Consider the following 71,859-nt stretch of genomic DNA (forward strand, 5'->3'; position numbering starts at 1 on the left):
CCTTTTTTCAAGACACTTTAAAAAAGTGATATTGTTCCTTTAAAATCGTGATGTCAATTTTAATGTGAAAATCATAATAATCATCTTTAACCGGTTACACTATTTAATAAATTCCATAAAACAAATTTAGATAGTTAAATCATATTAATTATAAAAACATCTATGACCGGTTAAATATAGTCTCATCTTTATTCATATTAAATTGTGTTAAACTATCAATGCACTTTTAATGAACTTTCTACTAACTTTTCCAATTTTTTCCCATTGAATTCAGATAATATTCGATTTTTCATAAAATACTAAACTAGATATTATGTTAATTTTCGATCAACTAACCAACCCAATCTAGTTTTTTTTAACCTATAAAATAGTAAAACGAAGTGTCAGAAGAAAATAGTGAAAATGAAATCATGACAAACCCTAAAAGAAATGTGCGATGATAGATGATTATGATGAAGGCGACGGAGAAGATTACAATGGTTGAAGTGATTATAGAAGAAGAAGCCTATTTCCCCTAAAAAGATTATCTATTCTAGTCCTCCCAGAGAAGTTATAAAGATTGGCAACAAAGTTAACGAGAGAGAAAAGTTACATTCACATGAAGTAAAAACGAGTCAGGAAGATAATTGACATAGTGAACGTTATATTGGAGTTGCCCAAATTTTTCATAAAAAAGAGTGCTACTATCACTATTTCTCATAGCTTTTTAATCTTCTCTAGATGCATTTTAAGTTCGTCACATGTTAGCGTTCGGATGCTTAAGTGCTTAAGGAAAGAAGTACTAAAACTATTCAGTGCAGCTCGTCTGGTAGCCGCTTGGGCACGGAGTGCTGCTACTAGGCAATGTTGTCAACAACCGCTGCCAAAGAGCACTACATGTACATGCCAAGAGGTGATATCCAGAAACTAGCGTCTACAAAGCCATGGTTAAAACATCAAGTATAAATTGCACTCCTATCATATCAATACTCCCTCAAAAAAATTGCTGCAAGTTCAAACGTTTACTAAAATATATCGGTAAATAACTTAGACCAGTAAGTACCCCAAAAAAAAAACCTTAGACCGTCTTTTCCACATTACCTCCCTTACCATTCTGTCTCTACTTGTAAGGGTAGAGTCAAGTAGGAAAACTGAGAAAGAAAACAAAGAACATTCTTGGAACTTTCCAAGAACTCAGCCAATTTGAGGGCCCTTTTTTTGTGTGTGTGTTGTGTATTCTCATTATTGTCTGTTCTTAACTTCAAGGACTACATAGATTCTTGAGATCTTCTTCCTTGGCATACCAACTTGGTATTATCTTTGCCAGATGGGGATAAAGATCCTTGTACGAATTTCGGATTGTCCCTTCTGCAACTCCTGTAGCAAGTGAAATATCTGCATCCAGCACATTTTACTATTAAAAGTGAACATTTTTAATAGAATGATAGTAGCAGCTCACATTTTGCATACACTCCTTGTGCTTTCTTATTTTTATTAGACAAACACATTCCATAAGGTGCACACTAATGCGACAAGAACTGAACCGAACTGAAGGTCAAACCAGTTTGACTCTGGTTCCCGGTTCAACCACTTTAAAAAATTAAAAAGAATAAATTATTAATAATTAGAAAGTTCATAAAAAATTCAAAAAACTTAAAATTAAGGAAAAAAAAATATTTACAAAAAAAAATCAAGATTAAAAATGAACCAAAACATAATCAAAAGGTTTTTGATAAAAAATAAAAAAAAAATCTGTTTTTATTTGTTTTTTCGATTCATGATTTTCAGCTTTTTACCGAACGATTGACCTTTTTCCAGTTATATGTCACCAGTTTAACTGGTTGGACCTTCAGTTTCCAGTTCAACCAGTCGGTTCGATCTCATTCTAACAACATTGGCAATATTTCGAACCATATAAATACTAGAACCTAACTGCAGTATTTCGAACCATATCAAGAAGGAAATTAGGCACATAAAAGTCGTTGGTGAAACATCTGTATTTCTACTTAATAAGGTGGGAAATATCAAACCTCTAAGAGGCTTCTTGTCATCAGACAGCTGTGTTATGATATAAATAACAGCAGCTGCAATTGATATCGGGCTTCGCCTGCAAAGTTATTTAAATTATTAGCAAATACATACAGAAACTAATATAAGTGAAAAAAAATTAAAGAAGATATACATAAGAGATCTAATGTCTCAATAGTCAATAGTCAATTCAACAATCTTGACTCCTGATTCTCAACATCCTTATTAACATCCGCATCCCTAAATGTTTTCGCTTCTCACTCATCAGAATCTCATAATCCACCTCCATCTTAATAGTCAATAAGATCTAAGGGCAACTATTGCAAAATTTCAACTATAATGGTCTTTCTATACTCAACAAGCTTCCTTTTCTTTGCATCATTATTCAAACATTCTAACTTTCCTAATCATGTGAGTTGCTCAACTGAAAATACCCACTTCCTAATCATGCATTCTGTTAAATGGAGAGATCCATACAGATTATCCAAGTCACAGAGGATAGTGAATTAAATTTTTATTTGTAAGGAAAAGGCTTAAACAGAAGCTTCAGTTTAGGCTGACATCGTCATGATGAAGACAGAATAAAAACTACCTTATATCAAACTCCTCAGACTTCTGAACTGATTCCTGGGCAGCTTTAACTGCTTGATTATTCATACCAAGATTGGAACAAAAACGCCTCTGATAATTAAAGAAATTAATGTCAGTGGCAACCATAAACGGTAAATGAATAGTACAGTATTTAACAATGGAACTGCTGCATAAAGAAAAAAACACAATTGTTTACTAAAAGCACTGTTATAGATTTTTTTTTTTTCCTTAAGCAATAAAGGGAACTCACCATGAAGTCACCGGCATGTATGGTTCCCATCTCCACAGACTGGCCAGTCTCCAATCCCAGTTGTTTCACTATGTATTCTTTTGCTCGGCCAATTTCTTTTTTTGTGGCTCCATTGGCAACAGAGCAAATTTCTAATTGAAATGCAAGGTTCAAGGAAGCTAATACACATTAAGAAAGATAAATCACGAAGAATCCAGATTTTAAAAGAATCTTAGGCTGTACCCTTGACAGTGCGAGGCTTGTCCTCTTGTCTACAAGCAATGTATAGGCAAGCAGCCAACAATGCATCTTGATTTCTTCCTCTGCTAGACTTCTGATCTTCCACCTTCTTATATATCTCATTGGCTCGATCCTTCAGTCAATGGAAAACCCCCATAAATTACATGCACATCAAAATTGATAATAAAAAAAAGAAAGAATAAAGAATAAAAAGGTCATGAAACTAAAATTTAAAATGTCATGCACAAAGATTCTTTTCATTAATAGGAAACCTCTCAATCTAACTTTGGCAATCACTTCAAATATAAAATCATTTTCTTTTAGAAGCATAAAAATGCTCAAATTTTTATGGTGATCATTAGAAAACAATATCTGAAAAGGAGATTACTAGGGATGGTGGTTACAAGAAAATTTCAGTGGCCAGATGGAAAAAAATTATAACTGAACTGCAGCTAGTTTTCAAAAATTAAAAGCTAACTTCAAAATTAAGATGCCTTTAAAGATGGCAGAGTTTATTCGTAACATATCATTTTCCTTTTTCTAAAAGATTTACATACAACTAATTGCTAAAAAATGGAAGTTTTCAAATGATAACTGAACATTCATCCATTTTCTAAGTGTTACTGTTAAATGCTCATTGTTCAGTCACTTGGAAGGAATGGCATAGTAAAGAAACCATCACCAGGAAGCCTGTCCCTCTGTCATTGTTACTCAAATATTTCAAAGTTTATAGCGCATTCTATCCTGGTGTTCTATGCAGCAACTTACTTTGGTTACAGTATTATTATCGTTATAAAGATAGTAAAATAATATGTAAAATAATAAATAATTCAAAGAATGGTGTATGCTTCCCCCGTAACTTTTCCTCATTAATGACAAGATCTAATTACATCTTAGAAGTCTGTTAAATCAAACACACTTACCAAACAGTTTTGTGTAATAAACAAGTGCTTTCTTTCCCAGCCATCAACCCTAACATTATTATTTTTCCTGATGGTGAGGTCACTAAGAGCAGGGAAGCTTCTTTTAGTCATGCATAGAACTGGAGGTTTAAATTCATAACCTATTTTTGTTCATGCATAAAGGAAGTTTCAGCTGCTATGGTAACTTTTATATGCATTTCATAGTTTCAACTCATGCACAAGATTGGTGCTCTATGTTTGTAATTCTTTTCTGCTCATGCACAAGATTGGCCAAAGGGAGATCAGCAGTTACAGTAATGCTTGTATGTATTTTAGGCTTTCAGCATATGCACAAGATTAGAGATCATGAGAATACCTTGTCCCAAGCTGGTTAACTTATCAGAAATCTGTCTGTAGAGACATTCTATTTCAAACAAGTCATTCATATAAAGCCTCTCATGCTGCACTTTTAACTTCGTTTTAATTTAGTATTGTTGCCGACATGATATGGTCTAGTACATGATAAACCCTTTTTTTGGTCTATGGCAGCAATGCCAACCAGTATGAATAATATATATACACGACATACTAAAATAACGGAATAGACCCAGCCTATGCATATGTGCATGTCACCAGTCCATAGTAATAGAGTGAAACACCATATAAGATTCAAATTATATTACAAGGAAATGGGTAGCATACCTTGATGGTTGCAACGAGACCCAACCTGCAACATAAAACTTATCCAAATAAGAGACATATTATAGTATATCACTATCTCTCAAGCATAAAACATCACTTCATGAAGAAAGGAGAGGGAAAGTGAATAATTATGCAAATCTTTAAACCTAAAGAAAACATGATGGTAACTGAAGCCGGTACTAAAACTGTTCGTAAAGTAATCACACATATCGAAACATCAATGCTTTAAAAAAATGAAATCTTAATACTCAGCTAGATTGTACAGCCAGATCACCATTTTAATATTCAGTTGGATCACATTAAGCCAGATACAACAGAGAACAGCATATTGGTCTAATTCAAACAATTAGATGCCAGTCTTATTCTGATTAAGGAAAACACAACTCAAAAGTATAACAGTTTACAACTATTACAATGACAATCAATTGTAAATTTCCTAGAGTCGGCCCTCAAACTTTGATCCACAATTTTCTCCATTACGATAAAGTAACAATATTTCGTCATAATTTGTTTTCACCGATAACTGAAGCATCTCCTTTCGACCTGCCAACCCACATCGGGAAAAAAATGGAAATCCCCCAAAATCTCTAGCATTTCCATCAATTTGTCTCTAGAAGCATTGGACAAGACAAACTCACCTAACACATTCACCTCAATCAAACAAAACCCAACAAATTTCACCCAAGATCCATAACCCTAACACACATTTTTTCCGTATTATGTACTTACAAAGTCTGACCATCCAAACAGACACCATAACACCAACCAAAAGCAAATTCCAAAAAGCCAACAATAAAAATCAAATACCTATCAGACATGGTAGCAATAGTCTTGAAAGCGACAATCAACCCCCGATCCGGATTCGACCCACGGTTCTGCCACCGACCCAACGAAGACGAGAGGAACTCACCAGAAGCACCGTTAGGCTTAGCAATAACAGTAGATAAACCGCCATCCGCCAAAAGCGGATTGGTGGGACCACCTACACGGACGGGATCGTTATCACCCGACTCGTTTGCGAAGGTTCTCCACTCCGACGTCTCATCGATCGAGTGTGACTCTAAAACTAACCCGCACTCCGAACACACCGTATCTCCCGCCGAGTGATCGAAAACCACCTCCGTCTGCCGCTTGCAGTCCGAACAATACACGTCCCCCATTCCCGGAGCACTTTTTTCTTTTCTAGTTCCCTGATCTTGCTCGATTTGCTAATGGATTCAACGATTAAATGGAAAAGTTTGTTAGGTTAAAATTTTTTTTCTATTAAAATATTTTAATTTGTGAGATTATAGGATTTTATTTTCGGCTTAGTTTTTTTCTTTTTTCTTTGACTGGGTTCCCAGGAAAAGGTTTTCTTCGAAACGAGGAGAACAACGGGAAAGTTAAATAGGAGAATTTTTTTTATTACTAGTTTCTCACCCGTGAATGTCTATTTCTTAAATATATATATTATCTCACAAAAACAATATATATATTCATATTATCTCACATATATATACCATAAATCCTATGACGCGGCTATATATATATATATATATGAAATCCACATATTTAAAATATAAATATGTGTTTAAAAATAATATATAATAAGATATATTATTTGAAATTAATTAATGATACCATAAGAAATATATACGATATTAAAATAAAAAATTATATTAAATTTGTCTATCATGTTTTGTCATCAATTTTGAGTTGGTATTGAGTTAACTTATGATATCAATTCAATCAAATACATTAATATATACTATTGATGGAGATAATAAAGTGTGCATAATAAAAATTGAAATGTATAAAAATACAATAATAAAATTTTAGTTATGTTATAAATTAAAGGTTTTACTAATACAATAATTAATTTGGGTTTAAACCTTACGTTATGCATATTTTTATTTATTTTTAAATAAAAAAACTAAATTATCTTTGAATAATATAACATATTCCAATTATGAAATATATCTAATCATGGATTTGGCCACCTACCTAGGCTCGAAGGCCCATTCGAAAAGCAAGAGGGTTTTAGGTAAAAATATAAACCCAAAAAATGAGTTTGGACAAGAAAATAAAGTCCTTTTTTAAATGGGTAAGGCCCTGGGTAAGAATTTTTTGCCCGGACTCGACTCGAATTTGGCTAAAAAAAATTTTCTTGCTGCTATTTGTTGTTGTTTTGTTGTCATATTGCTACTATTTTGTTGTTATTGTTTGAATATTGTATAACTCTTATCTTATTATTAATTTTACTACTATTTTTGAGACATTTAGTTACTAAGTTATTGTAACACCCCTAATCCACCTCTTTCGTCGGATTAGAGTCACGGGTATTACTAACCGACCAAAACATTTAATTTCAACATAATCAAATGTGCAAACTAACTACTAACATTAATATTTTACAGAGAACAAAACATGCTAATCTAATACTTTCATATTATTATTATCTTTTACAATAGAGTAATTAGATATGATATGCAATGCTAAACTTAGTCTTCCACTATTTACATTCTGATAATTATTTATGCTTTCTTGAAAGCTAGAAGTTGGATACCTAACAAGACTATTCAAATTATTAGCATTAGAGTATAATCCAATACCTGACTATCTACATCCTATGATATTAGTAGAATGATCTACTTCACCCCCGTTAAGGTTTGTTACTTCATTTAAAATTAGCGTAAAAATATTCTTACAGTTCTTAATACAAGTTTACGGGACCCTAAAAATAATTAGAAAATAAACAATGATTAATTTGAAATAATTCAAAAAGGTTTGGGGAAATTTTCAAAAATTTTAGAAACAGGGGTCACAGGGCCATGTGGCCAGGCCGTGTGATATGCCCCAGGTCGTGTGGCTTTTGAAGCTGGGACACACGACCATGTCCCAACACGTGTCTCTACCCATGTAACTCATTGACTTGAGACACATGGCCGTATCTTAGCCCGTACCTCTGCCCGTGTAACACAATGACTTGGGTCACATGGTCATGTCGCAGGCCATGTGCCAGACCATGTGAAACATGCACTAAAATTCACGAGACACACAACTGTGTGGCCAAGCCGTGTGTGTCACATGGTCATGTGACAGACCGTGTGTACCTAAATGCACCTTAAAACTCAAGTTTACAAAATTATGCTTACTTGGACACTAAGAAACCCAATTCCCAGCCATTTAACCTATTCAAATCACAATTAAACATGCTTAAAACATGCCAAAACATCTTTATTAAGTGTCTAACCAATGTACCCTCATTGGTACCACATTTTTATATTTCCAAACATATCAATAAGACATCAACCATCCAAATATTCATTCATACCAAATAACCATAATTGAACTAATGTTTTAGCTATTTAGGCTACCAAGCTTAAAACTAAAACACATGCAAAACATTAAGCTTGACTAACATACCAAAACATAGATTAAGCCTCAACTTTATGAACACATAAATACCATTACACATAGGACTCCTAAAATCATCGCATTATATAACAATTATCATTCAAAAGACCTTCTAGGTACATGCCATTGCAAAATAAAACATCACCACACTTGAGTCTAGGATCATTGATGGATGCTGAATTGGAGATAAGTTGAAAAGTACCTAACCTGCGCACGGGAAACAAAACCGTACACTGAGTATAACTCAGTGGTATTTCTATAATCCGAAAATTTAAAACTTGATATAAATTATTAAAATGTAAAAATGAAAATAAGTAATGTTATGTACTATATATATATATATATCAAGTCAATAATGATAGTTTATTCATTCCTTGTCCACATCCAATAGTTTTCACAAATTCTAGCACATGACAATAGTATTTCATATGGCATTTGATAATTCAACTATTTTCTCATAATTCATTCAATGTTCATAGCCAATTCACCATTTTATATTCCATTTCACATCTCATTTTCCATTTTTCATCCTTATCATTTCAATATTAAATACATCAATTTTATCATTTAATATCCCCTATTAAAACGACTCGGACTCGGACGGATACACGGAACCAACCAACACAACAGTTTGACACCCAATGCCTCATCGGATAAATTCAAAGCAATAATTGCACTCAGCGCTATAATAAATTGACATCCAGTGTCTCATCGGTTAAACCGAAGCAAATTAGCACCCAGCGCCTCATTGACTCGAAGTTGAAGAAATCCCTGAACTCTTCCTATCTTATGACATGCCATCTATATCCAATTTAGCCTGAAACAGTTAACAGGGTTTCATTTCACTTTTCAAAACAACCAATGTCTCAATTTCATATATTTACATTCTCATATATAAGCATATATTCAATTTGATGGCAACCAACTTTTCTTAATATACATATTCCAATCAATATTCATAAAAACACTACATTTCTTAATATTCGTAATTAATTCAGTCTAATAATCAATTGATTCAACTCATCCCAAAATACAAGAATGTTCACCTCAAATACTTACCATATGCAAACAATTCAATATGCAATAATTTATAATTTGTTTTGGATTATAGAAATACAAACCGTATATTCCGAGCTACTCAACATCGACCTTGTCTTTTCCCTTCTTACTCGAGGATTCTGGAACAATGTTCGTTATGAATAAAATAATTAAAATATATCAATAATACACAACTAAATTTTCATTAAATTTCAAATTTTATATTACATTTTGCTTAATCTTCAATTTAGTCCCTAAATCGAGACTAATTGAATCTTCACTTTTAACCTCCAATTTTTATACTAATTTCATTCCAAGCTAAATTTAGCTCCCTATTTTTAATTCTACCCTCAATCTTGAATTTTTCACAATTTAGTCCCTATTGCTCAAAATCAAAAATTAATTTCACTATTTAGTCCTTTTTCACTCCTAACTTTAAAATCTATCAAATAAACCATTAATGATTTAACTACTCAACAATGGAAACATCCAAAATCTTAAACAACGCTAAAAATTATAATATGGGTCAGTTAGTTCTAAGTACCGGAATTCCAAAACTATAAAATTTACAAGAAAATGGATTAAATTGACTAACCAATTAAAGCTTGAATGCCTAAAACCCTTATGTCCCGTGCGTTTTCTTCCTTTCTTTCTTTCTCAATTCGGTTTTGCATGTAAAAATAAAAGAAAGAAATGGTTTTGGTTGTTTATTACCATTATGTATTATTATTTTAGTTAACTTATAAATATAACATATATATATATATATATAATATACACATGCATATATCATTAAACCATGCCCGGTCATCACCCAACCATTTAATTTATGGTATAATTGCTACCTTAGTCTCTTTTATTTAATTTAATCTATAATTCAACTTTTAACCTTTTCACGGTTTAATCCCCGTACATTAATAACTCCTAATTTTATGAAATTTACTTATCCAAAATTTAATTCGCCTCAAATATAACTCTGTAAATATTTACGAATCCAATTTACGAAAACAGAGTCTCAAAACTACATTTTTCATCACCCTTAACTATCAGATAGTTACATTTATCATATCAATCTCTATACAATTGGATTTGTTATCATATTGCAGATTTCCAACTCTTCCGATTCTGCATAGATTGTTCTTTATATGAATCACTATACAATTGGATTTGTTATCATATGTTTTCAATTTTGTAAGTCTAAAAAAATCTAATTGTATCATTTTTTTTATATTAATGCACATTCTCCCAAATAGAGGTGTTCATGGACGAGTCGGGCCCAACCAAAATTTTATGCCCGCGTGCTAGGTCTGGGCTCGGTCTGATCCGAAAAATGGGTTTAAATTTTTTTCCAATCCTGGCCCGGCCATATTAATTTTCTTTTATATTATTTTTAAATATATATAATATATCAAAAATACTAAAAATATTAAAATAAATATTTCTCAACAAATTAAAAATAAAATTTTAAAAATATGTATGCTTAAGTAACACTAAGATAGGTGCAATTTAACAAGCAAATGTCTCTAAAATAGTAACAAAATTAACAATAAAACAAGAGTTATACAACAATAACAAAATAGTAACAACATAATAATAAAATTGTAGCAAAATGGTGAAAAAAACAAAAAGAAAATAGCAAGAAAACAGTAAAAAAAAAAGAGTAAAAAACAATAGCTTTTTTCATATTAGGGTTGGGCCAAGCTCGGGCCAAAAAAGGCTTACATGTGGCCCAACTCGTTTTTTAAACGGGTCTTAATTTTTTGCTCAATCCCATTTTTCGAGCTTATAATTTTACCCGAACTGTCCCACTTTTTGGGTGGGCCTTCCCAACCCGGCCCATTAACTGATCTACTCCCAAATAATTAAAAAAAATTACTAAATTTTAATTAAAAGAACTTTTACAAAAAAATTAATTATATTCAATTAAAATTTAAATATTATTATTTTTACCTAACTAAAATAATTAATATAAAAAGGATTATATTTTTGAACATTCATTTTCTAGCTCTACCTTGTAAAAAGTGTCCTGATTATTGAAAAGCTGTAATTAAAAAAGTTAGTGTTAATACAGTAAACAAACCTTTAAATTACTATATTTTGTTTAAATAAACCCTTAAATTATTTCTATTGTTAAATAAACCCTTATTTTATAATATTTACCCATAAAACCCATTGATTTTAATATTAAAGTAAAGTTATGTTGAATTCCAAGATCTTTATATTAATTTCTTGTTGATGCAATAGAAACACTTTGAAGAAATTTTAGAATATTATTTTATTTTACTTTCAGATAATATTATTTTATTTTTATTTAATAAATTATTATAATCAAATTAGCATCAACCTAAAATGAAAATTAATTTAAAATTTTAAAATATTTTTACTTTAAAATATTAAAATCAAAGACTTTTATGAATAAAATTATAAATTAAAAGCTTATTTAACTACAAAAATAGTATAAGAGCTTGTTTAAACCAAGATAATAGTTTAAGGGATTTTTAATATATTTACTAAAACTAAGTTTTAACTACAATAATATCAAAAATCATAATTTATGAAATAAAAAACTAATTACAATAACCTTTTTTTAAAAAAATTACACTACAAACGTAGGATCTACATTGCAGAAATCTACTGGTTCAGATGAAGATTTAGTTGTAGGTCTCCTTGATGTTCTATCTTCTTCTGGTACCAAATTCTACATAGACGTTAAAATGAAAAATTTTAAATTAATAAAAATAGAATCATGCTTTGCCCTCTTAAAGATAATAAAATTTAATTTAATATTTTAAAAATTAAAAATACAGATTATTAAAATCGTGAAATTAAATTTTTACAATCATAAAATTATAATTTAATTTTGACCTTCCTAAAAAATTTTCTTACTTCACCCTTTGTGCAAATAATTAATTTATAGAGATGAGTTCTAATAGGAAATATTTTTATTTAATGTTTGTGAGAGGAGAATGTTTGGAGTTACTATTATAAATATACTTAGTATTAAAATAGATAAATTAGATATAATATTAAATTCAAATAAATTATCTTAAACTTTTTACTCCAATAACTTTATTTGGGAGTTGAAAATATTATATATTCACATAAACAATAATTGTACATAAATCGGAATAATCCGGGAATATTCCAATCCCTAAAAGGGTCAACTATATCATAGTAATTATGTTGGAGTTGAGTCGTATAGCTTCTCCTCTATTATGACTTGGATTTTTTATGGTAGATATTGGTGCACCGATTCCCTTTTTCTATATTTTCAGAGAAAGAGAATTAGTATGTGATCTATTTAAAGTTACCATCGGTATGAGAATGATGCATAATTATTTTCGTATCAGAGGAGTGGTGGCCGATCTGCCTTACGGTAGATAGATAAATATTTGGATTTATGTGATTATTTTTTTAATAGGAATTGTTGAATATCAAAAACTTATTACGCAAAATCCTACTTTTTAGAACGAGTTGAAGGGATAAGCGTTATTAGTGGAGAAGAAGCAATAAATTAAGGTTTATCCGACCCAATGCTTAGAGCATATGAAAACAAATGAGATATTTGGAAAATTGATCATTATAAGTATTATGAAGAATTTAATTGAAAAACCCAATGGCAAAAAGAAAGAGATTCATTAATTTATTATTTAATCCGAATCAATGGAACCACGGAATCTATTCTTATTTCACCCTTAAATTGAAGTTAGAATACCAAATTGACCATAAGGCTCTCAAGGATTCCGTTTTATATATTATACAGATATAAAATTGTAATATTTTAAATATATTACTCCAATGTTGTGAAATATAATTATTTAGATTAAATAATTACTAATGTAAATAAAAATAGTGATAAATATTTAAAAGATATAGATAATTGTCATCTTCATAATAACTGTTTCAAATTAATCGATATTATTTTTAAAAAATTATAATCGTTATTATCATCCGTAAAATATTTCTAATTAAATTGAATATACTTCAATCATCATGGATTTTTAAAACTTGTTTTCAAGTAGTAAAAGTTTTTAAACTGTAATAAAATAAAATATTAAAAATTGTACAAATTTAATAACTTTAAATTTATAAACAATAAACTTTTTCAATGTTTGAAACATTTTTAACATTATTTTTATTTTTTACATTATGTTTTTTTATTTTTAAAATTGTATCGTGTTTTTAATTGTGTTGTGTGTATTTATTATATAAAAACTTAATATTTCATAAATAAAATGAATTTTGAAAGTGAAAATAGAACTGTAATGAAAATTTTATATTTAAAAAAGCAACTTATCTTGTAATTTGATAAGTAGACATCCCTAAGCTCAAATTTAGAAACAAATTTTAGCTCGGGATTGGGCTTGGTCCAGCTTCACCCATCTAAATAACTCATATCACTATTTTAAAAATAATAAAATATTAAAAATATATTAATTTATATTTATATATTTTACAATTAAAATTAAATTAAAAACATTCAAAATTTTTATTTAATTTACGCCCGATGGCAAAATGTTTATTTAATTTCGCCATCTTTTATTTTGGACCAAAATAGTTCATGACAATCTATTATTGGCTGAAATATTTAAATTTATTTAGATTAATTTTTAAAATTTATGCCCAAAAATTTTTTAGTATATTTTTAATCTTAATTTATAAATTTTAATAATAAATTTGTTGGGAATCGACCCGATTAAGCAACGAACAAGTAAAAATAGTAGAAAAAGTTGAGAAATTGAACACACAAATTTAACCTGAAAAAACCCCTCCAAAAAGAATAAAAAAACCATGAGTAAAGATAATTTTACTATAATGGTAAAAGAACGAAGAGTACAAAAGATTGAGATAAAAACTAAACCCCGAAAACCCGAAAACAAATAACCCTCAAAACGTAAACACAAAATTCTCTAAATGTGTTATGAGTTCTAATCTCTAATGAGTGTCTTGTTCTAAGGTTGTAAAAGAGCCTGTTTATAGGCTAAATTAGAAAATCAAATAAGCTATGTTAATAAATGCTAAATAAATTATACTAATAAATACTAAATCTTTTAGAAAGAAAATATATTTTTGTTTAACTTAACTTGCAAGTAATCTCTTAGAATTTGGGTCACACAACTCTAACAAAATTTAAATAAAAATAATTTCTAAACTATTTAATTTAAATTTGGGCAGGTTAGAGAACAAAAAAAAATTATCTAAGCCCAGTTAATGTCGAGCTGAGCTGATTGAGGTGGGTCGGGCGAGCCACTCTATTGTATTATAAGGAAGAAAATTAAAATAGATTAAATTGTGATGATCCCAATTCCTTCTGTTTAGACTCATTGACAGGCGACAACAATGCCATCACTCAATTTGCATTTGACAATTCTTCGTACGATTACATTGACAGGTCATGGGTTTATAACTCAAATGCAAGATCCGAAATAGCTATAAGGAAATATTCAAATGATGGAATTGCATTTTATAAATAAAGTATTAGAAACTTGATTAAACTCAATCTCTTATCTTTTTTATCTTTATTATTTAAAAACAATCCGAAACTTTCAAATATATAATATTTTAAAATATATTTTAAAAATATAAATTACATAAAAATATAGTCACAATATTAATTTATATATAATATTTGGTTGAAATTGTTATCCATTCATTAAACTCATTCAAAACACCATTGAATAACAGAAAGAAAAATATACCTCAACTTGCACCACAACCAAAGCATCCCAAAATATAACATTTTGGTGAAAGGTCTAAAATTTTCAAAGACTAAAATCATGCTTTACACACAACATAGAGTTTTGTATAATAGTTATTTGGGATTATATTTCCAATTACCTGATTCTATATATAATTTTATTTCAATTTAATGGGAGTTTGTTCAATTTAATCTCTGACAGTTTTGATATGTTCAATCTAGTCCCTAATTCAATTCTCATTACATTCAATTTCATCTCTGCATTTCATTTTGGCCTTTTACGAATTGTTTTTGTTGTTTTATTCTTTTTATTCATTTATTTGTTGTCTTGTATAATGCATTACATATATATTAAACTTAAAAATATAAAAAAATATCACACCAAACTTTTTAAAAAATATTACATATATATTAATTTTGAAAATATAATATGGTCTTTTAAAAATTAATACATTGTAGGGTAAACTACAATCAATGTCACTCTAAAATAAGGTTTGTTCTATTTTAGTCGTTTTAATTTTTTTTCCCTCAATTTAGTCACTTTAATTAAGATAATTGTTCGAACTAGTCACTGCCGTTAAAATTTCTGTTAATCCATTAACGAATTGCTAATGTGGCGCATTAGCCAATTGAATGATGACACGTGATACTTTTTTTACTTTTGACTAAAACTTAGGGACCTCTATGTAATTATTTCACTTTTTTTTCTTTCTCTTTTCTTTGTCATCTTCAAAGTTCAAACCTCTCCTTCACGTTATCCACCACTAGAGAAACCAATTGGTGGCAGTAATGACGGTGCTGGCGAAGATCCTTCGCAAGGTGCTAATAGCTGCCCATGAGGCCGCCGAGTGACAACAAGAGGATGTTGATGTCGCCTTCGATGGCGCGTTCCATATAGGAGGCTTCTAGTATTGTTCTGTTCTCTATAGACCTGTCCATGGGCTAGGCTATTGGCCTGTCCCAAAGGCCTACCTAAAAATGGGCTTGGGCAAAAAAATAAAGCCCGTTTAGAAAATAAGTTGGGTCTCGAGTAAGACTTTTTTGCCTAAGCCCGACTCGGCCCGAATATGGAAAAAAAATTATTGTTTTTTTACTGTTTTATTGTTGTTTTTGTTGTTTTTTTTTTCACTATTTTGCTACCATTTCACTATTATGTTGTTACTATTTTATTTTTATTGTTTGGATATTGTATAACTTTTGTTTTATTGTTAATTTTGTTACCATTTTAGAGACATTTGCTTGTTAAGTTGCACCTATCTTAGTGTTATTTAAGTATACATATTATTTTTAATTTATTTTTAGTTTGTTGGGAAACATTAATTTTAATATTTTTAGTATTTTTTATATATTATATATATTTTAAAAATCATATAAAAAATTAATACGAGCAAGCCAAATCGAACTCGAATTTTAGCATTTTTATCTAGCTGGGGTTTGGACAAAATTTCAAACCTATTTTTTAGATCGAGTTCGGACCTAAAATTTTGGTTGGGTCCTACTCGACCCATGGACACCTCTAGTTCTCTGTTGTATTTAACCAACTGAAAAGGGAAACAAGAAGCATCAATTGGGCAAAGCTATTTTAAGATATAGGACAAGAGAACATAAAAACATTACAAACCAGTAGAAGTCTCCTCAGTCCGCAAGACCAGTCCCCCTGGGTAGAGCAAAAACCATTATCCTTTATTAGGCGTCTTCATCCAAAAATATTTTGGCTGCAATTGAAAAACATTAGTTGTGAGTACTGAGATTAACAAAATCGTATCACTTTCAAGAGATAAATTCACCATTAAATTCTTAGTTTTTGGATGCTTTGTTGTAGAGAACAAAACTCATGAGATGAAAAAAATTCATCTAAAGCATGGAATTCGTTCAAGAAACTCAAACATGTAGTGATTTTTACTAATAACCAGGCAAACGCCGATACTTATACTAATACCAAGAATGCTAATGATCTTGATCAAACAGACGAAGAGGCTTTGATACGCTATTCGCAACAATCAGATTTTCGGCGCGACATAAAAAAGGTTCCATGAGTGCCCAAAGACGTAAAACAATTACTTGGGAGCTGTTTCAAGCAAATGTATATTCTCCTTTTTTTTGGACAGAGTAGACAAACCACTCTTTTTTCTTTTGATATTTTTGGATCGTTGAAACGAATATCTCAAAATTGGATATGTAAAAACAAAAAATAAAAAATTTCTGATTATACAGAAAAAAAGAATCGAGAAAAAGACGAGACCAAAAGAGAAGAGAATATGAGGATAGAAATAGTAGAAGCTTGTTATCGTTTCTACAAAAAATGAACTTAAAAGAAAATTACAATATACAGAAATCAATGAATCATCTTGTATATACTTCACCTGAAATAGGGAAAACTTGAGTTTTTCGTTCTACAAATAATATTTATTTTCATTGCATTTTATTAAGCATCCAACATGCCTTCCATACCTAAATTATATAATGGTTGTCGGGAAACGGGTTGCTTCAGATTCGACATTCACTCTGGCAAGGAACACGCCATCAAAGATGGCGTCGATGTCCTCTTGTTGTCACTCGGCGACGATGCTTCTTTCCTCACGGGTGGGTATTGGCAATTTGCGGAGGATCCTTGCCGGCGCTGTCATTGCTGGCACCAACTGGTTCCCTTGACGATGGATAACGTGAAGGAGAGGTTTAATGACGACAGAGAGAAGAGAGAGAGAAAATATTTTGGAATAATTACAGAAAAGTCCTTAAGCTTTAGTCAAAAGTAAAAAAAAAGTGTCACATGCCGTCATTCAATTAGCAAATGTGCCGTGTCAGCAATCTATTAATAGATTAACGAAATTTTTAACGGTAGTGACTAGTTCTAACAATTATATTAACTAAAGTGATTAAATTGAAGAAAAAAAATTAAAGTGATCAAAGTAAGACAAACTCAATTTTAGAGTGACCTTAAATAGAATTTACCCTATATTGTAATAGCATTAAAACGATAAATATATGCAATAAGGCCAACTTTCCGTATTAAAGCATGGCATTTTGATAAAAACAATGTACACAGATTACAACAACTTCCCCGTGTTTTTAGACCCAACAAAAGGAAAAAGAGCCTGCTTTTCATTTTTCATGCCATTGTTTTTCTTTTTTCAGATCTCAAATCTGAGATTTCCATGGTTTCAAAGTTTATATATAAAAAATTTCATGCCATTTTCATATTTTTCATACCATTTGCACATGGATATTGTTGTTGTTGGGTTATACTTTTATGAATGATATGATTCTAGTCGCATTTGATTATTTTTTAGTTATGTTACATATTACTTAAATTTTATTTTTAATATTATTATAGAAAACATCATTTCAAATCATAATTGTTTATTAATTTAATTAATTAATTAATAATCAAATTTCTTTCTCTAGATCAATGAAAAAGATTTCTTGTTACTATTGTATTTGTTTTATAGAAAACAATTTTTGGAAAATTTATCAAATAATGGAAAAATATTTTATACATAATCATTCAAACATCGAAAAATATCATTTTTTTCAAAAACTCAATATATTTTCTAAAAATCAATTTTCGTAAAAATTTTTACACCAAACAAATAAACCCTTAACGAGTTAATTAAAGATAAATTTAATTAAACATATAAAGTAAATAGAATAAATATAGGCTTAAGGATAAAAAAATGCCCTTAGTAAATTAAAAAAAACACAATTAAACCTTAAGGAAATAAATTATCTTATAATGACTCCAAAAAATCAACTAAGCTATCCCAATAATGGAAACCATCAATTGATCGATAATAAAGACTGATTAGTAAAAATTGAAAAATTAAGTGTATTGACGCAGCAAATTTTAAAATTATAATTTATAAAAATATTAATAATTAATTTCCTTATATATACTTTATACTTTTGTTTTTATTTTATTTTATATTTCTCTCACCTCTCTCTACAATGGCACCCTATTCATTTTGAATTCTGTCATGATTTTTGTTCAATTTTTACAAGCTTTCGTAAAACACAAAAACACTGAACCAAAATTTTCTTTTAACTTTTACATATTTTTATAAATTATATATATTTTTATAATTTTGCACTAACTAAAATAGATCTCCATTTGTCTTGTTTCATCTGAATCTGGACAATCAATTGTTCAGATTCATTCTAGATATGCATTTTATTAAAAAAGTGTTTTTATTTTTATTTTTTGAATATTTTACATATTTAAATTCTAGATATCCAATTTTTTACTCAAAATTTCTCATTCAACAATTATTTGATACTTCAATATTAAAGAAGAAACAAATTTGACGTTAGATATTCAAACCCTAATTACTTATTTAAATTAAACAACATAACCAAAAACTCTAAAAGTTAACATAAAACTTAATATATTGAAATTGTTACATGAGATAATGTTGGTAACTTCATTAAAAAGTGTCAAGAATGAACAAACTTCCTCAACCCTCTCCTAGTTTTCTCAATTGGCAAGTTTTTGTAACTTGCACCCCTTTGAGCGTACCATGGAAAGTCTAAATTAATAGAATATGTAAATCAAAATATTTCCTTAGAGCAAATAATTAGTTTGAAGAATGTCTCTATTTTACGAGTTAAAAGCTTTGATTAGGAAGTTTGAGGATCAAATTGATAGGATTTATAAATGTGAAGTGTTAAGTTTATTGAATTATTTAGAATTAAGATCAAAATTATAGAATATGTAAGTATTGAGGACTAAATGTATTATTATCAATTTAACTGCCGGTAACCAAAACAGAACAAATTCAAATGTTAATGTCTAAATTAAAAATAATAATGTTGGATGACCAAAACATTAAAATGGGTATAGTTAAGTGACCATTCATATAATTTAAAAAAAATCAGGATATTTCCTTAAAAAACATGTATTAGATTAAATAAAATTTAATTGCTTTTGCACCAAAGCCACCAATTATTGTAGTAAATTATTGAAGTCTAAAATCTAGTTTAAATCTCCTTTATCCTAAACTTGAGTGTCTTTCTTTTTACATTTCTCAAGAACCTCTACTTTCGCTACATTTCCATTACCTCATACTTTACTTGCCTTTCTCTTTTCACTTCCCAAATGGCGCAACAACAGAACATGTTGTTTACTTAAAAAAATGTTGCTATATTTAATTCATTAATTGATTTTAAAAATATTTATATTTATTGTTCACAATATTGATGTATTTAGACTCATTTTGTTTTTATTGAATAAAATACATAATTTTTAAATGAATACAAGATTATGCATTGTGTGGTATTTAGCTTAAATAATATATAGAAATATGCATATTTTAATTATGGTCTGTTTGACAATTGGTTGATAGTGGATTGATGATTGTAGTTACTGGTTTAATCAATTGTTTATTTATAAGTATTTGGTAAAACTTAATTAATAGCTGAAAGTTGATATCGTAAAATGACAAATAAATTTATTGTTAAATATTTATTTGTTTATAATTAGTGAATATTTGAAGAATGCCAAAAAATGGGTTATTATGGTTTAGTTTAGCTAGCATGAACATGGGAGATAATTGTGGGCACTTAAAATTCTCATATTACTTTAAAATTTAGAATAACATAAATTTCCTTTTAAGAAAGAATTTCCAAATTAATTTTAGAGCTTGGCCCCATAATTCATGCAACAATTTTCAAAAAGATAAAATGACACAGAGACCATAGTTGAAGTAGGGCCAGTTGAGTTTCCCTTCCCCAGTGTCATTTGACAACTAATTTGGCTTTACCTTTACTAACCCTCCACTCCTCATCTTCTTTTCTTTTTTGAGAAGCAAAATTTCACACAAAAGAGGAGGAAAATATCCTCCATGTTACACCCAACGGATGCCATGTGCCATGGGGAAGACCCAAATACAGGATATGAAATGCAACACTAGCAATCCTTAACGAAATAAACATGCCAATTTGAAGTTTAATTTTCTACAGCAAAGGTTTACAGAATATGACGTTATCCTTGCCAGTCTATTATTGATGATCAATTACGTTCCATGATTAAAATTACTGTCACTCGAGAGAAGATTGCGGATGGATTCCAGTAATACAGTAATAAGCACGTGCCAACCGCTTCCCAAATCTTCTGAGCTCTAATCTCACAGTTTGATCCTCAAGATAGATCTTCTTTGTGTATTCCCATCCCTTTTTGGTAAAACTCGAAGGGTTTCTCAAAACAGGATCATCTTTATCATATTCATCAAACAACGAGCTCTCTCTACCCTTGATTTTATACCCAATATACTTCAAACCCAGCTTCCTTGCAGGCTCCCCATAGTACGTCTCGGCTGCCCATTCCGTTCCTAGGGGAATAACTTGAATCAAAACAGAGCCTGGTTTCATGAACAGAAAATGAGTCATGGCTGCACCATGGACGCCAATCATGACATCACTTGAATTAAGTGATCGATAAATCTTTGCTAGCTCTGTCGTTCGTTCAGGTCTCAGGACTTGAACTTGAAACCCCATTTCCTCGGATGTTTTCACCAAACTGTTCTCATTCATTATAGCTCTAGAACCATTTCGAGACAAGATCACCAACTTTGGTTTCCTTGCTTGATAATCAAATACAGATCCTGATGTTGGGCTTGTGGACATTTTCTTATCTACTGTTTCTTGTTCCTCTTCCTGAATCAAACCTCTAATTCTAGGCCAGTATGCTCTATCCAGAAGGTTTCGAAAATCAACAATACTCTCATTGCTTCTCATCAATGAAGTGTCCACAGTGAGCTCATCATGTATCCTTAGACCGATGATTGCCTCAGTAAAGCAGTGCGTCCTGTTGTCTCCGATAAAGTCTATTACGGGATGATCTGAGAGATGCGAAATGATGTCACCATACTTGATCACCCACCAATTACGATAATCAAGAATAAAAAACACAACCTTCTTGTTGAAATGCTGTGAAGTGATGTACAAAGGCATAATCCCATCGTTGAACTCATGGTAAAGGTTGCCGGTATAGCCTCCGGTCGAGAAGATAACTGCGGGAACATTATGAATCACATCACAAGGATGGTGAACACCCAAATTTGCTCTCTTTGAGATAAGGTCCAATTCATCAATGGTATCCATTATACTTGGTTCCCATTTTCGGGTATACGGTTTGATCCTTTCATGTTGAAGTTCATCATGTTCCTCTTGTTCTCCATCATCAATCATACTCGAAACATAACTAATGAATCCATTGTTGCTTTTTGATGAATAAAGAAAAACTGAAGAGGAGGGAGAGTGTGTTCTTACGTCACCCTTCATAAAACATATATCTGAACGAAAATGGCTTCTGTCACAGCAGATTCTACCTGTATTTAGCCCAAATGAGAAAAGTTTCAAAATAACATTTGTGGATTCTGAGAAAAGGATATCATTGCTTTAAAAATGGATCATTTAATAATCTAGAGATTAAAGAAAAATAAATCAATTAAAGGCAACCAGATTCGACTGTTTGATTAAAATCCAAGAAGATGCAAAAATCAAGCACAAAAAATGAAAGAAACACTACTAACCATTAGGTATGGAGGAACAGAGTGGAGCATTTACATCAATATTACCAACGAAGCCTTCATTTTGAACACCGAAGGAGCCTGCAAAAACCATGGAAGTGAAATAAAAAAACGCAGAAACAAAGTAAAAATAAGCAAAACCCAGTAAAGAGAAGAGCTTACAGAGATGAGACAAAGAAGAAGAAGCGCTAAACAAGTGAGGAGCCAATATGAAGGTACAAGAGAGAAGAGAAAGAAAGAGAACGGATAAAAGATTAGGCCTTCTTCTCCTGTAATAAAGAAAAAGAAGTGTCCCGGCCTCTTCATCTCCACCCTTTTTCAACAGATTATAACGATGATGATGCACCATTTCTCCCAATATTTCTTTCTTTCTCTTAGAAAAGCGTACTTTATGCTTTTGTGCAATCAGCTTTTCTGTGCTGGGCTTAACCTTGTAGCGTGTAGTGATTCTCAACCCAAAAACAGAACGAGAGATATAGGGAAAAAGGAGCTTGCTTGGTATAATGAGTGCGGTTGGCTAGTTCAGAACAAAACCCCGTTTCAAGAAAGATTTAGGAAGAGAGAGGCACACATGTGTATCTCTGCGCTTCTGCTTTGGGGAATATATATATATATATTCTCTAGAAAATGGCCGAAAAGGAACGGAAGCTGTAGTGTGTAAGAAGAACAGAATCATGGGAGTAAGAGAAATATTTGGATGATGTGTTCAGTCACATTTACAAGGCATGCAAGCTTTGTTGACTTTGAATGCGTAATTGCTTAGCCATGTGGCAGTAGAAGAAGAACAGGGTACGGTCGTTTCATACTTTCATCTTTTGACTTGATAATATAAAGGTTAAACTACAAAAATTATCATTAGCAATAGTGTAACTACAAAAATTACTACATAATCCATTTATTATATTATTTTCACTTAACGTTAAGTTGATGTCATCGCTAGCAATATATATTTTTTTAATTTTTTAAAACACTAAATATAAAATCTTTTCTTTTTCTTTTCTTCTCCATTTTCTTCCATTCGAAACCCTAGTTGTCATTGCTAACTCTACCATCTCCGACGTTGAACCGCCATTCAGAAACATCTAAACAAAAGCCTATAGTCCCTTTTATGACTTTCACTCTACTCACCATCACTCATCACCATCTCAAGACCTCACAGATCACTGACCTCCCATATCCGCCACCACTCATCATTGTCACACTCACCTACACCAACTATTAGAAGCCTAAACCTATACCGATAAATCCCCACAACTCACTATATATATATATATATATATATATATATAAGAACCCATCTTTCCTTATCTTGTCAATTTTTCGAAGATTTGAAGCTCCAATCAAGGATCCTAACGGTAGAAGCATTGGTCTTGGTGGAGAGAAGTTTTTTTCGGAGTCTCTGTCTGATCTAATGACCAATAGCGGCGGTCAGGGTTGAGAAAGGTTCGAAGTTAGTTTTATTTTCATACTTTTTCGGTTGGCTTCTTGGAAATCAAAACTGATAGAAGGAGAAGGGAAAATAGCAATGATTTGGTGAGTTCTGATCAGAAATTGGAGGTTGATGGTTTTTTACAGTGGTAAAGTCAGAGAGGCTAAGACTAGGTCTAAGGGAGAAGAATGAGAAAAAATGAAAGGGAGAAAAAAATAGAACATGAAAAGAAGAAATAAAATAAAAAACTGTTACAGTGCATTAGCTTGTGGTTACACCCTTAACGAGAGTTAGGGTGGGTTTGGATGGGCGAGTGAGTGCGGTGCGGTACGTTTAGTTTACTTTTTGTCTCACGTTACAGTATCTAATCTCACCGCCACCGCTATTTTTACACTAACCGCGAGTAAACTCACCGCCCATTTAAACTCACCCTTAATGGTTGAGTGGAGATAACATAATAAAACACTAGCTTTGTGCAACACGAATTGGAGAATTTGTACGAGGCTAGAGAGTGCTCTAAAGACCTATTTAGAAAGTGTCCCTATCATGGTTTCCTAGATTTGTTACAAATACAAATGTTTTATAATAGATTAGCTAACCAATTTAGGGTGAGTTTGGATAGATGATTGGGTGCGGTGTATTTAGTTTACTTTTTGTCTCACGCTACAGTATCTAATATCACTACCACTGTTGTTTTTACACTTACCGCAAGTAAACACACTGCCGATCCAAATTCACCCTTAGATTTTAACCTCTCATATTCGACCTGGTCGTCATGTTTAGGTTACGAGATGTTATATTCATTACCGAAGTAACTCTAATCACAACTTCAATCGATTCAACATTTTATAAATTCATTACATCATTATAACATATCATATATTTTTAAACAAGGTTTATATGAACTTATAAAAACTCTTACATAATCCGAAATCATTTAAAGATTAAAATATAGAGTTTCCAAATTTTACCTAGTTGGCGTCGTGACCATGAAGGTTTTATGTCGCAACATCAATGGCAAAGTCTTGGCGTTGCGACTTTAATGTTGCAGTGTAACAAATTCAATAACTGTGAATTCACGGTGCGACATTGGAAGGCTAATATCGTGATATCAATAGGAATGTGTCGCGACTCTAAGGATAGACTCCCTTAAATATTTATTCACTTGATTCAACCCGTCAAACTTTACACAACAATGATGAATGAATCCAATATACAACTCAAACCAACATAGGAAGTTGATCATTTACACATTGAAGTTGAGAGATGCGATTCCAGGTGAGTACCGCACTTTTCCAAGGATGGAAGCCCAATTTTAGGAGTCATGGATAACGAAAATGATAAAATTGGAAACTTCATTGCTGTCAATTCTTTCGTAGCTTTTTGAGGATGGGTTTGTTTCAGGTTTAAATATTAATTTAGCCCTTAAATTTGTTATTTTCTCTGGTACTTATATTATTTTTTTCTAAATTAGTACCTAAATTTTTATTTCGTCGAGAGTTTTGATACTTTTTTTTGTAACTATATTAAGTTTGGTGCATTTGACACCTTCAGATAGTAACATGTGACAATGATGACATCATGGTTTAAATTTTTTTAAAAATTTAAAAAATCTAAATTTATAATAATATATAAATAAAAATAGATTTTTTAAAATTAAAAAATTGTATTAAATAATATTAAATGAAACAAAATATTATTTTTATATTAACTTTTAATTACAAAAATTAAATTAAATTAAAAATAAAACAAAAATATGTTTTCCATAGCTATTAGTCAATTACTTTGTTAGGTTACCTGCCTTATTAATTTTCTAATATTGATTGTCAAGGAAAGCAAGCATATAAAGCATCAACGATCATCGTCCCTGTTTGATGTTATTGTGATTTCTAGCTCCTCAAGTGCTTGAGGCGGTGACGGCCATGGAATACAAATGGATTCTTCTCTAGTGATTTGTAGTGAGATTTACGAGAGTACCAAGGAAGAAGAAGACATGTTTGATGCGAGATTTTCAAGTTGAGGTTTGAATGGGGCATGTGAGTTCAGGGGTTTTATGGCTCTATAAATGGGTTTGGTTTTGTGTTGGGGTTGTCCAATGGAAATAAGGATAAGGAGTTTTAGAATCAAGAGGAGTCATTTTGAAGAAAAACTAAATAAATTTCGAAAAAGTTAAAAGAAATTTTCATGAAGAAAAATGGGGTTATGTTGAGGTTGTAAAATGAGAGGTCATGCGAATCAATCAACCGTCTTCAACACGTTTCCGATGGCAATTATGGTCCCCAATTTACTTAACCAAACCTCTCTACATTCCTCACTGCCGATGGGATTTTTTTTCCTTTTTTAAAACATGAAAGCTTTGCTCAATCTCAAATGTCAACAACAACAATATGAATGCTGATTAGTTCTTGTCAAAGTGGGGGAAAATACAACATAAAAACAAAACATTTCGAAAGTTTCATTTTAATTCCTCTCATTTTTCAACTCTATCAACCAATGAATGAAAATATTTACTTCTTTAAAATTTTCAATCCTTCCTACCTAGCAAACCTAATAAGACAATTTTCTATCCCTAATACAGAGAAAAAGGTTGAAACAAGTTTAGAAAAGTCAAGAACCCTATCAAGTACAAATAATAGCAAACCAAAGCTTTGTTATTATTCTTTGCTTATTTGAGGGTTTCTTCTTGGTTGGGAGAATGGAAAACATAGCAACTATAGTCTATAGAGCTATTCGAACACAACGCAGACACCCACAACCGTTTCCTCAGAGATATGTAATAAAAGCTGCTCATTCAATGCGATATTGTCGCATGCCATGTTGGTTCCCCAACCCCCATTATTGTCACTGTCAGTTGAAGGTTTTCAATAAATATTCATGAGACCAAAATACCAGTAGTGCCAACAAACCGTACCTTGATACGACCTCAAGAGCAAGTTGTAGGCCAAAACAAGTTGAAGTCTGATCTACTAACCTAATGACTCCAAAAAGTCTCATTCATCAGTGTAAGCATTCATTTTGCCTTCAGAAAACCTTAGCCTGGTAATCAAAATATTCACAAAGTTAATAACAGGAATATATTCCAAGACATTGTCCAAAACAACATATTGCTATCAAAGTTCAGAAGCATAGAAGAATTTTGCCCCCATTTGCAGGGACTTTCTAGTCTTCATAGATGGTAACATATCAGCAGATTGGGAAATGAATGCTAGTTATCCATTCTAGTGAAATATTAACATACAATACCTACATACCAGTGACATTAAATTCACGTTTCTTTTATTTCTTATATGAGCAATAGCAAGAGCAAGTTTCAGTATAAATCAAAGTTGGTCATTAATCCAGTTAGAACTTACAAGATTTGAGCAAGCATTAAGGATGTCTTCCAAAAATTTATATCTATAAGCATGTTGCTATCCCTGGACATAGTATTTAATGAGCAGTTGCCTCCTAGTACAAGAACTTACGCACTAGTGTAAACATACATTGTTAGTGAATTAACAACATAAAAATACAAGTTACCATCATCTCAACAAAAATTCAAATGAATAATCAACTCGCTAGTATAAGTAGAGTTTATCATCATTCAATATCAGCCACAATGAACTAGCTATGAGCTATCCAAAGCGAGCCTCATTGGATAATACAAGCAAGACCCCTAAGAAATTAATAAATTTTGACTACATTAATACATCCCTTTTTATCCCCAGATGTCGCTAAAAAATCTAAGCAAAAGAATCATATTTCGATTAAAAAACAGAAAATATGTTAAATATAATAAAAACTCCAACATAAATAAAAATAAATAAAATTAGAAGTAGCAAACTCAAAAGTCTGAATCAAAATTCAAAGAAATTTAATAAGAAAAGAAATCAACTGACCAAGCTGATCACTGTCCTCTTCTTTATGCTTGCTCTTCTTCAGCATCTTGGGCCTAGGTTTCAGAGGCTTCAAAAACCCAGCTTGCAATCTCACCATCTCCCTCAAGACCCCAATCAAAACTCCTTGAACCTCATCTCCATTAGGCTCAATGACTCCCAAGCACCTAGCAACAGCTTCCAGAGTACTAACACATCCACCAAAGGGCTCTTTCCTTAAAACCAATTCATTATCATATATACTCCCACCCGTCACATTCTCATCCACTCCGTCCAAACAAACCCTTAAAGCGAGACCCTTCAAAACCCCTTCACTGGCACTCACCATCTCCTTGGCATGTTTCCACGTGGCATCGAAAACAATTAAGAGGAGAGGAGTAGTTTCGTAATTGAGGAGGTTAGAGGATTTGAGTTGGGATAGAGTGACGGCGGGTGCGGTAGGGGAAGGGGGGAAGAGGTAGATAGCGGGTGGGGATTGGTTAGGGAGGTGGTGAGGGAGGAGGCGGCGGGAAGAGACGGTGGTGGCATTGAGGAGGGTTTTGGAGATGAGTGGGGTTGTGTTGAGCTTGTGCCGGGACTCGTGAGGGTGGCGGATGATGAGGATTTTGGTTTTGGTTGGGAGTGGGGTGGCGGGGAGGGCGTAGCAGAGGCAGACTGGAAGTGGCCGGTCACAATGAGAGCATATTTGGCGGCGTTGCGGCGGTGACGATGGTGGAGATTTGGAGGCGGTGGGGTGTTCAGGTTCTTCCATGAGCGGGCCGTGGAGTTGCTGAATTCGCCTGTCCTGATAAGTATAGTATGTTTCTGTTAGGGAGCCGGCTGAGGCTCAATCGTAGGAGCAGCCTAATGGAAAGGCCGTTTACACTGAATGCTTGGACTGGGTTTTGTTAGCCCATATGGGTTGAATCTTTGATACAAATTTTATTAATTCGGCTCCACCCATTCTTCAATTCCTATTAAATATTATTTAAAGGTATACTCGTTTTGTGAATTTTACTTTATTTTACTTTTAAAATTTAATTAAATTGCTTGCTTTTAGATAGAAAATTAAACTAAATTGTTAAAATATTTAACAATATTGACGTGGCCACTAACATGATAGTCCATGTATATTTCATACAAATTAATAAAAATATTTTAAAATAAACAAATTTTAAAATTTTCATAAAATTTTTTAGAAAATTTATCTATGTTAGCAATGAAGTACATGTAAAATGCTACGTGAGTTGTCATGTCAATGTAATTAAAATTTTAACAGTTCAATTAGTTTTTTGGTCAACAAACAAGCATTTTTGACTAAATTTTAAAGGTTGTTGATCCCCCCCCAAAAAATAAGGGCCAAAATGACAAAATGAGTACACATTAAGGACTAAATTTATCTTTATGCTTTATTTAAACAATGAAATGAGTCAAGTAAATATTAACTTAGTTATTATTATTATAGTTCCAATAGTTTGGAGGTTATAAGTTCGAATAAACTTAATGTCATGAGTCTAGGTTGGCTATCACCCACCTTTTTCTCCCACCCACCCACCAACCCTCTCTTTCTTTCTTTTCATTATTCAATTCATGTGTCTTTTCTCTTTTTAGTTTATATATTTATTTTGTGGGTATTTTTATGGTCTTCACAAGTTGTGATAGACAAATGACGATGTCTGTCATCGCTAAAGTTCCACCAGCCACCAACAGTTTCTTTTGAAAAATTGGTGGATAGAGCATTTTCTGAATAATAAATGATTTCACGAGTCGATTTGGACTCGTGTTGTCTTAAATTATATATATAATTTGTTTGTTTTTATTATTTAATAAGTCTTCAATTTTAGAAGTTTTTTTGCGTGCTCTTGTAGTACATTTTTTTAGTATTGCTTATACAAGTGATTTTAGGGGTGATTTTGTACAGTTCTCTCCAATTTGGTGGATGTTGGTTCTTTTGTCGATTTTTGGCCGTCGCTTTGGACCATCCAATGTTGATTTCCTTATAGTATTAAGTACTTGTAATCACTTCAGATATGTCATGCTTGAGTTGTGACAGAGCCAATCGTCAACGTGCCATAATGTTTTATTGATGTTGAGACTGAGTCTTTGTCGTGTTGATAGAGCTTGCCTTTCACAGCCTACAACAGGTGTTTGTTATTTCCCCTCTGAATTGTATGGTCTCATTCATAGAATGAATTAATGAATTTCCCTTTTAAAAAAAAAAGATCAATGATTTAATTTTTATACTTTAAATTGACCGAAATTTGTTTAGTTTTTGAAAATCATAAAATTTAATTATTATATTTCGCTCAATTCTAAATAATTAGGTAATATGATCTCCTAATTTAGCTTCACATCGAATTCATCATTTAATTCAATTAAATTAATACCCAAAGTGACCAAATTAACTCTAGATCAATCTAATCATTAAATGAGAAAACAACTATTACTTATATGAATAATTTTGTAAACAATTTATCCTTGTTCAATCAATTATTGTTCTTTACAATTGTTCGTATTAAATGCAACTTTTTAAGAGTTACGTTGAGCTACTGGAGCGATTGATTGAACATATATAGTTAGGTTTAGAATAACATGTACTACTCATCTATAAATTAAATTGTTATTTAGTCATGAAGTCAATCCACCAAAATTGTCATGATTGAAGTCCCTATTATATACCATAACGAAAGCTACTTATTGAAAGCTTTAGTCCAATGACCTCACCATATGTGGATATCGATGATCATTTTAGGTTAGATTTACTCACTTGATTCAATCCATTTTATCTCATGATAACAATTGTATCTTCCGCAATGAAAATGGTCATTACTTGTGCTAGTAATGGTAAAACCATTTGTCCAAAGCAAATACCATTGACTTTGTTCCATTTCCATCATTCATAAAATGTCAATGAGAGGATACCATTTACTCTTTTATAGAGCTATGATTCCACTATTGTAAGTGTCGAAACCGATTTTTTGAAAAAAAACAAAATTTTTAGGTTGTCGACTTAAAAAATGAAAATTGAGAGTCGCCACCAATCTTTTTATTAAGGTGTGATTGGATCACCTAAAAATGACTTTGGTCTACGAATTTTAGAAAAACGGGTCCGGGAGTCGGTTACGTATGAGGAAGGATTAGCACCCTCATTACGCCCAAAAATTGGTACCTAGTCAATTAATTAATATCTTAAGGTCGAAAATTTTAAAAATATAACCTTTAAAAACTTAAAACGATGCGTATTAAGACCCTTTTCAATTTAGAGAAGCAAAAAAAAATGCCACACCCAATACGTTAGGGCACAACATTCTAATTTCCTCCAAGATGAATTAGGTCAGAATACTTATACAATAAAACTTTAAAAGAACATCCACTCATCCAAGATTTAAGAAATCACACCCAATACGTTAGGGCACGATCCCTTTAGAATCCTAAACTCGGAATATTTCCTTTACTTTAAAAGAACATCCACTTATCAAAGATTTAAGAAATCACACCAATACGTTAGGGCACAATTCCTTTAGAATCTCAAACTCGGAATATTTCCTTCATGATTTAAAAGAAAGTCCGCTTATCCAAGATTTAAGAAATCACACCCAATACGTTAGGGCACAATTCCTTTAAAATCCCAAACTCGGAATATTTCCTTTATGATTTTTAAAAAATCTTCATTTCGAGAAATCAATGCGTCACATCCAATACGTTAGGACACAACGTGTTGAATTCCCAATAATGAGTTCTTATTTTTTTTAATTAAAGAGAAATGCTCGATTGTTAGATTTAACGAAGAAAATCGGAACCCAATACGTTAGGGCTCAATTTCCTTGAAAATCCTAAATACAAGCACTATCTCAATTTTGAAAAGTTTGAAATCGAGTAAAAATGATGTGATGTTACATTAAATATACAATGCAATAATAAATAAATAAACAAGTGAAAGACATAAGCAAAACTATAAAATATAAAAAAATAAAGGATATAAAGTGTGCTTATAATAAGTACATTGAAGTTATGGAGAATACAAGACATACATGGATTTATATGAAGATATAGACTATAAGATTCATATAAAATATAATGCATTTATAAAAAGAAATATATAAATATATATATTATAAAATTTGTGTAAAAAAATAAATAGGTAGTTAAACATTTTCAAAAATAAATAAATAAAAATAGATATATACGTGTATATATATAAATATAAAAGAACATTCATTAGAAAAAATAATATGTATACATGTACATATAAAATATCTATAGATTAAAAATAATTAAATAATATCTACATTATCAAAATTGAATAAAATAAATAAATATGTGTATATATATAAATATGAGAAAATATTAATTGAAAAATATAATATGTACATATATATAAAAATTAATTATATACATATATAGATTATAAAAACGATAATTACATATATACAAAAATGATAATAATTAAATTAATTAATTTAAAAATATTAAAAAAACTATGAAGAAAACATGTACAAGTATACGTGTACATATTTACAAAAGTAAAACAAGTTTTTGAAATTAAAAATATAAAAGTATATATATTATAAAAATGTTTGTATGTACATAAAATAATAATTAAATAATAATAATAATAATAATAATAATAATAATAATAATAATAATAATGATGATGAGGAAGATGAGAAAATAAAATTTAAAAAAACGAATTGCAAAAAACAAATAGTTAAAAAAACTAAAATAACAAGAAATAAATAAAATTTAAGCAAAATAATGGGCGAAATCGCGACATGAATTACATGGAGGGCCAAATCGAAATAATCCGCCTCCCAAAACAAAGGTCGTTTCATTAGCATGATTTAAAACAGTTTTTAGAAAAAAAACATCGTTTAAAGATAAAAAAAAAAAAAAAACAAAGGCTCTCTACTAGGTTTTAACCCCACTCGACACCACTGCTCACTCTTGCCAATGTCTGATTACGGCAGAGACGGCACAAATCCGCGATTCCAACTTGAGGAGTAAGCCCTTTCCTCCTTTCTTTATATTTTAAGCAAAAATAAATAAAGAAATAAAGAAACTAAAATATATATACATCTATGTATAAATAAAAATAAAAGAACGATAATCCTCAAGGTAATATAGAGAGAAAAAAACCTTTGTATTCAAAAAAGAAAATTTTCCTTCTCTCTCTTTTCAGTCTCCTCTCCTTTTTACATTACATTCAGTGGCTTTATATAGCCATTCTAAAAAAATCATATAAAGAAGAAACAAATCTCTTTTATTTGATTTGTGAATCTTTGATTTCATTTCTTTTTTTTTTCTTGCTTGATATGCTTGATTTGATTTTGCAATCCTTGATTTTCTTTCCTTTCTTGTTTGTTTCCTTGCAGGTGAAGATCGATGACGCTCGTGACTGCGGCGCAAAGTCTTCTTAGAAACCCTAGGGTTTCTGCAAATGATTTGAGCCACTGAATTTGGGCCATTTTCGAAATTGGGCCACCATTTTCGAAATTGGGCCACTGAATTAGGGAGATAAGACCTAAAATCTTCAATCTATTCCACTGTTGTCTAGGGAAGTAGAGTTACTGGTTTCAATGTACTCCACTGTAACCATAGGGAGGTAAAATCCGCCATCTTCGATCTGCTCCACTCATCGCTAGGAGATAAGATCTGAAATCTTAAATCTATTCCATTGTTGTCGTGGAAGTAGAATTACTGGCTTCAATGTACTCCATTATAACCACAGGGAGGTAAAATCCGCCATCTTCGATCTGCTCCACTACTGCTTAGGGAGATAAGACCTAAAATCTTCAATCTATTCCACTGTTGTCTAGGGAAGTAGAGTTACTGGCTTCAATGTACTCCACTGTAACCACAGGGAGGTAAAATCCGCCATCTTCGATCTGCTCCACTACTGCTTAAGGAGATAAGATTTGAAATCTTCAATCTATTCCACTGTTGTCCAAGGAAGTAGAATTACTGGTTTCAATGTACTCCACTGTAACCACAAGGAGGTAAAATCTGCCATCTTCGATCTGCTCCACTACTGCTTAGGGAGATAAGATCTGAAATCTTCAATCTATTCCACTGTTGCCCAGGGAAGTAGAATTACTAGCTTCAATGTACTCCACTGTAACCACAAGGAGGTAAAATCCGCCATCTTCGATCTGCTTCGCTGTCAATGCAGGAAGGCAAGATTTGCTATCTTTAACTTGCTCCACTACAACCGAGGAAGACAATGCTTTATTTTCGATCTGCTTCGCCGTCAATGCAGGAATGCAAGATCTACTCTTTTACTGATCTGTTCTCTGTGGAACATGACCTGTATAATGAACCTAATTATGCCTAATGATTAGGATGGCATGATCAAAATGCATCAAATGCTCCTAACTAGACATGTGTGAATGGTGTTTGCATAAATGCAAAATTTATTTTTTCGAGAATGATCCCACTTAGGTTGTCATCACTCGAAGTTTATTAAGGCTTTGTGACTGACGTGCTACAACGCCTTCTTGCTTGACTGGCTTTTCTGAAGAATCATTTAGCCAGACTGCCCCCACTGTGAACCTCCAAGTTTAATCCATTGAGGTGCAAAAATTCATACCATTGTTCTCCCACTGTAACCCAAGAGTATATGACTTTTCTTCAATCCTCTCCTATCACAATTCAAGGATACAGGATCTAAATCTTTCTAGTCTTTTACACCATTCCCAAGGTGTCGTACCAAAAGCTCATGCACAAATGAAGGCTCTCTTCTCCGAGGTAACCTCTTTCTATTGCCTGGTGATCATTACTTGCTTGTTGATTTAGGCTTTGTCATTAACACAACATCCAATGTTTTTGACAACAAAATCCAAAGAGAAAGTCTTAGTTTAGACTCTTCCTTTTCAGATTTCCAACCTTTAAAAACTTGGTGCGTTCTAAACAATAGTCTTGTTTTAGGTTCCCGTATTATTTAGAAACTTCTAGAGTAATATGCAAAACTTCCTTGAAAACTTCCTTCATGAAAGTTTTATTAGTCCATTAATTGTTATTCTAATGCAACATGCTTGCAAAAAGGGTATATCAATAGATGATAATACAATTGGTTCTGTGCATAGCTCGAAAGGAATATATTATCAAAAATAGTAAATAAGGATAGCAAAGAAATTGATTGAGAATGTGTATCTTGGAAAAGAATGAAGTATCCCAAAAATAACAAACTCAGTATAAATAGTATGAATATTGGGTGCCCCAAATATCGCAGCTTGAGCTTCTTTGTACAAACTTTCTGAAGATCCTTCTGAGTTTGACATGTGTTTAGGAGATCCACAGTACTCTGTCAATGCCTCAAGATGTTGCCTACCTTTTCCTGATAATTCAGGTATAACAAGATCACCACATGCCCCAATCTGGTTAAACTTTGAGTTGCTCTAATCACTTCGTGCCCCATTCTGATCAATATTTGAGCCGCCCTTTTCGGGTTTTCAACTCAAATCTCCTTTGGTCTCAAAGTGCCCTTTGCGGGTTTTCACTTTGGCCTCTCCATTTTTCCTTTTTTTTGTTTTGTTTTTTGTGTTGTTTTTTTTTTTGAATCTGAACTCATAGGATTAGACAAGTCTTCGTTATCCCTTTCGATCAAAACCAATGCAAGATCTTCTTTGTGATCAAATTTCTTTCATAGAGTTTTTTTTTTTGGGCAAAATTTAACTATGACGAAAACTTTGGATCTTCCTCTTCAATTGGGATGAAATCCAACAACAGAGAAATGGCAACTTGACTTCGACGAGCTAAACCCTGATGAGCCAAAGAAAAAGGCATTGCCCCGGTAAATAATTCTAAATGCATCGTTCATGATGTTAATCTTGAACATACTGTAAATTCTTGATATCGTATTATTGTTCCGATTACAAGATCGGTGCTTACTCAAGCATATCCTGATATGAACATATGAAGACATCTTTAAACTCTTTGAAGTAACTTCAACAAGGTCATGCTTCATTTCTTCGGTTATGCACGCTATCTTAAGGTCACAATCTTCATTGTCCCCTCATGAAGTAAGATTTTATTCCTGTTCTACCATCCTCAACAAGTCTGAAAATAGGCTACAATCTATATCACCTTTAAAGTTATGAGATCCCTCTAAACACAGATCTCACTCAAAAGAAACATCTGAGTCCGTATCAGCATCACTCATGTCGTTGATATTAGGGGACCCATAGTAGGTACCAAAGAATATACAAAAAAATTTATGAATTATCATTTATACAATTATGAATGAATAGAATAATATGGAAGAAGATCCGAAAGAATGAAAGTATAATTATTCGAAAAAGAATGAAAGAATATTGGCTTAAAAAAAATGAATGCAAAGATGTATTTTATTAGAATAACAACGTTCAGACATGAGCCTATTTCATAAAGGAATTCTTATTGCCTCTAGGCTGAAGGCAACAAGTGTGTTTTAAACATTACTCTGAGTAATCTCCAAATACTACAGGGGTTTCTTCTGCAGTCTAATTATTTAAAACACTCCCAAGTCTATAAGGGCAAAAATCTGACAAGGTCTCTTCTTCAGTTGTTTCATCGTGAACACTTCTCAACACGCCTTCATATTCAATCATGACTGGGTACTAGATGAACCATCTATCTTGACAATACCCATGTTGATGAATTTTTCAACTAGCTTTTTGAAGGTAATGCAATTTTCTATAGAATGCCCCGTAATGCCTGCATGATAATCACATTGTGCACTTGCATCATACCATTTGGGATACGGGGGCTGTGGAGGCTTCACATGTAAAGGAGCAACAACATGCGTATTGAATAAGCTTTGATCTGACTCATTGTACGACATTGGAATTGGTGTGAATGGAGCTTTTCAAGACTGCTTCACACCTAATTCTTGTATTGATGAACCCTGTTGATTAGCAATCGATTTGCCGTACGTATTCACGCTGTGCACCTCATTTCCCTTTTCTTTTGAGGCTTGCCTTCTGTTATTTCCTCCAGCATCAATCTTTCCGCTCCTTGTGACGCTTTCAATCATTTCACCATTCATGATTATGTCAGAAAATCTTTTTGTTGCACTCCCTAACATATGTGTGATGAATGGTGCCTTCAATGTGTTGACGAAAAACATCGTCATCTCTCTTTCTAGCAAAGATGGCTGAACTTGGACAGCAACCTCTCTCCATCTCTGTGCGTACTACCTGAAACTTTCACTAGGCTTCTTCTCCATGTTTTGCAGAGTAATTCTATCAGGTACCATGTCAGTCACATGACTGTACTGCTTTATAAACGCTTGTGCCAAATCTCTCCATGAGTTAATATGGGTACGGTTCAATCGATTGTACCACTTGGATGCTGCCCCTGCGAGGCTATCCTAGAAGCAATGAATCAAGAGTTGGTCATTATTGACATAACCGGTCATTCGTCTGCAGAACATGGTAATATGAGCTTCGGGGCTACTGGTTCCATTATATTTCTCAAACTCTGGCATTTTGAATTTGTAAGGGAGCACTAAATCCGGAACCAAGCTCAATTCTTTAGCGTCAATTCCATGGTAGCCCTCAGTACTTTCTATCGCTCTAAGTTTTTCCTCCAGCCACTTGTACTTTTCCTCTAGCTGTTTTGGCAATTCATCATTCATTTTCTTTCCTACTGCCTCATCGAAATCAGGGATAGCATGATTAACAAAGTTGGCTTCGGGGTTAGAGCCTGATCCCGCCTGGAAATTCATTTGCGTTGCAACGTCACCCGGAGGGTTAATGGTAACAGAGGACCTACGCGGATATATCTCAACTTGTTGGGGTGTAAAGTCCGGAGGATAGACAAGTCCCTTATTGTCACCTTCTTCATTGTTGAGCACCAATCCCTTTCCTTTGTCAACTCCTCCAGCCAATAACTGAGTTAACTTAGCCATCATACTCCCTTGAGATTCCATTATCTTTTCCATCATCCTTTGTTGAATCTTTTCTAATTGCTCATTCATTTGCTCTTGCATTTCTTTCTGGAACTGTTCTAGCCTTTGGTCCATGTCTCTAGTTTTGGATCGAGTTCCGTAGCAGTGTTTGATAGCTTGATTGGTTTCCAGATTAACTGATGAGTAATTTAGATTAATTAGAATCCCTTAATATATTTATTAATGCATATGAAACAATGCAATGCATGAAATGAAATGCCATGTCATGCAAATAAAACACCAAAAGTCAGTATAACATAGAAGCACAATATATAATCAAGAAATAGTAAAGATCCCTAATTGGATATCTACTAAGGTTTAGTATAATTCTACCTAAGGTGGATTCCTAAGGTTCATTATATGAAGTTTGGCTTCTAGAGTAAAGGTACCCGAACCAGCAGCTTCCTCAATCCTCACCCATTATAGGCTCATATGGACCAAGTTCAGTTCAGGGGAATACATTTCACTATGGCTGCACGGAGATGAAAAATCTCACGAAGACATAGGTACGGATGTATCCCGAAAGCAATCCACTACCCTACGCGGAGGTAAAAACCTCACGAAGGCATAGTTTCTCACTCCCACTTAAAAGGGTAATGCAAAAGGATGTCATGAGTTTTTTAAAAAAAAATATTTTCTCGACCATAAGACAAAAATTAATCAACTTTGTGGCTCGACTCTCTTTTAAAAAAAAAATTGTCCCCAGTTGGGTCGCCAAGCTGTCGAAACCGATTTTTTGAAAAAAAAACAAAATTTTTAGGTTGTCGACTTAAAAAATGAAAATTGGGAGTCGCCATCAATCTTTTTATTAAGGTGTGATTGGATCACCTAAAAACGACTTTGGTCTACGAATTTTAGAAAAACGAGTCCGGGAGTCGGTTACGTATGAGGAAGGATTAGCACCCTCATTACGCCCAAAAATTGGTACCTAGTCAATTAATTAATATCTTAAGGTCGAAAATTTTAAAAATATAACCTTTAAAACTTAAAACGATGCGTATTAAGACCCTTTTCAATTTAGAGAAGCAAAAAAAAATGCCACACCCAATACGTTAGGGCACAACATTCTAATTTCCTCCAAGATGAATTAGGTCAGAATACTTATACAATAAAACTTTAAAAGAACATCCACTCATCCAAGATTTAAGAAATCACACCCAATACGTTAGGGCACGATCCCTTTAGAATCCTAAACTCGAATATTTCCTTTACTTTAAAAGAACATCCACTTATCAAAGATTTAAGAAATCACACCCAATACGTTAGGGCACAATTCCTTTAGAATCTCAAACTCGGAATATTTCCTTCATGATTTAAAAGAAAGTCCGCTTATCCAAGATTTAAGAAATCACACCCAATACGTTAGGGCACAATTCCTTTAAAATCCCAAACTCGGAATATTTCCTTTATGATTTTTAAAAAATCTTCATTTCGAGAAATCAATGCGTCACATCCAATACGTTAGGACACAACGTGTTGAATTCCCAATAATGAGTTCTTATTTTTTTAATTAAAGAGAAATGCTCGATTGTTAGATTTAACGAAGAAAATCGGAACCCAATACGTTAGGGCTCAATTTCCTTGAAAATCCTAAATACAAGCACTATCTCAATTTTGAAAAGTTTGAAATCGAGTAAAAAATGATGTGATGTTACATTAAATATACAATGCAATAATAAATAAATAAACAAGTGAAAGACATAAGCAAAACTATAAAATATAAAAAAATAAAGGATATAAAGTGTGCTTATAATAAGTACATTGAAGTTATGGAGAATACAAGACATACATGGATTTATATGAAGATATAGACTATAAGATTCATATAAAATATAATGCATTTATAAAAGAAATATATAAATATATATATTATAAAATTTGTGTAAAAAAATAAATAGGTAGTTAAACATTTTCAAAAATAAATAAATAAAAATAGATATATACGTGTATATATATAAATATAAAAGAACATTCATTAGAAAAAATAATATGTATACATGTACATATAAAATATCTATAGATTAAAAATAATTAAATAATATCTACATTATCAAAATTGAATAAAATAAATAAATATGTGTATATATATAAATATGAGAAAAATATTAATTGAAAAATATAATATGTACATATATATAAAAAATAATTATATACATATATAGATTATAAAACGATAATTACATATATACAAAAATGATAATAATTAAATTAATTAATTTAAAAATATTAAAAAAACTATGAAGAAAACATGTACAAGTATACGTGTACATATTTACAAAAGTAAAAACAAGTTTTTGAAATTAAAATATAAAAGTATATATATTATAAAAAATGTTTGTATGTACATAAAAATAATAATTAAATAATAATAATAATAATAATAATAATAATAATAATAATAATGATGAGGAAGATGAGAAAATAAAATTTAAAAAAAACGAATTGCAAAAAAACAAATAGTTAAAAAAATTAAAATAACAAGAAATAAATGAAATTTAAGCAAAATAATGGGCGAAATCGCGACACACGAATTACATGGAGGGCCAAATCGGAAATAATCCGCCTCCCCAAAACAGTGTCGTTTCGCTAGCATGATTTAAAACAGTTTTTTTAGAAAAAAAAACATCGTTTAAAGATATAAAAAAAAAAAAAAAAACAAAGGCTCTCTACTAGGGTTTTAACCCCACCTCGACACCACCGTTCACTCTTGCCAATGCTCCGATTGCGGCAGAGACGGCACAAATCCGGCGATTCCAACTTGAGGAGTAAGCCCTTTCCTCCTTTCTTTATATTTTAAGCAAAATAAATAAAGAAATAAAGAAACTAAAATATATATACATCTATGTATAAATAAAAATAAAAGAACGATAATCCTCAAGGTAATATAGAGAGAAAAAAACCTTTGTATTCAAAAAAGAAAATTTTCCTTCTCTCTCTTTTCAGTTTCCTCTCCTTTTTACATTACATTCAGTGGATTTATATAGCCATTCTAAAAAAATCATATAAAGAAGAAACAAATCTCTTTTATTTGATTTGTGAATCTTTGATTTCATTTCCTTTTTTTTTTCTTTCTTGATATGCTTGATTTGATTTTGCAATCCTTGATTTTCTTTCCTTTCTTGTTTGTTTCCTTGCAGGTGAAGATCGATGACGCTCGTGACTGCGACGCAAAGTCTTCTTAGAAACCCTAGGGTTTCTGCAAATGATTTGAGCCACTGAATTTGGGCCATTTTCAAAATTGGGCCACTGTTTTAAATTGGTTTTGGGCCTTATGGCCCGTTTGTAATTTTGGGCCTTTTACCCGGGCCAAAATCGGGTATTACAGTAAGTGAAATCATATCATGCATAAGTTACATACCTAACATGCCAATTTTTTGCTCACTACCATAGGTTTTCAATATATCAAAGCACATGAGTCAACATAGATGGTTATTCACTTCCATAAACATCACTAGTGAATAAATCCATAAACTTATCTAGGATAAACTTAACTTGTGTCTTGTCCAATGTATTGTTAGTCTAGACAATCACATTTATGTCTTTATTTTTTAGAGTCAATCTAGCTTTGATAGCTAATACAACCTATCTTTCCAATTAGACTTATAGATGACATAATAGTCTTTTATTATTTGGATCATTTGCTCAAATTTGATTCTTGCAGACTATGAACAGTCCTGTTAATATAGACACATGTAATCTAAATTGTCTTCTCGCATTGTAATTCAAGCATATAATGTAACTTAATATTAATTAGATTTTAGATAATTAATGAGACGATATTTACTTGTACATTTTATGTGCAAAACCAAAGACAATTCTAATATAGAGATAATGATTGACATTTGTTTATTTCCATGACTAGTTAATTTGACCATATAAGTATTTATCAAATACGAAGAAATCACTACATTAAGTGCACAAAAAAAACCTAACACTATAGTACAAAGAATCCTTGTCCTTGAGGATTAAATCATTTTGATCTTCATAATCTTTTAAGTCAAGAACAAATGATCCAACAAATATTGTTACACCATAAGTTGTAAACCTTGTTCCAATAAGAGTTACTCCACGTGCACTATCCCATTGGATGGTAACCAATTTGTTCTCCCTAAATGTTCCAACAATTAATGTGTGATTAACTTTATCCTTCTTACTTGATCTTGAAGGTCGACCATTTGATATCTCTTCAATTTTTTTTTGTCTTGATCACATCACTAGGCGGTTCCATAGTAGGGTTAGTAATTTCCCCTATATCAAGTTCAAGGTTACTTGTTATTTCAAGTGGATGAAACTTTGATATTTTAACCATCAAAGTTGAGGGTTGCAATGCATGGCTAGTGATTTGTACATCTAATAGCAACCATTGGTAGTCTTCATCTTCAAAAAGAATAGCCATAATAGTGTGTTTCAATAATGAGTGAAATAATAGAACATTATTGCTAGACTAGACAACAAAAAATGAAAACTTAAGGAGATGGGTGCACAATTAAACCAAACTCAAAATTCTTTCCATAATTGAAAGATAAACACTCAAAACCAAAGAACTAAGACCTGACCCAATGTCTCTATTGAAACGTTAAAACCAAGAAACCTTTGCGAACAATCACAACTTGAACAATCACAACTTGTAGCCTCTCTTTCTATGACTTCATCCATATTTAATTCAACCTTCTAATTTTCAAAGACATGCCTTTAGTTGTCAAAAAATTGTTCTACCTCTACAACCAAAACAAACTCACATTTCCAACCATTGCTTGAAATCCATACCAACCCATAATATTTGTATAATGCACATATTGTCTTCTATCATTGAAGTCCAAAAAGTGACTATTTTATTAATTCAAATAATTTGCATAAGACCATTACATTTTTCCATTATCGCAAGCATAAACTCGTAAGGGTTATAAACTTTAACAAGTTCATTCACGTATATCTCCATTATTGAATAATCATTTTCAAATTTAGCTTTAACATAAACAAATAAAATCCAATAGAGATTCCTTCATATGCAACCTAAGAAACATATTTGACAACACAAGATTACACATGTAATGTTGAAGAATTTATACCCGATTGCTTAACTAATGTCTCATTTTTGTTTGGTGAGATGAAATCAACGATGGGTTTGGTTGATGAAGGCAACCCATCATAACTTGATAATGATGGTTTTGATTCCATATAAAGTTGGGTATTCGTGTTGAATGCATCACTAACCTTTAGATTACAAACTATCTCATCCATTCTCACAAGTATTTGATTGAGCACCAAAGTTGCTTTTGTGTGAAAGTTCTCAAGATCATTTCGTATATTACATCATTACCACTTTAAAAAAATTGTCGACCTTTTACTCCAAACACGCAATTAGCTGATTAGCTATATCCTTTGATAACATCATCTCACAATCAACCATAGCCAAAATTAGATGGCTTTGATTGTAACACCCCTAACCCTTATCCGTCGCCGAAATAGGATTATAGAGCATTACCGGACTTTTTAGAACAATTACGAACATTTCATATAAATTAATACACATATTAGAAACCAATCATAAATAATTCATATTGTCTCTTATATGAGCCATTGAAGCCCAAAATACGCGTTAGAAATAAACGGGACTAAACTAGAAACTCAGAAAATTTTTCACAAAATTTTAAAAATCTCCTTAGGTGTAGGGGACACATGCTCGTGTGACCAGGCCGTGTGAGCCACATGGTCAAGAGACACGCCCATGTCTTAGGCCATATAGGCATTTGATGTGAGGCACACGACCGTGTCCCATTTCGTGGCCATGCCTGTGTAACTCTCTGACTTGGGTCGCACGGCCAAGCCACACGCCTGTGTGCTAGGCCGTGTGTAAAAACTTTGGCATTTTGTTTCTAAATTTTAAAATGCAGGGGACAAACAGCCAGACCACACGCCCATGTGCTAGGCCGTGTGTCACACACGGATGAGACACACGCCCGTGTCTCTGCCTATTTGGATAAAAATAGGCCATTTTAAGGCCACTTTTCTCACCCATTCTTGATTTCAACCTACACATATCAAATTTCATACTCATAGGCCATAACAATGCCTTCAAAATAACCAATTTCTAGCTCTAATATTGTCATATTATCACATATATCCTAGCATTCTAATTAACCACCTTAGTCAATTCACTTATATACCTATAAGTTATCCATCACCTAACTACTCCAAACACATATACCAAACATAATTAAACCATACATATATATGTTGGTTGAGAATATAAACAAAATGTAATTCTTAACATTTACACAACCAAATTCAACCCTATACATGCCATATAAACCATAATATATATTGCAAAAACTATTGGAACAAGTTGGATAGTGTGGCTTGATGTGTTGATTCGATCTTCCGACCTTACATTAATCTACAAGGACATTAAATAACACAAGTAAGCTTAAGGAAGCTTAGTAAGTTCGATAGGTTAAACATAAATCTTACCAAACTTAGTATAACAAATCAAATAGTAAATTACCCATGCACTTTCTCTGTCAATCACAACTTAAATCGATGAACACATTTCTTTCTATCAATATAAATAATAAACGATAAATATTTCAATTTCAATCACATGAATCATTTACCAAATCTTATCGAATCGGAGAACGGCTTACGAATATGAGTATATCATTTTTGGAATCTCGAAGGCTAAATAGAATTACATAAGTGCTAAATAGAAACCCATAAGGGTTGAACAGAAGCTCGTGAGAGCTAAACGGAAAGTAAACACGAAAGTTTGCAAAAAATGCTGAACCTCGGTTTACTAGGGTAATTTGCCGTCAATTCATCCTTTGCATTTATCGTTAATTCATCCTTTGCCACAGAACTACTCAATCCCGCGTTCCACTCCTTTTGAACATTCAATTCAATTTCATCATTTAACAATAATTTTATTTTCAACAATAGATATGAATAAATACATAATACCATTCATCAATTTAATAAATAAATATTAAATTTTAACCATACGAACTTACCTGAATTTAATTGTAAGATTTGTAGTAGTTCAAGGACTATTCTACTAATTTCCCCTTTTCATGATTATCTACGAGCTCTTGATTTGAAGTAAAAATATGAAAACCAGCTTTTTGGGGACCTCCTATGGCATTTTTGGTTGAGAATTATGAAGAAATTGCTAGAAACTCTTCTAATTGTTTATTTAATTGTTTAATTTTTACAAATTTTCCCATTTTGCCATTGTTTCACCTAATTTCATGATTTTTCTCTGCTTATGCCACCTTAGCCATCCCATGCGTGTCTAATTGCCTTTTTAGTCCTCCCTTATTTACCATTTAGGCTATTTAATTACTATTTCTTTTAATTAGTAAGTTTTACACCCTTTTCAATTTAGTCCTTTTTATTTAATTAACTATCAAAACGTTAAAATTTTCTAATGAAACTTTAATACTACCTTAACAACACTCTGTAAATATTTATAAAAATACTTACGGTTTGATTTATAAAATCGAGGTCTTGATACCTCGTTTTCAAAACCAATTAACCTAATAAAACCTTATGACACACAAATTACTAATTCAAAAATTTTTCTGAAATCACATTTGACTCGTGAATACTAAATAATAAAATTTACGTACTCACTTGTCGAATTTGGTGGTCTCGAACTACTATTTTCGACATTACTGAAAATCGGCTGTTACATTGATAAAAATTGTTATGAACCAATACGTTTGAAATAGAATTTATAGATAAAAAAAAGAAGAAGAAGAAGAAGAAGAAGAAGAAAAGGAAAGAAGAGAAAACAATAACAAGAAGATTCAAGGGAGAAGAGAAAGAAGAAGAAAGAAGGGTATTTCATTTCACAAAACTCAATATCCTAAACGTAACACATTAGAGAAATTGTAGGGTGAGCTACTGAGCTTCACTCAGAAATATTAAAATAGCTTTTTATCAATATATATATATATATATATATATATATTAATTGAAGCTCATGGTAAAAGTGTCGGACAATCTTATTATCCTTTTGTATTGGTATTGGCTAATTTACATTATTATCCTTAATAAAATGTGCATTTACAATCTAACCTCGACAACCCACAAAAGGTTTAATTATGAGAGGATTTGATTTGAATTATATTGAATGATTCTTTCTTGGGTTATTGCAGCTTGCTTGCTTTTAATCATTTCTAATTAGAGACAAATTATTTTAATTTATGATTTGTTTTATATTTTGGTTAATAACAAAAACTGAGAATGTGAGAATCTAATGGAATGGAAGAGAGCTTTGGTTTGAAATTAATAGATTTTATTTTTTTCATGAAAAATTAAAATCAATAAATGCTCGTCTTCAACTTCATATTGTTGATCTAATGGAGTGACATTTAGAACGGACTCCACATCTGTTAACTCAATAAATAGTTGAACTGGTTCAACGTTAACGTTCCTAGTCGAGCAATAAAGTGCAATCATTGTCTTCATGTCTTCATCATCTACAAGTTCTATCTCGGTAATTTTGATAGGATTTGACAAAACTGAAAATTTGTAGAATAGTCAGGACATCCCCCTCACACAACATCGAGCTATTTTTTGCATTAATCTTTTGTTTCATATCGACTTTTACATTCTTATTAAACCTATTCCTAATTGCTGACAAGATTCAAATATAAAACCAACTGCTGTTTCTAAAATTACTCCTTTAAAATAAACATATATGAAAAAATTGGTTATTCATCTTCAATAAAATATTTGTAAAATAAATTTTAAAAATAAGTTTTATTTTAAAAATTAGTAGCTCGTATTAAAAAAATTAATTACATACAAATAATTACAACTTAACATTATAAACTCAAACTTGATTTTTAAAATTTAAAACACAAATCTTTGTTCTTCTTTTCTCTGTTTTCTCCTTCTTACTAAACACAAATTTTTTTCTTTTTCTTTTTTCTATTGAATAAATACTAAAAACTTCAACAAAAATCAAAGCATTCAAGGGATACAGTTTTTTTAAGTCTCTTGACTGTTGTTTTTTCGACAAAAAATACCATAGGGTATCATAAGATTAGTCCACGTCTTAGGTGATGTCAAATTTTAATACTGGTAGGTAGGGGTGTTTAAATGATTAACCGAACCGAACTAGTATTAACCGAATTAATTGAAATTTTTAATCCTTTAACCGTTAACTGAACCTAAATTTTTTCTAAAAAATTAACCGAACCGAAATATTTCAGTTAATTCGGTCGATTAACTGAATTAACCAAAATTTATATGTTTTGTTTTTTTTTATTAAAACAAGTATAAAACATATAAAAAATGATAATGTTCATTTGACCGAATTATCGAATTAATAATAGTCTAATACATATAGTATAAAATATATAATATTATTTATTAAGTTTGGTTAATTCAGTTGATTACCTGATTTTAAACCGAATTAACCATTAACTAAAATTTCAAAAAACTTTTAACCGACCTCCGACCAAATTAAATTGGTTAATCAGTAGGTTAACTGATCAAAATTGATTTGATCGATTAATTCGGTTTTAACTTAAATTTAAACACCCCTACTGGTAGGAAGATAACATATTAGCAACGAATTAAAATTCAAATATCAAAAATAACATTTTAGAAGAAAAAATATCATATTAAAAGATTTGATAAAGTAGAAGGGTCAAATATGATATTTTCCCTTGTTATAGGCATAGCGAAAAGAAGGCCAACTTTTGACTTCCTTTTATTAAATAAATACTGAAAATTTTGTAGCTTAGGAGAGTCAGAATGACGACTTCGGAATTGCGGTTGCAGCCAAACAACTTGGACGCTTCTCTCTTCAATCATACTCCCTTTTACTGGTTTTTATATCTTGCTTTCATTACCAACTCTTTTATTATTATTTGATTTATCCCTGAAATATCAATTGGGTGTGTTTCCAGCGAGGAGAACGTCTATTTTCTTTGCAAGAAACTTTGTTCATCCGAGATAGCAGATGCTCAAGGATCTGATCTTTTCGTCGTTTTCATTTCCAATGACAATAAACAGGCACGTATATTTTTCCATTTCTTTTTTGGGTTTTCCCTTTTCTTAGCTTTTTCGTCCTTTGGAACTCATAATCCAATTCGGATATTGGGTTTTTCTTTTTCCTTTACAAAAAACTTGAATTTTGCAGTATTGCAAGTTAAAAGTTCCAAGTCCTTTGCTTTTCTGAAGAATGATGGAGAATCCATCTTTTATACTCTAGTGACTAGTGAACTACCTGTAATGTGTATTCCTGTAAATAGTGCATTTTTGTGAATTGGGATTTTCCTTTCTTTTTTGGAAAGCTCGAAATTTTACATTATAACATGTTAAAATATTTTTCTTTCCTTTGAAATAATGGGATTCTACTTAGGTAGTGTGTAGTTATTGAACTACCTGTGAAGTGTATTATGTAAACAATGCATTTTGTGTTTGAGCTTTGCCAATGAATAATTGTTTGTTTCATTTGCGAATTGGGACATATGTATATAGGAGATGGGAATGGTGAAGTGCTGCTTTTTTGTTATAACTCTAATTCTATCTTGATTGACTCTTAAGAATTTTCTTGTTTACTGTTTTGGTGGAATGTTGTTCTGATATTTGCTACAAAAACTTTGTAGATTCCACTGTGGCATCAAAAAGCTAGCCATAGAGCAGATGGTGTAATTCTCTGGGATTACCATGTAATTTGTGTTCAGGTGAGAGCTGAATCTTATGTGATGTGATTTAATCTAGTAAATATTGTTTTCTTTCACCCAAGCTCTAGGATCATTTCATGAGTTCACTTATTGTAATTCATGGTTGCTTGGTCTTCTATTTGCCTTCTTTAGAGGAAGAAAGATGGTGGTACTCATTTAGTATGGGACTTGGATTCAAGTCTTCCATTTCCTTGTCCTTTAGCTACCTATGTGTCAGAAACTATCCGGCCATCATTTCAGCTCTTTTCGGAGTTTCAGAGGTGAGGTAAATTTTAGTTTCTTGCTGCTAATGTTTGTAGAGAATACCCTTTGTTGTTCAGTACTGGTTTTTGACCGAGCAGTATTTACTAATTGTTTGGGTTGGAGTAGAACAGCTATCGAGTTACCTGTAATTCTTTTCGTCTTTTCCCTTCTCACCTAGAAATAATATGATGATGAAACTGTGAAATCTGTTTCTTTTATTGTAAAGCTTCCTTTGACTGATTGTTATCTTAAAATATTTGATGTTACTGTGCTAGGACAGAGTGCTTAGAAAGAATTTGAAGCAACATATTTCGTAGGACATATGCAATTTTAGGAAGCTCTTTAGTATTATTTATTATAGTGTATAATATCCTTAGACAAATGGCATCTGCTGAAGGAGGTTGTCAATCATCCCCAACCGTTTGTAGGTCAAAATTCAGATGTAACATTAATTTTAAGAATGTCAATGTCTCTAATTTTACCTTTGTGCCTCTAGTTATTTTTCATTTTCATTATCTTTACTGTTGTATTGTAATGTCATGTGTGTTTCCAGCAATTAGAAACTCTTCTAGTTGTAAGAAACAAGCAAGTCCTTGATAGTCCCATCCAATCTCAACCTGTAATGGAAACATTACCAGTTGTATAGCATCTTGCATGGAGCCATAGAAGCATTCGGTGAAGCATTAATTTTTTCATATTTCTTGCAAATGCATAATGTTGGAACGTTTACAATGTCATTGGAGATCCAGTTTGTTAATTCTAAAGTTAAACAAGCATGAATTCGTGTAGCTCTTGAGAAACTTCCTTTTTCTATTACCCTCTTCATATATATATATAATATTATCAGGTTTTTCCGGGTAGTGCATGCTCCTTTATTTCTTCGTCATTTTGCATCTGATAGAAGACACATGAAAGATTCTGAAGGGAACTTTACTGCTCAACCTCCTCCATATGAACCCATAGTTGCTGAAGGTACATGCTATCAACTATAAACCAAAAGTATTAGTATCAGTTACTCATCTGCTTCATTTCCAGTGGGTTAATGCTGTAGGATTTTAAGATTCAGAACTTTCGCATAATATCTATCTGTCTTAGAGCTTGTAGAAGATTAATATGTCTGAGAGTAATCAGTTTTGTCACCCAAGCTGAATCTTGAAGAGTTTGTTGAGGCATTGCATCTGCTGTACTTTTCTTCGTTTTTTTCCCTTAGGCTTCTTGTTTATCTGCATTTTTTTCTCTTGTTGTTCTGGTATTTGTGAATCCCTTTTCTTTGTTATTGACTGCTAGTTGAGCAATGGAAAGACTGTTTAAACTCTCAACTTCTTTTAGTGAACCAGAAGAAATTCTTAGGGAATGGAAAGTAAATTAAATATGTAAACTGAGAATACCTCTTGAGGATTTAGAGGTTTGAAGACATCAGATCTAGAATCTTCTGTGAGCACAAAGTGCATTGAGAGCTGCAAAACTTCTGCTAGACAAGGTTCTTTGGTTCATACCAAAATCAAACCACAGAAAGATTATTGTACGAAAATATATAATTTGTTTAGTGACTCTACATTGTTGACTGCATGTTCTCTACTGTCCTTTCTCATGCATAGTTACTAGTGTTGTTTGACACTGCACTGTTGATTGTTGGTCAAGTTTTTGATGTAGGGTTAATACCCCTCATTAAGGTATCGGATGAATATGATTATTTGAAGCAATTTGTGTTAGGATTTTGCTTTAGATTTTATTTAACTCTTTCTTGTAAATATGCGTATCTAGATGGATCTGTGCACAACTTAAACGAGTACATGGAGATCCGTGCTGCTGATGTACTAACAGATCTACCACCGGAACTGACAAGTGCAGTTTTTGGTCAGAAGCACGGAGTTGTAATTGGTGAAGCACATCTTGAGGAATTATTTTCTCAAATTCCTTGATATGGTGGGTACTTTTAACTAAAATCTTAGAACTTGCATGTTTGATGCATGGTCTTGAGCACTTAAAACTGCTACTGTACAAATATGTTTCCAATACTGTTATATATGTCGTGTGCCACAAGCCTGCAAAAATGAAGGAAAACAACATACTTACAGCAATATTGTTGATGTGTGGGTATATATATATATATATATATATTATCTCCGTGCTGCTGATGTACTAACAGATCTACCACCGGAACTGACAAGTGCAGTTTTTGGTCAGAAGCACGGAGTTGTAATTGGTGAAGCACATCTTGAGGAATTATTTTCTCAAATTCCTTGATATGGTGGGTACTTTTAACTAAAATCTTAGAACTTGCATGTTTGATGCATGGTCTTGAGCACTTAAAACTGCTACTGTACAAATATGTTTCCAATACTGTTATATATGTCGTGTGCCACAAGCCTGCAAAAATGAAGGAAAACAACATACTTACAGCAATATTGTTGATGTGTGGGTATATATATATATATATATATATTATCTTTGATTGTAATAAAATTCTGTTTGCCATTGTTAATGGTTGTTCTTGAGCTTTTTGTCTGCTGGTCTTCCCACTTATTCTATCTGGACAATGGGGACTTTTGCATTTATGCACAGGTTTAACAGGGTCACGGTTGGTCTCTCTAGTTATGATTTTTTATACATATATTAAAAAGAGAAAGGATACACAGAGTATTAAAAGGAATAATATTGTAAGCTTAAATGATGGGTCCGGCAATGCATAACAAACATTTACCAAAAGATGGATCCTTGTAGAAAATGCGCAACTGATTTTGTTGTGTAGTATTAATCGGACGAATTCCACGGTCGGTTGGGTTTAAGAAGGCCTTAATTATTAAGAGAACCCTCAGGTGCACTTGGTTTGTTTGGTTTAACAATTATACATTTGTTTTTCTTATAAAATTACAGTAAAACCAAAGGAAGGTATATGACTTTTCTGATTTTTTATAGGCTTGAACGTAACCTTTATTTAACTATTCAGGAGTTGGAATGTCATCTGCTTTATTCTTCGGAAGTTTCGGGACTTGTATGGACAGCTACTTTATGATTGTATTTGCAACACTTCCCGTTAGATATCCATGAACGAAAATTTTGTCTAGGAAAAACTGTTAGCACAATATGTTTTGTTAACTCCCAGTGACAAAATCATGGTTAAAAAAAACAAAGAGATTATGATACATCTTAGACTCCCCTTAATGGCAAAGCGACTTCACATTTTTTGACATTTTTGAGTTGATGTATTTAAATTTTGTATACTAGCTTTGCATTATCGCTAAAATGAATTTCTTAAACTTTTATTTCACCATTCTTAAGAGCATGAAATGTTTCTTTTTATTTTTTATTTTATTTATCTTCCTTTTAGTTGAGTTATATATCTTATTTTATTTTTGTATAAGATAGTTGTCGTCTTTTTCCGTGGAGATAAATTACATATCTTTTGAATTTGTTGAGTCAATAGCCTTAGTTATACACACTCTTAGTTGCTCTTATGCATTACAATTATTTATGCATGATATAAAGAGGCAATGGTTAATGTTTGTTTTGTTGAATGTCATGATATGATTGTGAATAAATATCTCAATTGATATTCACCTTTACGTGAATTTGATAAATATCGGCATTTGCAAAGCCAACTAATTAACACTTTAAATTGTTTGAATAAAATAATCGTATACCAATTGTGGCTTTGAGATATCTATCTATTCTAATATTTATGAGTTGGAGAAGAGATAAATATTACTAATAAACTTATAGCAAATGTCAGATCATATTATGTATTATTTTCAAGATACTTTAATGCTCTTATAGTACTAATATATGATACTTTAGGACCAAGTAGCTCTTGGTAATTTTACAAGGACGAAAGGGATGGGATTTTTATTCATATCTAGTGATCTTATAACCATTAAAATACTCAATAGATATGGTTTATTTATGTAGAATTTCTTTAAGATTTTTCTGTATAAGATGATTAATGAACGTAAATTTTACAAGTTAAAAAAAGGTTTGAAAAGTATATTAGAGTTGAAAAGAATATCATCATTTTTTTACATGACTTTTATTTGAATACTTATTTTACTTAAAAAAATTACATCAATCAATGAATTTAAAATAAGATTTTAATTATTAAAACTTTGAATTTTAAAATATAAAAATAAAGATTAAATTGTTGAAAAAAATAAATCTAGTATAGAAATTTTAATATATATTTGCCGCACTGATAGAGGAGCAAAGATGGGTAAAACTATTGAAGGAACACTGTTGCATCCTAGCTTTTAATATCATCAATGACGGAGGTTGAGAAAAAGACGAGAAATACGGTAGAACTGTGACTTGGTGAAAACCAGTGAAACCTGGTCCACTTAGCATCACACGAAAATGATAAAATATCAGTTTTGTTATTCGCTGTGGAACACAAACTCACCAAAGCAAAAATAAAATCTTCTACAAAGTAATGACACATTTTCGTGAATATCTCTATCCCGTTCCTATGCTCTCATTATCTCGTTGTGTCCCTCGTAGCACTTTTAGAAATCCAACTCCGCCAATCAGATTTGAGTAAACACCATCATCACAATCCCAATAGATAGATAAAATTCCACACTCAGCTTTCCTCCCTCTCTCTTTGTTTTCTGTAATAAGCCCAAAACAAACTCAACCTCACAAAGAGCTCCAATTGCATTCTCTCTTAAAAACCCATTTTGCCACGTGTTTCTATCTCTCACCACTAACCTTAAAAGAAAAAACTTTTCAATTTCTCATAATTCCACAGTCCACACAGAAAATATAAAATCAGCAAGCCTTTCATCTCCCAAAAAGAAGAAGAAGAAGCTGACGCAGCAAAAACCAAGAGAGAAGCAGAGAAATTCTTTTCTTTTTTAGTTAAGGAGTCTGTTCGTTCTGTATTCCTTCTTCTTCTTCTTCTTCTTTGTTAATTGTGAAACAGACTGCTCTGGTTTTAGTTGTGTCACCTACAATGGCTTCTCTTGTTTCTTCCCCGTTTACTCTGCCAGCTTCCAAGGCTGACCAGCTTTCTTCTCTTTCCCAAAAACACTTCTTTCTTCACTCATTTCTTCCCAAGAAAATCAACAACCTTCCCAACTCAAAATCTTCCTTGAAAGTAAAATGTGCAGCAGTTGGGAATGGCCTTTTCACTCAAACCACACCAGAAGTTCGTAGAATTGTGCCAGAAAACAAAAACAATCTCCCCACTGTAAAAATTGTCTATGTTGTCCTGGAAGCGCAGTACCAGTCTTCCCTTTCAAGTGCAGTCCAGTCCTTGAACCAAAATTCCAACTTTGCTTCATTTGAAGTCGTTGGGTACTTGGTTGAGGAGCTTAGAGATGAAAATACTTATAAAACCTTCTGCAAAGATCTCGAAGACGCGAATATCTTTATTGGGTCTTTGATTTTCGTTGAGGAGCTTGCCTTGAAAGTGAAGACTGCAGTGGAGAAAGAGAGGGATAGGCTTGATGCTGTTTTGGTGTTCCCTTCAATGCCTGAAGTAATGAGGCTAAACAAGTTGGGCTCTTTCAGCATGTCACAGCTTGGTCAATCGAAGAGTCCATTTTTTCAGCTATTCAAAAGAAAGAAGCAAGGAGCAGGTTTTGCTGATAGTATGTTAAAGCTAGTAAGGACATTGCCTAAGGTTTTGAAATACTTGCCCAGTGACAAGGCACAAGATGCTAGGCTTTACATATTGAGCCTCCAGTTTTGGCTTGGTGGTTCACCCGACAATCTACAGAATTTCTTGAAAATGATATCTAGCTCTTATGTGCCTGCACTCAAAGGGACAAAAGTTGATTACTCGGATCCCGTTTTGTTCTTAGATAGTGGGATTTGGCACCCACTGGCTCCTTGCATGTATGATGACGTGAAGGAGTATTTGAATTGGTATGGTACCAGGAGGGATGTTAATGAGAAGCTTAGGGGGCCTGATGCACCTGTAATTGGATTGGTTTTGCAAAGGAGTCACATTGTTACCGGTGATGAGAGCCACTACGTAGCAGTCATCATGGAATTAGAGGCAAAAGGGGCCAAAGTAATACCAATTTTTGCCGGTGGACTTGATTTTTCTGGACCAGTTGAAAGGTTCTTGATCGATCCGGTTACCAAGAAACCAATGGTGAACTCGGTGGTGTCATTAACAGGCTTTGCTCTCGTTGGTGGACCCGCTAGGCAGGACCATCCTAGGGCCGTTGAGGCACTGATGAAGCTTGATGTTCCTTACATTGTTGCACTGCCTTTGGTTTTCCAAACAACCGAGGAGTGGCTAAACAGTACTTTGGGACTGCATCCTATTCAAGTAGCTCTCCAGGTGGCCCTTCCAGAGCTTGACGGAGGCATGGAACCCATCGTTTTTGCCGGTCGTGACCCTAGAACAGGCAAGTGAAGTTACCTATTTTAGCAAGTCTCATATTTAATGTCTAAATTTGCCTGTCAGAACTTGTTTGATTTTAGGTGCTTAGTTTTTTAGCTAATGAGGGGTTTGTCTATTGCTTTATCTTTGGTGGTCTCCTCTCATGCTTCACTTATATTTGTCATTTGTATAATTTTTGGGCTTTCTGGCTCAAGTAAATTTTTTTTTCAGAGTTGATTAAAATGGTCCTTTTGACTTTTGATTCCAGGGAAATCCCATGCTCTTCACAAGAGGGTTGAGCAGCTTTGTACTCGAGCCATCAAGTGGGCTGAATTGAAAAGGAAATCAAAGGTATTTGCTTTTAAGTTTTAACGCTATATAACTTTCCAATCTATGCACATTAGATGGCCTCTACTGTTTTCCATGAGAGCCTCGATCCAAGTAATTAACAAAAAAGTAGTTTAAATTAACAGCAATTAGCCTTTTCAGTCTAGAGAGCATGTATATATATGTTTATTGACTAACGATACATTGTTTACGTTAAGATTCTACCACTTAGTTGTTGAATCTACTTTTCAGCTTTTAATCTAGAAGGGATCTTCAGTAAACTATACATATGTTTATAAATCTTCAATCACTCATCAACCAATTGTTTAAATTGTGTTCAATACCGATAATTGTTTAAATTGTGTTCAATAAACTACACTATCCTCATTCTTCACATTCTATGGCCTACAGCTTAGCAAATCCTGACAACATGCTGTTGTAGGATATTACTATTGACTAGCACATATGGGCTTTCTTGGTTAGATTGTTATGTTAATTGTGTTTGTATGATCCCTGCAGACTGAGAAGAAGTTGGCAATCACCGTCTTCAGCTTCCCTCCTGACAAAGGGAATGTTGGCACAGCTGCCTACCTCAATGTTTTTGCTTCCATCTATTCGGTTTTGAAAGACCTTCAGAAAGATGGCTACAATGTCGAAGGCCTCCCAGAGACTGCTGAAGCTTTAATTGAGGATGTGATTCACGACAAGGAGGCACAATTTAACAGCCCTAATCTGAATGTTGCTTATAAAATGAGCGTCCGTGAATACCAGAACCTTACTCCCTACGCTCCTGCTTTGGAAGAAAACTGGGGTAAACCTCCTGGAAATTTGAATTCTGATGGAGAGAATCTTTTGGTATATGGAAAGCAGTACGGCAATGTCTTCATTGGAGTCCAGCCTACTTTTGGTTATGAGGGCGATCCTATGCGGTTACTTTTCTCAAAATCAGCTAGCCCGCATCATGGGTTTGCTGCATACTACTCCTTCGTTGAGAAGATTTTTGAAGCTGATGCTGTTCTTCATTTTGGTACTCATGGATCGCTCGAATTTATGCCTGGAAAGCAGGTGGGAATGAGTGATGTTTGTTACCCTGATAGTCTTATCGGGAATATTCCCAATGTTTACTACTATGCTGCTAATAACCCTTCTGAAGCTACCATAGCCAAGCGTCGTAGTTATGCTAATACAATTAGCTATCTGACTCCTCCAGCTGAAAACGCTGGGCTTTACAAGGGACTTAAGCAACTGAGTGAACTTATCTCATCATACCAGTCCCTTAAAGACTCAGGTCGTGGGCAACAAATTGTTAGCTCTATTATCAGCACGGCTAGACAATGCAATCTTGACAAGGATGTAGAGCTTCCCGAAGAGGGAGAGGAAATTTCAGCAAAAGAACGGGATCTTGTTGTTGGAAAAGTATATTCCAAGATCATGGAGATCGAGTCCCGACTGTTACCATGTGGGCTTCATGTTATTGGTGAGCCTCCATCTGCTATGGAAGCGGTTGCTACATTGGTGAATATTGCTGCATTAGACCGACCTGAAGATGGGATTTCATCACTGCCATCTATATTAGCTGAGACTGTTGGAAGAAACATAGAGGATGTGTACAGAGGAAGTGACAAAGGCATCTTGAAGGATGTAGAGCTTCTCCGGCAAATTACTGAGGCCTCACGTGGGGCAATTTCTGCCTTTGTGCAGAAAACAACCAACAAGAATGGTCAAGTTGTTGACGTGGCTGATAAGTTAAGCTCGATCCTTGGGTTTGGTATCAACGAGCCGTGGATTCAGTATTTATCGAACACAAAATTTTACCGTGCAGATAGGGAAAAGCTTAGAGTATTATTTGAGTTCCTAGGCGAGTGTTTAAAGCTGGTTGTTGCTGATAATGAGTTAGGCAGTCTGAAACAAGCATTGGAGGGGAAATATGTTGAACCTGGGCCTGGTGGTGATCCTATTCGAAACCCAAAAGTGTTGCCAACAGGAAAGAACATTCATGCATTGGATCCACAAGCTATTCCAACAACAGCTGCAATGCAGAGTGCAAAAGTTGTGGTAGATAGGTTAGTTGAGAGACAGAAGGTTGACAACGGGGGAAAGTATCCGGAGACAGTTGCACTTGTATTATGGGGAACTGATAATATCAAAACTTACGGTGAATCACTTGCTCAGGTCTTGTGGATGATAGGAGTAAGGCCAGTGGCTGATACATTTGGTCGAGTCAACAGAGTTGAGCCAGTCAGCCTTGAAGAGCTTGGCAGACCCAGGATTGATGTTGTTGTTAACTGCTCTGGAGTTTTCAGAGATTTATTCATTAATCAGGTACCAATCCTAGTTTTTTTAAAGCCATTTTGGATATGCATTCGGTAATTTGTATATAAAGATCATGTTTTTCTTACATTTGCCTACACCTTTCTTACCATTTCATGTTCTTATTTCTTATTTTTGGTTGACAGATGAACCTCCTTGATCGAGCAGTGAAGATGGTAGCTGAATTAGATGAACCTGTGGAGCAGAACTATGTACGTAAGCACGCCTTAGAGCAAGCCAAAGCCTTGGGAATTGAGGTTAGAGAAGCTGCAACAAGGGTCTTCTCAAACGCTTCAGGATCGTACTCTTCGAACGTCAACCTTGCTGTTGAGAACTCCTCATGGAATGATGAGAAACAGCTCCAAGATATGTACCTGAGCCGGAAATCATTTGCTTTTGACTGTGATGCCCCAGGTGCAGGTATGACTGAGAAAAGGAAAGTCTTTGAGATGGCTCTAAGCACAGCAGATGCCACTTTCCAAAATCTTGATTCCTCAGAAATTTCACTGACTGATGTGAGTCACTACTTTGACTCGGATCCAACAAACTTAGTACAAAACCTCCGCAAGGATGGAAAGAAGCCAAGTGCATACATTGCAGATACCACCACTGCAAACGCCCAGGTGTGCACTATGAATCTTTCCTCCAAATGTTATAGGATCATCTTTGAGACGTGCCAATTTTTAAGCTGATTACACAACTATTAGTACATGTCTCACTAATCCTACTTTGCTCTAATTTACAGGTTCGAACTCTGGCTGAAACTGTGCGACTAGATGCACGAACCAAGTTGTTGAACCCCAAATGGTATGAAGGAATGATGTCCAGTGGATATGAAGGGGTTCGTGAAATTGAGAAGCGCCTTACAAATACTGTAGGGTGGAGTGCAACTTCGGGGCAAGTGGATAACTGGGTGTACGAAGAGGCTAATTCGACTTTCATTCAAGATGAGAACATGTTGAATAGGCTGATGAACACCAATCCCAACTCGTTCAGGAAGTTGATTCAAACATTCTTGGAGGCCAACGGACGTGGCTATTGGGAAACTTCGGAGGAGAATATTGAGAAGTTGAGGCAGTTGTATTCAGAAGTCGAAGATAAGATTGAAGGTATTGATCGATGAACCATAAACCAAATAGCTTCTTAAATGGCAAATATTTGATGACTTACTTGAGCTCCTCCCTTTAGGATGAGCTCAAACACTCTCGTGAACTTATGGAATGTAGTTTTGTTCATAAAAAATAAAAAAAATAAAAACCCTTTGCTTTGTAATTTTGTCAATTTCATGAGTCATTCGCCATTTGCTATCATTAGACATTGTTTTTCCCTTCTTTTCAAGCTTTTCCCAGCAAAAACTAAAGAAACTTACAAAAGCAACATGAAACAATGCCACTACTGATCTTCCTTTTTTTGGTAAAAGAATTTTCAGGGATATGTGAAATTCAGTATAATCACATCTACCATTAAACTAAGTTTCGAATTCATTGCAGTGGAATAAGCTTTATTATGTTCATCACAACAAAAATTTGTATAGAAGAAAATCTATTTTTTCTTTAAAGGTACAATAAATCATTACAAAATAAATTCTAAAAATCGTGTGGAAATTGGAATAAATCTAGACCTATAATATATACTTTGATTTGTCTTAAGTTACTTCAACATTTTAATTCTATAAAAGCTTGCATAAAAACAAGTTTTGATCTTTTGAAGTAAAAGTTTGTAATTTCAGTTTTAGTATAGAGTTTACAAATGTTGGTATGTGAGGATATAAAAATTAATAGAAGATTTTATGGTGTGTAAGTATGTCACTTTCTTTAAAATCTTATTAACTTCCACTTATATTTTGCTTTGCAAAAGAATTACTGACAAATGAATCTTAAGGATATAATGAAGCTCAATGGTTGTTTGCATTTTGCACTGACGAAAATAATCCACAACACTAAGAGGATCATAGCATGATTATCAAATTCTATAAAGAACTTCTGTAGTAATTCTTTATAGAATAATCTTTAAATATAATAGAGAAAACTTTTTTACGAGTTTTGGTGTGGTTTGGTATATATTAGTTTATTATGCAAATGAAATTCCTCTCCTATTTATAGAACTTCTCATATCTTCTCATAGAAATATAACTATCCAAATGATTAGTCATATTTTTACCAATAAATATAATAATTCAAGAGATATGTCTTGAATAATTATGATTCTTTATTAACAATTAAGTGATAACTTTTGATAACAAGAGAGATAACTCACCATTATAAATAGTGACAATTTCTTGGTTAATAACCGGTGACATAACTTTCGGATTACTTGTAACTTTTTAATTATAACTATTGGAACATTATAAATATTTTAAAAATGTTCCAACAACCTTTCCCACTTTATATTGAAAATCGATTGCATTAATAAAGGCGTCCTGCGATTGAATCTTTACTTGGTGGAAATATGTTAAAGTTAATTGAAATTATATGGTAGACTATGCTTTGAACCAACTATTCCATTTGATTAACTGAACAAATTTCACACGGTGATTTCAATATCAATCAATGCACATTATCTGGGGAAACCATTATGGCTATGTGTTTATAACCTCTTTTCATGAATGTGGTTAGAGTTAAGTCCTTGAGCTCCTAGAAGCAGACACACTTTACACTCACACAAGTAAATCTCATTAATAATGTTCTCATAATTATAACACTCTAACATATTTATATTGTGTTTTCTAAATGATTTTATAATTGAAAACACATTAAATATGGTTAAAACACTCTAACATATTTTCAATAACAAATCATGTTTTCAAACTTTCAAAAACCTTATATAATTTAAAACAAGCTCCTAGAGCTTGGAATGGATGATTATTATATTTTTTATTGAAAAAGTTTCTGTAAAGAAAAGGTTGACACAACACTTTTATTAAAAGAAAAGATAATAATTTGTTAGTAGTTCAAATATATGTTGATGATATTATTTTTGGAGCTACTAATGATCTTTATTGACACCTCGAATCAAACAGCTGGCGCCTTGAACCAATTAACTGACATTTTTACAAAATCTTTAGATAAAGAAATATTTTGAACACTTAGGAGAAAGTTAGATATTACTACCTTATCTTGAATTTGTGTTTATTTGTATCTTTGCACTTGGATTTTTTTAAAAATATTTTATGAGTTGAAATTGTTTGAAAAAGCATGAACAAATGATTTAAATGACTCATATGTAATTAGTTAGGGCGGTGATTTTGCATGATTAGTCTATTTTTAACTTATTTGGTCTTTTTTGGGGTTGAATGATAATATCCAATTTTTGCATGTCTTACATAGCATATTTAAGCGTATGAAATCATTAGAATTTGACAAAATGTCGTTCTAAGTTAATTTAAAATCTTAAGTTTGGAACAATTTTCTGCACTTCAGAAAACGTAATAAACATTTGGTATCAATACCATAAAAAATATCGATAACATATTAGGGTTTTATGATATTGCACCGTGTTTTTTAAACATAAAACAATTTTTCCCCAAACTTTTTTCTCATCCGTTTTTCATTCTCAAAACCCCTAACACTCAAAATCTCAAATCTTCCATTTCTTTTTCTTCATAATCCCTACACAAAACAACTCCTATTATCATTTTCATCAAGGATTACACAAGGTTGCTCAAGGATTTCACCATTTTAAAACACATTTTGAGGTAAATTTTTTTTTCGAAATTTCATTAAAATCTTTGTTAAATAGCTATTTTGAAATTGAGTTTTGAGATGATTTAGAACATATCTATTGTGTTTTTATGCAGGAGGTTACCAAATTTTTGCCCACGTTATTGAAAATGTTGTTTTAATCTCTTGCTCACCAAGTGTTTGTCAAAATTTCTCAACGAAATTTCTTAGTAAAATTAGTGTGTTTTAGAGTTCTAGATTACATTATGCCTCTTAAGAAACGTCCTAGATTCGATCCCTCTTATGCTAGTGCCTCTAGTGGGTCTAACTCGTCCTTTCGCGAATGTTTTCGTTCTCTGGGAGAACGAGAATGGTTTGATAGAGACTTCATCACTCGTCTAGTTAATACCTCTAGAACATTAAATGTTGATTGCTTATAATCATTTAATTTTAGGTATCTTCCCGTTTTATGTAAGTGACAATTGCTTGATTTCTTTAGAACACGTTCTCCCACTTTCGAAAACCTTGTCCGAGCCTTTTATGGTAACCAAATGGTCGAATATGATGAGTCCAATGACACTGTTATTGCCATTAATTCCTATCTTATGAATACACATATTCACCTCACTCTAGAAGACTTCAGAAATTTTTTGTCATTACCTCCCGGTGGTGTGCCTAATGAAAAGGGTCCTGTTAATCCCGCCAATTTTGTTCCATCTAATCTTGCTATTAATTTAGATATGCATGATCAATTATTGCATCTCGTTATCTCTTGGATCTTTAAACCCATATCTAAGCATTTACCGTCATTCGAAACGCAGATTATTGGTGGATCGATTGCTTTAAGTCGAACAGGCCCTTCTCATGTATAACGACATTACCAAATCTATTGGGAGAGACCTAGGTAGCTCTATAACCTTACCATTTGGGACCTGTCTTTTTTTTTTTTTTTTTCCCATTTGGGCATCAATACTCGTGTCAATACCCCCATCCGAAGACATCAACCTATCGGTATTGGGGCTCTTCATCATGCCAAGTACAAGCAAAATCCCTCTACTGGAGAATGAGAGAAAGAAGGCCAAGCGACGCGTCATGATGATGAAGACCTTGGAGTTGATCTTGATGATATTCCACCTCCTGCCAAGCAGGCTTCTTCACCGGCATCTTCATCCGCTCAACCATCTGCTCTGTCTCACTCTGGCAACATGTTTGCTGCCATCCTTGGTGCTATTACTTCCTTGAGTGAGGAGTTTAGTGGTTTTCGTACTTGTGTAGATGACGCTTTTGATTGAGTAAATAATAATGTTGGTAATCTAGGCTCTAAGATAAAGACTTTGGAGGAGCAAATGACTCAACTTCTTGCTCACTTTCCTCCATTGGATCCTTCATCATCACCTAGGATGATTAGTTTAGACCATTCATACGTTTGCATCATGCATCTTTTAATTTGTTAATGCCCTCTTCTATTGTCCTACTTTAATTTGGGATATTATCATGTTTATTCTTAATGTTAGTTCGTTGTTTTCATAATTTTCAGTTTCTATTCTTGGGCTAACAAAATTTCTCTCATTTAAGCTTTATTTGTCCTATTTTGATATAACAAAAAGGGAGAGAAGAGAAAGGTAAAGTTAATGGTAATGGTTGATTGAACAATAGTTGATTGTGTTGCCAAAATTTAGTGACCAATTGTTTCAAAATGTTTTTCAACAAAAAATGAATACAAATGAATGTTAAATTTGACAATAAGCAACAATGTTTGATGAAACCTTAAAGCGAAAATGAATTTTAGAAAGGGGAGCAAATTTTATTCAAAACCAAAATTCATAGGGCGATTATTGACCCAAGCTTTATTTGATAAAAAACATTTTGATATAACAAACACTATGTTTCGAATAAAAAAAATTTTAAACAACACTTAGTAAAATTTCAAAAATGCTCCAGTCCCACTATCGATACTTTTTGTTAGGTACCAATAGATTTTTAGAAATCGATACCAAAATAGGCTACTAACTTGCAAACAATTTACCAAGTATCGATACCTTTTTGTTAGGTATCAATTGTTTTTTAAATGGTATTGATTTTGACACACTGTATCGATATATTTTTCAATATCGATACGAAATTAGAATTCTGCCATTTTGAGGTATTCAATTAGTATCGATCCAGTATCAATATCTTTTGTTTGGTATCGATAATTTTATCTTGGTATCAATTTTTTCAGTTTTAATGGTTATTGAATTAAGGCACTAAATGCTAAAATTATAGATACTTTTTCAAATAGTATCGATACCTTTTGTCGCAGGTGAATTAAATGCTCTAGTATTTTCATCCCAACAGTTCTTTTAACTTCCACAATAACTCCAACGTTTGAAAATAAATTAGAGGGTATAAATACCATCTTCCATAAGTCCTACAACAACAAGAAAGAATATTCAAGCAAAAAGAACAATTAAATAATCTTTGTGCCAAATATTTCCATACATTTTCTTTCATATACTGGTGAGCTTTATTGTCATCTTATTTGCTCAAGTGTTTTTCATTGTAATTGAGCTTAATTTGCAAACACTTTGATCTAGTAAGGATTATTTTCTTTGTTTGATTTTTTGTATCTCTTTGAGAGGGTTTGTATCTTTAAGGTTTGTGTAGAAACCTGAAGAGAGTTTGTAAGGTTAAACCTTGTCTCAAAGATGATCAAATTAGTGAATTTGGGAAAATCCTTAGTTGTGGAAAGTTAAGGTAGTGGAGTAGACAATTAGGGTTGAACCACTCTAAATTCTTGTGTTTAATTTTTTTATCTTTTCTATCTTTCACAAAATTTTTAAAAGTCAATTCATCCCTCTTGACAATTTCGGTTTGATTATTTGATTTAACAGACAACATGTTTGCTATTTTTTTTTATAAATTCTTTACATAGTCAATATAAGGCCTTAATACTTACTGCATATAAATACTCAAGTAACATGACTCCCCTACACTTAACCCAATCAACAGATCTAGATGTGTGACATCACATTATGTTGCCGAAGCAACTCAGGCTAACTTGACATGAAATTCACAAAGTTTCATTCACAACGATCTAATCATCCACTGAACAATATATACACTCTTTTCATACAATAATCAATTTCATATAAATACAAGGTTATATTAAGTCAAATTTAGAGTTAGACTCGAATCCAATTTTTTTGTCAAATTCAAGGTTATATCTCGAGACATGGGACTCCATGTCTCAAGATAGGTCTTATTTGATTTTTGGAAATTTTAGCTTCGATATCAATATGTCTCGAGACACTTGAAATTATGTCTTGAGACAAGGTTCCTCGACTCCTGTTTTCTCATTTTTGCTTCGATGCTTAAATGTTTCGAAATAAGGGGTTTTTATCTTGAGACTGGAGCAGGACAAAATTAATCTAGCTTTGATGTGCCATTGTCTCGACAAAGGCCTCTTGTCTTGGTATCAGCTCAGTATGTCTTGAGACTTAATGGTTAAATGATTAAAATACCCACTTTCAAGTATCCCAAACCTTATTAAAATGAACCAAAACTTACCTTGAAATATAATATTCAATTCAACCTATTAAAATGCATTCAATCACTACCAAATCGTACCTTCCAACACGTCATTACTAAACCAACTAACTTACATATTCAGACTCACATAATCAAGCATAATTAGCTAGTTAATAAAAAGCCAAACTACCAAAAGTACCAAGACCTTACCATGTAGCAAGACCACCAACTTAAGTACATGTCGTACGACTCTAAATATTTATATACATACAAAATAGCAACGAGAAGACTTTTAACTTGAGCCTTTGAGTTTGATGTTTGACCACGAATCTACTATTATCCAAGACCTGCAAATGGAACAAACAAATCTATATGCTAAGAAAGGTATACTCAGTAGTGCTAACATAATTCAAATTCAATTATAAACATAACAAAATCAAATAGAAATAAGTAATAAGATAACTCAAGTTAATCAATAACATTCAACATTAACATCAAGGATACGTATACACATATAAATCATCTATCATTTCATCTTGTTCACATCAATGATTTGCTCGATTACTCGTTATAATTTTCAATACACCCTCAGAGTATTTGCATCTAGTTTAACATATCAAACCGTGTATCACTTCAAAATTTTTATCCCAATATAGTACACATGTATACAATAAATAGTATTACATTTTTAATCCCTATTAACATATATCAAACTGAAGGGCAGATACTCGGAGCAATCCACCAACACACCAAATATGCATCAAAGTGCTAATTGGGACACCGATCCCACTAACCACACTAGAATACGCTTGTACCTTTGTGGAATTTGAGCTGGTGATACGTTCTCAACCCCTAAGGTATTAGAGAACTATATATACACACATAGTGCTGAATCTCTCACCTATCAAAACGGACCCTATGACATGCCAACTATACCTGTGATTCTATCCAATAACGTTAATAGGCAATTATCATTATTATTGATCGTATTTCATCAACAAACATATACACATATATTTAGTCTGTCAAACAAGCTCAAGTCACATAGGCATAATCATTTCACATTGATAGTTTGTTATTTTCGGACATTTAACGAATCAAACATATACATATAATTATCTAAAGAACTCGAATTATGAAAGCACAAACCAGATTAGCTATTCATCGACAACTTTGTCTTTCTTTTTGCTTTTCGACATAACAATGTCGTCTTTAACTACATACAATAAATTCGAATATGAGAAATCCATTAAATATATAATTCGGACATAGAAATATGATAATTAAATATGAATATACTTTATTCAATATAATCCCTACTAAAGTTAATATCTGAAACACTCTTATCTCACAATTCACCAAGTTGAATTTAAATCCGACTTAATAAATATAATACAATGATCTCCTTCAACCATTATTTATTATCAAACCCAAAATTTTTATCCCTTCCAATTTAGTCCTTAATGATGCAATAATAGCTTTCAAGGTTTTAAAATTAAATCAGACTTATTCTTACTTAATACATTATCTTATTAACATATTTCCTACATCTATCAAGATTAACAACTAATTTTTCTTAATTTCAACTCAATTTCATAACATTCTCTACCATAGTAACTTAGATTAATTCTTCTAATACTAAACTATAAACAATGGGTTAACAAGAACACATCTCATGCTAAAGAAATCTATGAAATTTAAGAAGAATCAAGTTCACATACCTTGTTAATTTGATGGCCAAATGAAAAGATCAAGTTTTGCCTAATCCTTCTTTCACAATCGATCATGGAGAAGGAAAGAAAGATGATTCTCTCCTCCCACTTAACATATATATATATATATATATTAACCAACTAATTAACTCAGTAATTTATTAATAAAAAATTTAACCTTCAATTTTTCAATTTTTATAATTTTGTGTAAATATTGACTAAAAATGTAAATATTGGAAAATTTGTTAAATTATGTAAAATTTCTTCTCAATTTTAGTACTGACAGGATACTTTTTTTTTTTTTTAATGCCTCAAATTTCAGTAAGCATTAAAATCAGAAAACAAGATTGAAAATCTACAGATTGCTTCTCATGTATATACTGATGAGCCCAAAAGAGCAGAATCATTTCATTTTCTCTTCTAATAGAATCTGCAAACAGTAATGAATCATACAAATGTAATGAATCTACAGAGGAACTTACAAAAAGAACACCCCCTTTCCCCCTGAAAAATGATTATGGAACAAGTAAAGAAAAGAAAGAAAAAGAAAAAAACAGTTTTTCATATTACAGTTACAAAAGTAGTACATGTTTCTTTCCTCCACACTACTGCCTTTCATTCATGTTCAAACTAACTCCGTTAAGAGAGGATCACCTTCACCCATTATTCTGATTAGCTTTATAAATTCCTGCTCGCTTGACACCTTCCATGGATGCACTGCAGGTGCGTGTGCGGAATAATGTGTCGAAGAAGAATTAGCAGATTGTGGTTCTGGCTTATACACCATTGTACTAAGCACTGAATCGAAATTCTGAGGTGAATCCATTGACAAAAAGAACATGGGTATGGAAACCTTTTGATGGATATCTAGATGTCCGACCAGATTAACAAGATCAACAAAGTCCGCTACAAACTGTCGAGGAATGTAGAATATCTCGGAACTGCAAATTGTGAGGCTCTGGTCACTCCTCACAACTTCTCTATAGTTCACTTGGAAGTGAACCGGCATTGTACTAACTACCTTCCTTACCAGCTCCGCTTGCTTTGAGTACCAATCAGAACTTCCTTTGGTTGATACAGTACTCCAAGACATGGATACCTAAATGCCATCAAATGAAGAAGAAAATAGGAGCAATGACTTAGTAGTTCCTCGTAATGAACATTTCCATATTTTAGGAACATAATACGCCAAGCTTGTAAGATTATATTTCTATTTGCAAAATTATTTTTGAACAATCCAAAATGTTTTCTTCAAATAAATGGCGAAAGAAATCTACTATGTAACAGCTAAGCACTAGAACAATATAAATTCTTAAAAGAAAATACAAAAGCTGAAGTACCGTAGGTAGGACAAATAATTATTGACAACATTTTAAATATGTAAAACGAGAAGTAAAGCACAAATGCCAAGTGAAAAGGTAGAATTTAGGTACCTTATCCGTTATCCATAGCTTAGTCTTGTCTGCCTGTAAGAGATTCCAGTAATTAAGAACAGTATCATCTTCGAGGAATAAAAAGCCATCAGCACTTGAAAACCGATCAAATATCTTGGGCAGATGCCTACAAAATATGTTGAGAGACAATTAGTAAACATAAAAGATGCTTCGTAAAAGTAATTATCATTTAACATTCCAACAGGACAACTCAATACTAGTAAAACAGGCATGACCACACTAAACAGCTACTGTTTCCATGGTTACCAACTATAAATTGACCATTTAACAACAATTTGCTGCTTTTAGAAAGTCTTAATTCAGAAGAAAGTAACATACAAAACCTTAATTGTCTAAGTACCAAATGTGATAACCTGTCAAAAATATAGAAAAAAAAAAAAAGACCACACAAAAACATGCAATTATTATTGCATTTATAATTCGTAAAACTCCATTAAGATTATAAGGTAACTCTTCCCTTTTAGGGTTTGCTTAGTAGGGAGAATCAAAACAAGAAGAAGAAGAATTCATAATCCAAGGTTATGCTATAAAAAAGTAAAATAATTATGAATCTTAGTGAAAAGGACTCCACTGCACCCCTTCCTCCTGGCAAAGCTTAGCTCAAGGTAGAAGAGGGAGCCTCCGTATGATATATCATGGGAAAGAAGAGGAAGTACTTTGATTGGAAAACAGAGATGCCACAACAAGAAAGGAACGGATTCTTGACGATGATGAAGAAAATCAGAAAAGAGGGGCCATTTAGAGATTTTAGAATGTCTGAAGGTACAGTCTGGAATCAACAAAAACTAATCACAAGGTATAGCAAATCCCGGTTTCAAATACTATGGTCAATCTACTTCATGCAAGAACTGCTTAAAGTACAACTTCGATTCTTTAAGGCTAATGGAATGCCCTTTGCAAAAGGTAAGGTTATGGATCAATTATTTATGATCAGGAGAGAGACTCATTTATTATTTTAAAATTCAAATAAAATAATTATTAGATACACAAGTTGCTTTATACAACAAATATCATCCTCCACTTCCCAATATATTACAACCATTATTTACTAGTCCCTCTGCATTTACACCTCCAATCTATAAGATAATATGAAGGATCAAGATTAACATAAATCAACGGGTTAAGATCTTCAATATGAACAGGAAAAAAAAAAAAACCAAGTATAAAACGAAATTAAGCAGTTTTCTAAAAGTCTTCATCTACCTAAGCACAATATGATATCATTTTCTTCATCACCTCATGCATGTAATAACTGCAAATTATTTTCTGTGCAAAGCATGTGAAAGAAGATGAAGAGACTTTCATTTTAGCTGTCCATGGATCAGTTGCTTTTACAAAAATTTCATATTGGTTGTTCATGGATAAAGTAATTTATGAAAATATGATGAACAGAAACTAATAATTGTTATCTATGAATAATATCATGTTAATGACTTATGCCCAAATTCATTTTGTCCAAAGATTTAAAGAACAATTTATCAGGACTTATATTGCAAAACCTCCCTGGCCAGGTACAGATGAAAGAAAATCAGGCAAATAATGGCTGGAAGCAAAAGCTATCTAGTAAACCAGAATATCACTTTAGTCTACCAAAACAATATTCAAAAGCAAAGAAAGTAACAAATTAAAAATATATATATATCAATATTCTAAGAAAGATGCACCATGGAAAAATAAATTGATAGATTAAAAGTATCATGTGAAGGGCAAGTGATGATTCTTGTGGCAACTTACTTGTAAATTTGATCTAATTGACCTTCTTCAATGGCAAGATCCGAATTCTTCTGCACAGAAAAAATAACCACAGTTTTAAATATCCGCCCGTAAAGCAGTCTCCACTCCAGGGCAGTACGTTCCACAGGACCATTGCAGAACATGATTAACACGATATTTCCAAAATTCTTCCTCCATCGTATCAAATTCCCAATCTCAGAGCTAACCATCCCTGTTTCCTCCACCGCTAAATGAACAGATGGCAATTTCTGAGGGATATATTCTTTTCGATCCCCATGACCGATATTTGCCCTTGGTCTGTCCAGCTCCAATGTCATCAACCTTGGCTGCTGATAACCTACGGCAACCAAGTCTTGAAGCCAAGCAGCAGTAAACTTGAGATCCTGCTCTGTCCAAAACCCCTCCTCCGCCATGGCATAGCTCAGTTCCAATATCTTCTCAAACAACCTATGCTTGTTTGATCTCCATGACACCAAGAATTTGATCAAACGACCTACATTCACATGAAGATCCTTCTCCTCTGAAAAGGGGTATGCCTCTATTCTGTCATACCGATGAACTGTAGGAGGATACACAGCAACATTACCACCAATCTCCCACAAGAGCCGCTGTCCCCAGTAACCCCTCAATACATCTGAAGCCATTGTACTAACAGAAACAGGGAGCATCAAGGCCCAAAAGGCCGATGAATGGTATAACGTATTGAACGAATTCAATGGCACCATCATACCTTGAGGAAAGGCCACTTTTGGTGCATGCTCATCAAACCTAATATCAAAGGCTTCGAAACCCGACTTCCTAGTAAAATAAAACACGGAATCAACATCCGGTAACCCGTTTGAAATCCCTTGCTGCATGAACTGTTTCCCACCAAAGACCTCAGTGTAAAACTCCTCGTGTCCAAAGTCACCCACATTTTCCAATGGTAATCCCCTAGGCCAAACTGAACGTTGGCCGAAATGAACATAAGGGTTGACTACAGTCCTATTAGGATTATCATGGCTATACTGCAATATAACTTCTTGCCTAGCCCCTTCCCCTACTAATTCTACATCAAAATGTTTCCCTAGATCATTATCAATTACTTCCCCACGATCATCAGCATCGAAGATCTTTTTGGCACCATGTTGAATCGCAAACAAGTAACCGACGCTCTTTCTAACATAAGAATCGTAAGGCAAATGATCCACAACGCGAAAACCCAAATTAGCTTGCATATCTAAAGACAAAAAAATCGCACCTTTTAAGCTCCAATCACTGGGAGTCCTGGAGTTCCCAATTGCCAAAACTTGCCACCCTTTAATCTTCACCACCTTCTTCAATGCATCGGAGGGGTAATTAGAAACGGAGACAACGACCCATTGCTCTGATCTGAAATTAGCGTAAGGCGAAGTGCGGTCAGGAATGGGTTTGATGGAATTCCAGTTGATTTGAGGGAGAGAGATGGAATCCACGGCGCTCTGGGTTTCGGATTGGAGGCAAAGGAGAAAAGCTGTGTTGGTGGAGGAGTAGATGAAGAAAACGGCGGCGATGGTGAGGATTAGGACTAAGATAGTGACGATTTTGTAGCAGTTGTCGGGTACCCATGCGGAGAAGTCGAGGTTTTTGGGTTCAGACAATCTGTTGGGTTGAACAGTGGGGAGCTTTCTGATCTGGGGAGGTTTTGGAGATTTAGGAACTGCACGGTCTTGGACCAACATTTGATCTTTTCTTCTTAGATAGATTCTTCCAAGCCTAAATTCTTGCTAGATCTTCACTTTTGCTCCTTAATCTCAGCTTCACTCATAGATTCCCCAATTGCATTTCTATTTAATTTGCTGTTTCTGTTGTGTAAAGAAGAGGGAAAGAAACAGAAAGACAGTCACCTTGGACTCTTTTTAATGACCTCTGCCGACAGCTACAAGCCAACACACACAACCGGGTTTCGTAGGCTTCAATGTAAATTTTTAGCAACTGATGAGTGGTAGTTTGGTGGGTCGTTGTCCTGTCTTCTTCTGCAAATATTTTAGGATAAAATACTATTATAGTAACTAGTATATTATTCAACTCATTCCATATTCATCACTTAATTAATTTTTTTATTAATTATTTTTCAAAATTAAATATTTTTGGGTTTGTTTTAATGGATGTAAAAGTAGTTTTATTTTGTCCACCCAATACTAAATTTAGTTTTTCAATATTTATATATTATATCAATTTAATCTTAAATTTAAAATTTTATCAAATTTAGTCATCAACGTTTACAATATTTACCATTTTAGTCCTTATTATAAAAATTGGATAAAATACTTAAAATCTTTAAAATTTTAATAAGTAAATATAAATATATGTTTAAGATTTTGTACACA

General features: G+C 32.6%; 6 protein-coding genes and 1 long non-coding RNA gene across 13 annotated transcripts; 3 read left to right on the top strand and 4 right to left on the bottom strand.

Moving 5' to 3' along the window:
* Positions 1-982: 982 nt before the first annotated feature.
* LOC105799486 (transcription initiation factor IIB-2) lies at positions 983-6,089 on the bottom strand. Of its 2 annotated transcripts, none has more exons than XM_052621109.1 (7): positions 5,479-6,089; positions 4,672-4,696; positions 3,071-3,200; positions 2,849-3,006; positions 2,600-2,688; positions 2,010-2,086; positions 983-1,374 (listed from the first exon to the last, which is right to left on the bottom strand). In XM_052621109.1, the coding sequence occupies exons 1-7, from the start codon at positions 5,829-5,831 to the stop codon at positions 1,241-1,243; spliced, it is 966 nt and encodes a 321-aa protein (XP_052477069.1). In that variant the 5' UTR covers positions 5,832-6,089; the 3' UTR covers positions 983-1,240. The 2 variants fall into 2 exon arrangements, with proteins under 2 accessions (XP_052477069.1, XP_012485532.1); XM_012630078.2 differs by having other exon boundaries at positions 2,849-2,979; positions 5,479-6,088.
* Positions 6,090-20,715: 14,626 nt separating this feature from the next.
* LOC105799487 (xylan glycosyltransferase MUCI21) lies at positions 20,716-22,956 on the bottom strand. The gene is made up of 3 exons (XM_012630079.2): positions 22,489-22,956; positions 22,330-22,407; positions 20,716-22,125 (listed from the first exon to the last, which is right to left on the bottom strand). The coding sequence occupies exons 1-3, from the start codon at positions 22,673-22,675 to the stop codon at positions 20,837-20,839; spliced, it is 1,554 nt and encodes a 517-aa protein (XP_012485533.1). The 5' UTR covers positions 22,676-22,956; the 3' UTR covers positions 20,716-20,836.
* Positions 22,957-26,186: 3,230 nt separating this feature from the next.
* On the bottom strand, positions 26,187-28,526 carry LOC105799488 (uncharacterized). Of its 3 annotated transcripts, none has more exons than XR_001135589.2 (3): positions 27,634-28,526; positions 26,727-26,791; positions 26,187-26,599 (listed from the first exon to the last, which is right to left on the bottom strand). XR_001135589.2 is itself a non-coding variant. In XM_012630080.2 (2 exons), the coding sequence occupies exons 1-2, from the start codon at positions 28,379-28,381 to the stop codon at positions 26,787-26,789; spliced, it is 753 nt and encodes a 250-aa protein (XP_012485534.1). In that variant the 5' UTR covers positions 28,382-28,524; the 3' UTR covers positions 26,187-26,786. The 3 variants fall into 3 exon arrangements, 1 of the variants encoding a protein (XP_012485534.1); XR_001135588.2 differs by having other exon boundaries at positions 26,667-26,791; positions 27,634-28,525; XM_012630080.2 differs by having other exon boundaries at positions 26,187-26,791; positions 27,634-28,524.
* An 18,743-nt stretch (positions 28,527-47,269) lies between these two features.
* On the top strand, positions 47,270-51,689 carry LOC105799489 (protein N-terminal glutamine amidohydrolase). 4 transcript variants are annotated; one of them, XM_052620951.1, is made up of 7 exons: positions 47,270-47,373; positions 47,455-47,560; positions 48,157-48,234; positions 48,367-48,494; positions 49,325-49,449; positions 50,242-50,403; positions 51,428-51,689. In XM_052620951.1, exons 1-6 carry the CDS (start codon positions 47,300-47,302, stop codon positions 50,397-50,399), a joined length of 669 nt encoding a protein of 222 aa, XP_052476911.1. In that variant the 5' UTR covers positions 47,270-47,299; the 3' UTR covers positions 50,400-50,403; positions 51,428-51,689. The 4 variants fall into 4 exon arrangements, with proteins under 4 accessions (XP_052476911.1, XP_052476910.1, XP_012485536.1 ...); XM_052620950.1 differs by lacking the exon at positions 51,428-51,689 and adding an exon at positions 50,654-50,883; XM_012630082.2 differs by lacking the exon at positions 51,428-51,689 and having other exon boundaries at positions 50,242-50,883.
* A 1,523-nt stretch (positions 51,690-53,212) lies between these two features.
* Positions 53,213-58,752, top strand: LOC105799490 (magnesium-chelatase subunit ChlH, chloroplastic). Its single transcript, XM_012630084.2, has 5 exons — positions 53,213-54,830; positions 55,074-55,156; positions 55,652-57,454; positions 57,589-58,065; positions 58,188-58,752. The coding sequence occupies exons 1-5, from the start codon at positions 53,423-53,425 to the stop codon at positions 58,563-58,565; spliced, it is 4,149 nt and encodes a 1,382-aa protein (XP_012485538.1). The 5' UTR covers positions 53,213-53,422; the 3' UTR covers positions 58,566-58,752.
* A 1,934-nt stretch (positions 58,753-60,686) lies between these two features.
* On the top strand, positions 60,687-62,631 carry LOC105799491 (uncharacterized). Its single transcript, XR_008188780.1, has 2 exons — positions 60,687-61,136; positions 61,923-62,631. It is a non-coding gene; the product is annotated as an uncharacterized LOC105799491 (long non-coding RNA).
* Positions 62,632-66,699: 4,068 nt separating this feature from the next.
* On the bottom strand, positions 66,700-71,452 carry LOC105799492 (probable glycosyltransferase STELLO2). The gene is made up of 3 exons (XM_012630085.2): positions 69,512-71,452; positions 67,757-67,883; positions 66,700-67,422 (listed from the first exon to the last, which is right to left on the bottom strand). The coding sequence occupies exons 1-3, from the start codon at positions 71,209-71,211 to the stop codon at positions 66,949-66,951; spliced, it is 2,301 nt and encodes a 766-aa protein (XP_012485539.1). The 5' UTR covers positions 71,212-71,452; the 3' UTR covers positions 66,700-66,948.
* Positions 71,453-71,859: the final 407 nt, after the last annotated feature.

The sequence above is a fragment of the Gossypium raimondii genome, chromosome 9, assembly GCF_025698545.1.
Source record: "Gossypium raimondii isolate GPD5lz chromosome 9, ASM2569854v1, whole genome shotgun sequence".
Classification (NCBI taxonomy): Eukaryota; Viridiplantae; Streptophyta; class Magnoliopsida; order Malvales; family Malvaceae; genus Gossypium; species Gossypium raimondii.

Bases quoted from the DNA above. Each gene is read 5' to 3' on its own strand.
- LOC105799486 (XM_052621109.1), bottom strand. From the start codon at position 5,831: ATGGGGGACGTGTATTGTTCGGACTGCAAGCGGCAGACGGAGGTGGTT. The intron at 4,697-5,478 runs GTATTTGATTTT...TTTATGTTGCAG, and splicing joins ATTGCTACCATGTCTGATAG to GTTGGGTCTCGTTGCAACCA. The intron at 2,689-2,848 runs GTGAGTTCCCTT...TTTAATTATCAG, and splicing joins TACATGCCGGTGACTTCATG to AGGCGTTTTTGTTCCAATCT.
- LOC105799490 (XM_012630084.2), top strand. From the start codon at position 53,423: ATGGCTTCTCTTGTTTCTTCCCCGTTTACTCTGCCAGCTTCCAAGGCT. The intron at 55,157-55,651 runs GTATTTGCTTTT...TGATCCCTGCAG, and splicing joins AATTGAAAAGGAAATCAAAG to ACTGAGAAGAAGTTGGCAAT. The intron at 57,455-57,588 runs GTACCAATCCTA...TTTGGTTGACAG, and splicing joins GAGATTTATTCATTAATCAG to ATGAACCTCCTTGATCGAGC.
- LOC105799489 (XM_052620951.1), top strand. From the start codon at position 47,300: ATGACGACTTCGGAATTGCGGTTGCAGCCAAACAACTTGGACGCTTCT. The intron at 47,561-48,156 runs GCACGTATATTT...AAAACTTTGTAG, and splicing joins TTTCCAATGACAATAAACAG to ATTCCACTGTGGCATCAAAA. The intron at 48,495-49,324 runs GTGAGGTAAATT...TAATATTATCAG, and splicing joins CTCTTTTCGGAGTTTCAGAG to GTTTTTCCGGGTAGTGCATG.
- LOC105799487 (XM_012630079.2), bottom strand. From the start codon at position 22,675: ATGGTGCATCATCATCGTTATAATCTGTTGAAAAAGGGTGGAGATGAA. The intron at 22,408-22,488 runs GTAAGCTCTTCT...TGGTTTTTGCAG, and splicing joins TTCTTCTTTGTCTCATCTCT to GCTCCTTCGGTGTTCAAAAT. The intron at 22,126-22,329 runs GTTAGTAGTGTT...GGCTAAATACAG, and splicing joins CTGTTCCTCCATACCTAATG to GTAGAATCTGCTGTGACAGA.
- LOC105799492 (XM_012630085.2), bottom strand. From the start codon at position 71,211: ATGTTGGTCCAAGACCGTGCAGTTCCTAAATCTCCAAAACCTCCCCAG. The intron at 67,884-69,511 runs GTAAGTTGCCAC...CATATTTTGTAG, and splicing joins CAATTAGATCAAATTTACAA to GCATCTGCCCAAGATATTTG. The intron at 67,423-67,756 runs GTACCTAAATTC...GATGGCATTTAG, and splicing joins AGCTATGGATAACGGATAAG to GTATCCATGTCTTGGAGTAC.
- LOC105799488 (XM_012630080.2), bottom strand. From the start codon at position 28,381: ATGGAAGAACCTGAACACCCCACCGCCTCCAAATCTCCACCATCGTCA.